The sequence below is a fragment of the Coenobita brevimanus genome, chromosome 45 (genome assembly GCF_032717465.1).
Source record: "Coenobita brevimanus isolate Jiangsu-jjx chromosome 45, ASM3271746v2, whole genome shotgun sequence".
NCBI classification, from domain to species: Eukaryota; Metazoa; Arthropoda; class Malacostraca; order Decapoda; family Coenobitidae; genus Coenobita; species Coenobita brevimanus.
This window is the reverse complement of record NC_136998.1, coordinates 36,943,368-37,004,315: the sequence shown is the minus strand read 5'-3', so window position 1 is coordinate 37,004,315 and position 60,948 is coordinate 36,943,368. Positions and strand designations below refer to the sequence as shown.

At 41.3% G+C, this 60,948-nt stretch overlaps 3 protein-coding genes across 8 annotated transcripts in view; 1 reads left to right on the top strand and 2 right to left on the bottom strand.

Annotated features, from left to right (window-relative positions):
• Positions 1-1,655: 1,655 nt before the first annotated feature.
• Positions 1,656-34,041, bottom strand: LOC145398413 (uncharacterized). Of its 4 annotated transcripts, XM_080271292.1 has the most exons (11): positions 33,863-34,041; positions 17,945-18,187; positions 17,304-17,696; positions 16,758-16,848; positions 15,567-15,595; positions 13,378-13,565; positions 13,059-13,217; positions 8,767-8,944; positions 7,897-8,010; positions 3,021-3,186; positions 1,656-2,721 (listed from the first exon to the last, which is right to left on the bottom strand). In XM_080271292.1, the coding sequence occupies exons 1-11, from the start codon at positions 33,873-33,875 to the stop codon at positions 2,688-2,690; spliced, it is 1,608 nt and encodes a 535-aa protein (XP_080127418.1). In that variant the 5' UTR covers positions 33,876-34,041; the 3' UTR covers positions 1,656-2,687. The 4 variants fall into 4 exon arrangements, with proteins under 4 accessions (XP_080127418.1, XP_080127415.1, XP_080127416.1 ...); XM_080271289.1 differs by lacking the exons at positions 15,567-15,595; positions 16,758-16,848 and having other exon boundaries at positions 17,304-17,699; XM_080271290.1 differs by lacking the exons at positions 15,567-15,595; positions 16,758-16,848.
• Positions 34,042-34,533: 492 nt separating this feature from the next.
• Positions 34,534-46,528, top strand: Vta1 (vesicle trafficking 1). 3 transcript variants are annotated; one of them, XM_080271296.1, is made up of 8 exons: positions 34,534-34,582; positions 35,237-35,366; positions 35,700-35,803; positions 39,265-39,383; positions 40,326-40,498; positions 44,160-44,410; positions 44,985-45,045; positions 45,366-46,528. In XM_080271296.1, exons 2-8 carry the CDS (start codon positions 35,258-35,260, stop codon positions 45,515-45,517), a joined length of 969 nt encoding a protein of 322 aa, XP_080127422.1. In that variant the 5' UTR covers positions 34,534-34,582; positions 35,237-35,257; the 3' UTR covers positions 45,518-46,528. The 3 variants fall into 3 exon arrangements, with proteins under 3 accessions (XP_080127422.1, XP_080127421.1, XP_080127423.1); XM_080271295.1 differs by lacking the exon at positions 34,534-34,582 and having other exon boundaries at positions 35,097-35,366; XM_080271297.1 differs by lacking the exon at positions 34,534-34,582 and having other exon boundaries at positions 35,268-35,402.
• A 13,616-nt stretch (positions 46,529-60,144) lies between these two features.
• The window catches only part of lap (phosphatidylinositol-binding clathrin assembly protein lap), a 188,034-nt gene continuing 187,230 nt past the window's right edge, over positions 60,145-60,948 (bottom strand). Inside the window, exon 19 of the mRNA XM_080271288.1 lies at positions 60,145-60,551. The gene's annotated coding sequence lies outside the window, so the exon portion shown is untranslated. The remainder of the gene's footprint in view (positions 60,552-60,948) is intronic.

The following is a 60,948-nucleotide window of genomic DNA, read 5'->3' as shown; positions in this document are numbered from 1 at the left end:
AAGTTGGTCCTGACATTTAAGATAAGAGTGACCAGCCTCACTCATCCCTGAGTGGCATTTTGTGAGCAATAAACCCCATCTCAATCCCATTGGAGCACCTTAAATACCCACTCAACCACCAGGCACCATAATCTGGTTATATGGTTACCACTCAGCATAGCAAATGGTTTCCTGATGTACAGGAAACCATTTGGCTTGTCACTGTGTAGAGTCACCTACAGGCAGAACAGAGGAAAGAACGAAGGAAAGAAAGACAGAAGAGGGAGTGTAAAGTCCCCCACAGGCAGGACATGGAAAGAATGAAGGAAAGACAAGAACAGGATGGAAAGAAAGAAGGATGGGAGAGAGGAAAGGGCAGACACCTGAGAGCAGCACTACATCGAGTGAGTGGATGGTGAGCACCCCCACCTACCACTTATGTAACATTGTTCTTAAAAAGGAGACCTTCCAGCGTCCTATCTGATTAAGCATTTCTTTTTTCCCCCCCCAAATCAGCCTTGTCAAGGAATTTACTACCCATATGCAAAGGAAACTTCCTTATTATGATGCATAATGGTCAACTACCATATATCACACAAATTTCATCCATCCATCCATCATCCAATCCTACCTTGCCCCAGGAGAAGCGTAGGAGCCTGGGGCTAGGCATGTTGGTCCTGACATTTAAGATGAGAGTGACCAGCCTTACTCATCCCTGCATGGCATTACGTGAGCAATAACCCCAACCACCCCTTGGATATAAACCTTCACCAGTTCAATTCGATTGGAGCACCACAATTACCCACTAAACCACCAGGTGCCATAATTTGGTTATATGGTTACCACCAAACGTAGTAAATGGTTTCCTGGTGCACACAAAACCATTTGGCTTGTAACTCAGTGTAGAATCACCCATAGGCAGAAGAGGAGGAAAAAATGAAGGAAAGAAAGACAAAAGAGGGAGTATAAAGTCACCCACAGGTGAAGTAAAGAAAGACAGAAGAGGAAGGAAGGAAAGGAGGGAGAAGAGGAAAGGTCAGACACCTGAAAGCAGCACTACATTGAGTGAGTGGATGGTGAGTGCCCCCACCTACCACCGTATACAGAAATTTAATTACAGTAGACCCTTCTTATTCACGGAATTTGCATCCATGGATTTAAGTTTCCGCAGATCAAACTTATTTTAATACTGTACTATACACTGTAACTTAATTTGAAATTGGCGTGGAACTCGCACTTCATCTGTAGCTAGAGTTAGCATACCCACACTCATGGGCATTCCCGCCACTCCGCCAGTCTTATTGTAAACACCAATCAGCTCGTTACTTAAGTCGTCGTCGCTCTTCTTGTGTTTACAACTCTACTGTACCTCATTGTGTAAGTGAAAAATGGCTCCCAAGAAACAAGTAAAGGAAAAAAACAATCCTTCAAAGCCAAAGAGAGAGCATAAGGTGTTATCTGGCATCCTGTCTGAACAGTCAGACTAGACTCGTAGCTTACCTACAGTGCCGCCACACATCTCGTCACCTCACCACATTAGCACTGTAGGAACTGCACTACAATCGTCGTCGTCGTCGTCATACAACAATCATTGTCATCTATACAGCAATCATCATCGTCATACAGCAATCGTCCTCAATGTTCGAAGGTTATGAAGAGAACACAGTCTTTTGGTGAGTGTTAATATGTATTTGTAATATATTAAAGTATGTTTTTATTTTTTCAGGGATGTGCTTAGCTTATGTGGAAATAATATGCCATTTTGCGATGATGACTTGAGTATCCATGGAATTTGCCTTCCGTGGGGGTCTCTGGAACCTAACCCCCGTGGATAACTAGGGTCTGCTGTACTATAAATTCTCTACATGAAGCTGCAGAAAACCAATCCTCTGTGATAGAGGCTTGGAGGAGCTTTTTTTATCACCTGCACCAGGAATCCAACAACACATAGCACAGTACTGGGTTTTATTAAGGTCTAGGAAAATATTGTAACTATTCTATAAGAAATACAGAAATAAAGAAAATGAAAGTATCAAATATTTTATAATTAATACAGAAGCAGCTCATACCAGAACACAATGCACTGTGTGAAATTAAATAAATGATATGGGGCAAAGCAAAATTACATTACTGTTGCACAAAGTTTATTGACTGAGGGAAACTTCAAGTGGGAAATTATTCTACGTAACCTTAAAATTACTGTCCTCACATAATCTTGGGAGCCAACAATGGATTAGTGACAAATGCCCCTTGAAGCCTACAATACCTATACATTGCTTATGCACCACTTTGGGTTTTGTACCTTGCAATGTAGATAACAAAAAGTTCTCAAGACATGCACAAGACTTACACTTATGTCTGCGATTATAAAATGCGTTAATTCATAAAACACTGAGCCACTGTTATGCTCCTAATTTCATAAAATTCTTAGGCAGCAGTAATGACTGACCAATGTCAAGAAATTACACCACCTTAACCAAACCTATTATTATTTTCTCAAATCATCAAGCACAGTGCACGATGTTTTGGGGGCATAACACAACTGCTTGAAACAGTTAAGGTTATAACTGATGGCAAAATCGTAATGATGAACACAAACCAGCTGGTTCGCATCATTCTCACATAAACAGTGTTACACACATACGCACATCTACCCTTGCGGATTTGCCTCTCATATCAACAAACATTTGGAGACTCTTCTTTTCACTCTAATATGGACGGGATCTGCCAGGTCCACGGTCCCTGGAAAACATAATCAGTATTATTCCTATGTTAACCACCTACTTTTCATTTTACTAGACATACTAGTAGTGTGACAAACCTTACAATGAAATTCTCTAAATATCTCCAACATTAACCATGCAACTTTATTCATTATCCTGACTCTTTACATACTTGAAGACACAATGCTGGACCCAAAGGGAAAATTGAATACAACCTGAAAGAGCTATCAACAGCACTAAATAAGAAAGGAAATGGTCTACACAATAATTTTCTTTGCTAAACATAAGGACCCACAAACAAGTTTAGCATAAACTCACCCTTTCATAGGTCCACCACCATCTCTGTCCCCATCACGGTCCCCATAGCCCCCACGGCCACCTCTGAAGCCACCCCGGCCACCACGGTCTCCACCTCTCCCTCTGAAGCCTCCACGGTCACCACGCCCTCGGAATCCACCCCTGAAACCACCTCCACCACTACCCTCTGAAAAAGTCATACATCAGACTATAGGCAGTCTTCATTATGAGTCATCACCATCTGGACCTCCCTTCCCACCCTAGGGCAGGGTGAGGAGTAGCAACATCCAGACAGCCCAAATTTGCCCAGTACAATGGGCCATGCTTCCGTTCACTCACCATTCAAGCCCACAGAATCCTGGCTCTATCTGATATGCCAAAAACATTCACCACGTTCTGTGGCTTCACATAAACATACCCGATGGAGTCAATCCGGACACTGTCATGTTAAGTGGGGTGCCAAATCCTTGATCATGCATTTCTCCTCACAATAATCATCCAGCCAGCTCGATCTCTGGTCAATCCCCTAGCCTCACGGACTTCCATATCTCTCTTCCTCACACACTCATCCACCATATCCCTCCACCTCTTTGACCTACCTCACCTCCTCCCTCCTTCAAATTCATTCAGATATACCTTTGTCACCACTCTATTGTTGTCCATTCTCTCCACAAGACCATACCACCTCAGAACACTCTCTTTGATTCTGGCATCCACGGACTTCACTCCCTATCTTTCACGAATCACATCATTTCATGTCCTATCCACTCTCTGTACTCCACATACATTCCTCAGCAGTCCCCTCTCCACTGCTCTCACTCTTGACTTCATTCTCAGCAGTCCCCTCTCCACTGCTCTCACTCTTGACTTCATTCTCAGCAGTCCCCTCTCCACTGCTCTCACTCTTGACTTCATTCTCAGCAGTCCCCTCTCCACTGCTCTCACTCTTGACTTCATTTTCATGCCACACCATAGTCTCACATCCATATGTTAAAATTGGCACTAACACTCCTTCATGTAGGCCTCATGCAGCTGCAACATGCAAGTCTCTGTTCCTTATCAAGGCCTTCGTTGCACCCAGCTACTCTCCTTCCTTGTGTCACTCTACCTTCTACTTGCACATTTTCCTCTCTTATCTATCATTGTACCAAAGTATTTAAACTCTCAAGAATTCCAGTCTCTCTGCATTCACTGTAACATCACACTGGGAGTCACCCTCTCTCTCAATAACCATCACTTTACTCTTTTCTACATTTACACTCAAGGCGAGACGCTCACAGACATCAACAAAACTCTGCACTAGTCTACCAAGTTCTTGTCTGGTATTTGCAAGTAGCACTGCATCATCAGCATACAACAAATTTGAGATATTCCATCCATCACAATTCATTACCAATGCCATTCCCCTCTCCATTACTCATGTTTTTACTTTTCACATAACCCCATCCATATATATACTGAACAACCATGGGGACATCACACAACTTTGTTGCATGCCCACACCGATCATAAATCATTCACTTAGCTGTCCATTTACCCTTACACATGCTTCACTACCAACACAAAAACTCTTGACGGTACCTACCAGCTTACCATCGATGCTACCTGCTGTTCATTTGGATAATGACAAAACTGCTCCCCCCCCCCCCATCATCTAATCCTGTGTTGCCCAATGAGGAGCATAGAAGCCCGGGGCTAGGCAAACTGGTCCTGACATTTAAGATGAGAGTGACCAATCTCACTCACTCCTCCGTAACACTGCATGAGCAATAAACACCAACCACCCCTTGGATAGAAACCTGCACCGGCTCAATCTGACTGGAGTGCCTTCATTACCCACTAAACCACCTGGCAGCATAATTTAGTTATATGGTTACCACCCAGCATAGTAAATGGTTTCCTGATGTACAGGAAACCATTTGGCTTGTCACTCAGTGTATAGTCACCCACACGCAGAAAAACTAGGAAAGAATGAAGGAAAAAAAAAAAGTCAGAAGAGGAAGTGTAGAGTCATCTGTAGGCACAAGAAAGAGAAAAGAATGAAGGAAAGCAAGACACAAGAGGATGGAAAAAAAGAAGGAAGGAAGAGAGGAAAGTATAGTCACCCGAGAGTAGCACTACATCTAGTGAGTGGATGTGAGCGTCCCCCCACCTACCATACAAATCATTAAAAACCTTCTGCACAGTATCTCCTACCCATCATAATTAAGAGGTATACTGGTAGTCGGACTGGAAATTATTGTCATAAGATCCCTATACAAGTTTACTATTTTAAAACAGAAAATACAAAAGGAAACAACAACAATAATAATAATCATCATCCAGGCCTCCTTTCCTACCCTAGGTCAGGGTGAGGAGTAGCAGCATCCAGACAGCCCAAGTTTTCTCATTCCAGTCACAGCTCATCACTGGGGCTGATGAGGTGTATGCAGCAATGATTAAGAGTAGTGGAGAGTGGAATGAAGTGTTTGCTGAAGATATGTAAGAAGTCATGGACAAGTGAAATTGTACCAGCTGAGTGGAAAAAGGCAGTGACTGTACCTTGTACACAAATAAAGGTGAGTGAAGTGAGTGCAAGAATTATTGTGGCATAAATCTACTGAGTGTGGTAGGGACGACATATGGAAAACTTATTATGAAGAAAGTAAGAAAGAGATTAGAAGTCCTAGTGAGTGACAAACGGGGTGACTTTAGGAGTGGCAGAGGATTTGTGGATCAAATATTTGCAGTGAGATAGCAAAGAAGGCATGTGAGAAGGACTCTAAGGTGTTTATGGCATTTATGGATCTGGAAAAAGCATACAACAAAGCAGACAGAGAAGGATTGTGGAAAGTTTTGCACATGTATGGTGTAGGTGGTAAGCTGCTAGGGGCCGTTGAGAGTTTTTATGATGGTAGTGAGGCATGTGTAAGGGTAAACGGGCATCTAAAAAAAACTGGTTCACGATCAGGGTGGACGTGTGACAAGGTTGTGTGATGTCCCCATGGTTGTTCAATATATACATGGACGGGGTGATGAGAGAAGTAAAAACATGAGTAATGGAGAGACAGATGGCGTTGGTAAGGAATGGAATATCTCAAATTTGTTGCATGCTGATGATGCAGTGCTACTTGCAAACACTGGACAAGAGCTTCGTAAACTAGTGCAGAGTTTTGTAGATGTCCGTGAGCATTGTGCCGTGAGAGTAAATGTAGAAAAGAGTAAAGTGATGGTTACTGTAAGAGAAGTTGGCTCCCACTGTGATATTACAGTTAATGGAGAGAGACTGGAATTGGCGAGAGTTCAAATACCTGGGTACAGTGGCAGAAAAGAGAGGAAAACGCATGAAAGAAGTGGAAAGTGGAGTGACACAAGGAAGTTAAGTAGCTGGTGCTATGAAGGCCTTGATAAAAAACAGAGGCTTGAATGTTGGAGCTGAACGGGACTTACATGAAGGAGTGTAAGTGCCAACTTTAACCTGTCATGTCCCGTCAAAGTATGGGTATAACACCATGTTTATTCACGCTGACACCCAACGATGTACCGGTACGTTTTGCAAGTGCGAGGTCCACCCTTTGCACATTTTTCAAGTTTCACACGTGACTTTTGGTAGGCATACACGGGAGACCTTCCTCTACCCGCCGCCAGGCGGCAACATTGCCTTACCCTGCATGACCCCCCCCTCCCCCTCCAATCGCCATTGTCTCAGCTCTCACCTGTTAGCAATGACCTGGCCAGTGGAGACATGTCGCGCCACGGTAAAAAATTCAAGGTAAGAGTGATTCCCCAATCGATGATGATGTGGAGGACAAAGGTTACGTGGTGCCAGAGGAAGAAACAAGCATAAGTGATGAAGAGGTAACATTGCCAAGGAAGGTGCAGTATGTTGATGTGTTCAGTGAGTGAAACAATGCTTATATCGCCTACCATATATGACTGTAAAAACCAAAATGTTCTTGTACTACATATAAATTCATACCAAATGAACAAATATCTACCTACTCTGAGTGGTTTGCACTAGTTACCACTACCATAGAAAACAGGACAGCAGCAGTGTGGCTCCACAGAAGACGGTACCAGGTTTGGGGAGGGTCAACTGTACAGAACATTTCTAAACCCAGGTGAGCACTTTTTTTTGTGATTTAGGCCTACCATTGTTTCTCATAAAAAGCGAAGGTGTGAGAAAAAAAGAAATCCAAAATCAGTTGCGATTGTGGGGGGGGGTCATTGGTTAAAAATCTGTCGGGATGCGGCAGGTTAACATATGAATGTGACAATACGGTATGGCACGAAAATGAAATGTCAAGAGTAAGAACAGTGGACATGGAACTGCTGAGGAATGTATGTGGAGTACAGAAACGTGATACGTGAAAGATGTGGAGTGAGGAAGTCTGTGGACACCACAATCGAAGAGAGAGTACTGAGATGGTATGGTCATGTAGAGAGAATGAATGACGAGTGGTGAAAATGGTATATCTGAGCGAATTTGAAGGACGGAGGAGGCGAGGTAGGCCAAGAAGATGGTGGAGGACTACACTGGATGAGTGTGTAAGGAACAGATGTATGGAAGCTGATGAGCCTAAGGGACTGACAAGAGACCAAGCTGGATGGATGAATTTTGTGCACAGAAGCACATAACCAGGGATTTGGTACTCCTTTTAATGTGACAGTGTTCAGATTTACTATCAGATAGGTAATGTGAAGTTACAGAACACAATGAAAGATTTTTGGCCTATCTCATGCAGCCAGGATTCCTTGGGCTTGAATGATGAGTGAACTGGGCAAACTTCGGCTGTCTGAACATTGCTACTCCTCACCCTGCCATAGGGTGGGAAAGGAAGACTGGATGATAATGATGATGATAAAGTGTATGATGTACAAGTAATGGCTACACAAAATACGTGGTCAGTCAACATACCATCATCACCCATCCCTGCAGGTTTGGGTTCATTGCAGCGATTGCAACTGTTGCGCCATGCAAAGTTGTTGTTGCCACATGTAGGCACGGGGCACCGCCAGTCACCAGCACGTCCTGCTCAATACACAGGAAAGTTCATGTCAGAAAATGTGACAACTTTTTCTAACATTCACTCTCCAATTCATGCTGCTAATTACTCTTCTACATTAATTAACAGGTTCATTCAAAGCAAGTCAAAACCCAGTATTAGTATTAATCTAAATAGGTCTTCAAAATAAAACCAAATGCATTACCATACCAATTAACTTTAAGGAGATACTAGAATACAGATATAGAACAACTTAAAGGTTCACCAAGTTACTGGGTAAGTTTAAATGAACCAAGATATCTACATACTGACAAAATTGAGAACACAGCAGCAAAAAATATATTACCAAACCCGTCTATGATTTTTATGCATTAATTTACAATAACATTAATACAAACACAGCATGGTTAAGATTACAGCAAGAGTGCATTAAACACCACAAAACCGATTACATAAACGCTACAGGAAGGTTAAAATGACTACTGTACTTCAATGAAGAAGTCTCTAACTACAAGAGCAATACTACAGCTTAGTTATCTGAGCAACACCCACTAACCCCAGTCCTAATTCAAAATCAGAGGATATCTTAGTCTCATCAAATTCTAAGTTAGGTTAATGGAAACACGATAGTTCAATTACCGTTACAGCCAGAGTTCCAGTACCCGCCATGCTTATGAAGTGATCACAAGTCTTGTATGAAAACCAGCACCCATTACTACTAATAATAACAAAGAACTAAAGAATAAAAGAAGAGCATAGCACATTGTCAGAAGTGTGCTCACCCCTACCGCCGCTGGGAGGACCATCACGGTCACGATCACCCCCTCGACCAGGTGGTCCACCTCGCCGGTCAAAGCCTCTGTCACCACCACCACGCCCACGCCCACCACGGTCATCACCAGCAAACCCACCACCACGACCACGCTCATAATTGCTCTTTGGACGCTCTGCCAGCTGAACCTGGGAAGAAATATATATATATATATATATATATATAGAGTATATATATATTTTACCCCTGGGGGTAGGGTTTTTTTTTCAAGAATACTCCCCCGGTATCCCTGCTTGTCGTAAATGGCGACTAAAAGGGTTGGCGGAGGGTTAGTGCCCCTCCCCGGAAAACAACTAACTAAAAAAACAAACAATAAGCCTCGGACAAGGACTGACCAAACGATGACGACCAAGGACCGGACAAAGGACATGGTAATTGGAACCTGGAAAGTAAGGGGAGTGAATGATGAGGTGAAAGAGAGAGAGATTCTCCAGGTGCTTGAGGGTGCGAAAGTGGATGTATGTGGAATAACTGAAACAAAATGGAGAGGAGAAAGTGTGAGAGAATGGGAGTATGGATGGGGTATATGTGCAGGAGTAGGTGAGAATGAGAGGGCAAAGGAAGGAGTATGTATAGTTGTGAGTAAAAGATGGAAGAGGAGCATAAGACAGTATGGATCAGCTGGGTCAAGGATTGTGTGGGTAAAGTAGAAAGTTGGAATACAAATGTGGGCGACTGTGTGTGTGTATGCACCAACGCAAGATCGTGCTAGAAGAGTGAGAGAAGAGTTCTGGACAAATGTAGAAATGTGCATGGATAAGTTTGGAAGGAATGAGAAAGTGTTTTTGATTGGTGATATGAATGGTAAAGTTGGGAATGTGAAGATGGATGGAATAGTTGGTGAGTGGGGTGTGCCTGCAGAGATAGATGAGAATGGGAGTGCGTTAGTGGATATTTATGCTGGGAGGGGGTTGGTGACAGCCAATACCCTCTTCAGACATAAAATGATCCACAGGTATACATGGCGAGTGATGAGAAGGGTGGGTGGTGAACTGAATGAAAGGAAGGCAATGATTGATTATGTGTGTGTGGATGAAAGGATGCGAAGATGTGTAATGGATGCAAGAGTTTATAGAGGTTGGGGGAGTGGACTTTCTGACCACTACTTAGTGGTGGCCAGAATTAGAATTCAAGTAAGATGGAGGAATAGAAGAAGGGAAAGACAAGAGGAAGGAGTAGTTGCAAGGAGAGTGGAAAGGTTACAAGAGGATGAGAAAATGGCAGACTATAAGAGAGAAGTGGAGGAACGATTGGGCAAATATGAATTGAAGCAGATGGGAGACGTGGAAGATGTGTGTAGGATATTTACAGAAGAAATATGTGCAGCATGTGATGTGGTGTGTGGAAGGAAGAGAAGACGGAGGGGGGTGCAAGGAACAGCGTGGTGGACTGAAGAGGTGACACAGGCTGTGGCACAAAAGAAGAAAGCATACAATGAATGGATGAGAAATAGGGGCGTGGAAGAAGTTGAGAGGTGGAAAAGAGAGTTATATGTAGAAAGAAAGAGAGAGGTGATAAGATTAGTAAGAGAGAGTAAGAAGAGAGTGGATGAGGAATTTGGAAGGAATCTGAGTGTAAAGTGGAGGGACTGTAAGAAAATGTTCTGGAAACAGGTGAAAAGAGTAAGACAGGGTGGAAGTGAAGTTAGCAGGGGAGTGAAAGATAAAAATGGTAGATTACTAGTGGAGAAGGGAGAAAAAGTGAGCAGATGGAGAGAACACTTCAAGGATTTGTTGAACGTACAGGATGGAAGTAATGCGAGTATACGTGGCTGGGGAATGGCTGGCAGAAGGAGGGAGGTGAGAAGACAGGAAGAAATCAGTAGGACAGAAGTTGTGGAAGCAATGAAGAAAGTTAAATCGGGGAAAGCCCCAGGAATTGATGGAGTGTGTGGTGAAATGCTGAAGCATGGGGGAGAGATAGTAGTAGAATGGATGTGGAAGATGTGCAGATTGGCCTGGGAGGAAGGTAGAGTCCCGGAGGATTGAAAGTCAGGTATAATTATTCCCTTGTACAAAGGAAAAGCGGAAAAAGAAGTGTGTGGTAATCATAGGGGCATTTGTCTTCTTAGTATAATAGGAAAAGTGTATGGTAGGATACTTATTGACAGAGGTAGAAAAAGAACAGAGAAATTAGTTGGAGAAGAACAGGGAGGCTTTAGGAAGGGAAGAGGTTGTGTAGATCAGATATTCATTCCTAGATCTTTAGTGGAAAAGTTTCTAGAGAAGGGAAAGAAGTTGTATGCAGCTTTCATGGATTTGGAGAAAGCACATGACAGGGTGGATAGACAAGGATTGTGGAAAGTGTTAAGAATATATGGAGTAGATGGGAAGTTGTTGAATGCTGTGAAGAGTATGTATGATGGTGCGAAGGCTGCAGTGCATGTGGATGGTGAACTAAGTGAATTTTTCTCTTTGAAAGTTGGGTTGAAACAGGGATGTGTCATGTCTCCATGGTTGTTCAATCTGTACATGGATGGGGTAATAAAAGAGGTACAAGGTAGGGTAGTGGATGTTGGAGTGGCCCTGGTGAGAGAGGGCAGTGTTTGGAAACTCCCTGTACTGTTGTTTGCAGATGATACTGTATTGTTGAGTGAAGACGAAGGGAAGCTGCAAGGCTTGGTGGATGAGTTTGGGAGAGTGTGTAAGAAATGGAATCTAAAGGTGAATGTAGGGAAGAGTAAAGTGATGGTCTTTGAGAGAGGTGAAGTCAGTGAATGTACAGCGAGGTTGGATGGTGAGGAATTGGAAAATGTGAATACGTTTAAGTACTTGGGTAGTGTGATGAGTAAGGATGGACGTTTGGAGGGTGAAGTGCCTGAAAGAGTACAGCAGGGAAGAAAGGTTGCTGGTTCTTTGAAAGCAGTGATAAGAAACAGGGAAGTGAGCATGGAAGTGAAAAAGTTACTACATGACAGTATTGTGATAACAACTCTAACCTACGGAAGTGAAGCTTGGACGTTGTTGGAAGGACACAAGTCAAGAGTGAGAGCAGTGCAAATGAGTTATTTAAGAGGAGCCTGTGGAGTCACATGGAGAGATAGGCTGACGAATGAGGATATAAAGAAGCATTGTGGTGTTGATGTGGATGTGATAGGAAGCGTTATGAGGAACACACTGAGGTGGTTTGGCCATGTGGAGAGGATGGAGGGTGAAAGACTGACGAAGAGAGTGTATGTGAGTGAGGTGGAGGGGGTAAGAGGGAGGGGGAGGCCGAGGATGAGATGGAGGGAGGGGGAGGCCGAGGATGAGATGGAGGGATGGGGTGGAGAGGTATATGAGAGAGGGGGGTGTTAGTTGGGAGCAGGGCAGTGAAATGGCGGGAGACAGGGCGACTTGGAGGTGATTTGTTTGTGGCCACCCCAAATGGGATTGAGGCGTCTGGCAATAGATAGATAGACAGATATATCTATATCTATATACATATATGTATACATACAGTCAAGGTGGGCACATCATACTGTGCAAACATCCACACTTTTCTCATACCAAGTAGATAATTATTCTCCAGGCATGGCTTTTGAAAGATGAAGATTCTGATACTCCATGAACAAACTGCATGGTACACCAGGAAAGCTTTATAATTTTCAGAAAATCAGAAGACAAAGATTCTGTTTCTCCATGAACAGACTGGGTGGTAAAACCTGGGAAAGCTTTACAGTTCTCCTTCAGGACATAACCCAAAAATCCAAGCCGCATCCACCTATCTATGTAATGCAAGTTATGAGTCTGCATGCATGAAAAAGTAGGAGGGGTAAAAACATTATTTGAGCCTCCTCCTTCATGTGCCACAGTTCAAAATGCTGCTGCTTAATCCCCAATCCATCTCATCAGGCAGACCCATCAACTGCAGGTATGCAACTGCCCCTACACCACTGATGCTTTCTGCATCTCAGCACAGCATGTGCTGTGCAGTGCTCCACTATGTTATATTTTGTGGGCCTATTCTACATGCTGGCCACAAGTCATCTGTGATGTAAATAACCCTAACTAGATTTCCCATGTTCATGTGGTGTAACATCTCAAGCCAAGCTCTTTGAGGATACACACAAATTGAGGGAAAGACTACTGGTATTTTCACTCATTATCCAACAATATTGTACAGTAAGATGCTCAACTATGTATTTACTAGTGGTGTTTCCAAATTGTCCATTTGTACTTAGTGAAATTCCTTTTCAATTTTCAAGCAACTATGTAAATTATGTAGCAATGAGCACACTTAGGAAAAACATGAGTAACCAACCTTGATAGTGCGCCCCATGAAGAGCTTGCCATCAAACCACTGAATAGCAGATTTAGCAGTGTATGGGTCATCATAGGTCACTGTGCATTCCCCCTTCATTCTGCCAGTTGCTTTATCTTTGTATAACCAGATCTTGTGTCGCTGGGTCTTCTTGTCAATCTGTAAATACACAGATGTATTTCAGAGTCAAAGACATTACAAAAGTTTTCCAATGAGAATATCTACCTTGATTCTGCTACAAAGTGCATGTCATTGAATTACAGTGTCCCACTCATATCCATAAAATCCCCCTTACACCAAAACGATCCACTAAACCCACCTTGATGATACCAATAGAGCCAAAGTGATCCTTGACATCATCCTCCGTAGCAGTGGCTGGCATCCCCGAGACAAATATAGTGTCATCCTGCATCACCTTATCTGACATTTCTCCTCCACGGAAGCGGTCACTGCCACCACGACTATCCCCATCGTACCGACCACCGCCACCGTAGCCACCGCCATCCTCTGAACGCCCAGAAGGCACCAATACAAATTAATCATACCATTCACATACACTGTTGTCTAGCTTGAGCACACATCCATGCTGGCTAATGAATAGGAAAGCATTGCCTTGAACCCTATTACTCTTGACTGAATTTTGCTGAAGGTTAAACATTCATTACACTATCAGTCAAGCATTCATTACATATATACATAGCACAAAATTCAGAAACATGCAACAGTATATTCTGAGAGAACATTATAAACATTGTCCACTGAACGTAATTCTTCTTGATTCCTCTGAAAATTCTTAACACATCAGCCAGCATCCACCATGTGCTCTACTTGACACGTAAACAACCTACTTAAACAGATTGAAAGTGCAAATAGGTTCACTATTACTGAACTTGCATCTTTAGTCAAATAACCAACTTGCACATCAACTGTAAATATTAAATGCTACTCATAACCTAAACTGATTACCTGAGACAAAGGTTCTCAAGCTGTCGTTTACCCTTGGAGTAGTATTGTTGACTACGAGAAACAACTCTGTAATATTGACTTCATTGAAGTATTTTGATAACCCAATATGCTGCTTTTTTAATATAAACAGTTTTACAAGTGAGAAGTGTGATGAAAATGACTGGATAAAACTGCGAAGAACCTTGACTCAGGAAGCTATCCACTGCTGTTTCAACACAAACACCCTCTAGTGGGCTGACCTACAAATTATACAACAAGCACCACACACTAGAAAAGGAACTACATCAGGTAATACCATGAACCATAAAAACCTTTAACTTCACTGCTACAAAATACCAGAAGTTAGAGTGAGGGCTGCTCTCTGCCTTCCACTTGTCACTAGTTTAATCCTCTTCATACTTGTCACACCCAATATATTCAATACCTTTTGTGTTTGTTGGCAATACCTTTAGGGCTTTGTAAAAACAGTCGCTAACAAACCATTAACCGATATGCAGCAAACACTGAACATGATCCACCATCAATGCTCAAACCTTTAAGAGACACCTTAACCACATTCACTATGGTGCATTTCACAAAAAATAACCAGTTGGCTCCCTTATCACATGAATATGTCTGTAATGAGTGCCCATGTCACATAAATCTTCATATTGAACCTATTAATATACCTCTTACAACCTTTGCTCAGTTACTCTTTCTTGGAACACACTGTACTGTCCAAGCTATAATCTTCATCTGACATTGACCCCAACCCCAGTAACACATACATCAAAAACTGTCGCACTAGCAACATTTTACAATGAATAATAGTATACAGTACGGCAGTGTGTGTCCAATTTTTTATCCACAGTACAATATTTTAGAAGTTTCAGAGAATGGTACAAAAATGCATCAAATTATATTTACCCTAAATTTTCAAATTCCATACTTTCTACAAATTGAAAAGTAAAATGCAAATATAGGAAAGCACTTACGCATCAATACTGAAACCATACCTTACAATACAGTAATAACTGATTAGTACAAACTACCGCTTTATTATAATTATACCTGAACCACTCACACTGAGACCCATCACTCATTGAAGAAAAGTCTTTACCCGAAAATACTGCATACGAGTCACATGCTTAACCTCTTTACTTCCTACAGACCTGCAGTTATTTTATCAGTGAGGCAAACTGATCACGATTCAGTGCCTGTGCGACTCAACTAATTATACACCTGATGTCTAAAACATAAAATGCACATCCTCAATTAACAAACTAATGAATATCTGAATGAACATCATATCATTAATGCTCCAATCAATCAATTGAGGATAAGCAAGTACTGTTTACACAAACCACACCACAATCTCACATGATTCATAAATCAGGGTTACTTTACTCATGCATATACCAAACTTCACGTGAGACAATGGTGCAACTTCAAGAACAGATCACACATCATCCAGATAGTTCTGGTTGAAGATGATCTTCCCCCAAAGTGGTTTGTATTTGCAAAACTGACAAAAAAACCACAAGCACCAAGAGGTGCCGTTACCTTTGAAATAACCTCTCCCTTGATCCCGCCTGTAAGAAGACACTTTGACATCAGCTGCTCTGTTGGCACGGTGCAGTCTCAAGTTGTCAGTCAGACAGTCTTACAGTCAGTCTAGTCAATGATTATAGCAGGAAAACCAGAGTAACAAGCATTCCAATGCATCCATGATAAACACACTCATGCAAGTTGAAATCTTGTTACACTGGCAGCTGGAGTGAGATGATAAAAGCTTCATGTGCCAAAATGAACCACATGAAGGGCCGACCACAACTGGCAGCATGTTATCTGTAGAGCTGAAAGTCAGAGTAATGAGTCAGCTGGGTGTACAGGCGAAGGGACATCAAGGGAAGGTTGTACTGTAGCTGTGTCTGCTACCCTCGGCTCTTCTGGATACCTCAGCCTGGCTCAGCAACTCGAGTTACTCTCACCACTTCCTCACCCCACACACCTCCGCATTGTGGACATAGTTTTAATGAGGCTTTCCAGTTGATTTACTTCGAGTACTCATAACCAACACCACCTCCGTGCTTCATGAGACTAAATATGTTGACACATTTTTTTTTTAAATTGAGAATTATCGTTATGTAGATGAGGATGCCCCCTGCCTATTTGCTTCTTCATACAGCCTTTTGTGATCATGACCAACAGAAACTGAAATAAACCACACCGTGGCATACCATTTATCAACACACTCTGCATAATCATACAGTATACACTCTTTTAATACTCCCAATACTTTCAATTCACATTTGAATTAAACTATGCTTGACCATGTTCTTATTTACATATTGTGGCACCAGTCACAATACAACACACAATATCAATTCTTCATTGCCAGTGTTTCCCAATGTTTAACAGGGATACCAACTACCTGTCAGAAAAACTTAAAAATATATTAAACATATGCAGTACAGAAAGTCTCAAATTCATCATTGCATACCAATTATTCAGCCAGACTGAAACAAAGTTTCAAGATTCCATTGTAACCAAGATCTAAAACCCTATCAACCTTTGACTTAAAACACTATACCATACCAATGCAATTTACAATATAAAAATGTACTCCATGTTTCTCCCTTTACAAATAATTCAGGGTAACCCTCTTGAAACTACTGAAGTTAAGTGATATCTATGACCAAGACTAATTCACTCTTACATTGTACATCATCCGGGATCAGGGTTGACACTTACCTAGATTGAGGGGCCGGGGGCTGGATGCGGGGCCAGTCGGGGCCACCAGAGCCTGGAGGGGCACACTGGGGAGGAGCCATGCCTAGACCACCTTGAAAAGTTCAGCAGTCTGCATTAGTACACAGAAATGCTGCCCTCACAACCTCAGGGCTCACCAGCCTTTTGCCGCTCAAGACAGCAGCAACCTCACCGCCACATTGCTCATTACATTAAGGATCACTTAGCAAGTCTTCCCAATCACAATGAACAATGTATTTAGCCTAGCGATGTAGTTCCATACAAGGCTTACATGCAACATGTGACTGGTAGGGAAGGATAAAACTATGATTAACATGATCCCAAGGCACAGTGATCATTTTTTACATACCAATACCACTTCAAATGTTCCATGTGCGTGCTGTGTCTACATGATGATTTACGTCAAGTGATTGGATGAATCAACCATTAATAAGGGTCCCTATGTATGTCAAGTCAGGAATCAGTCTAGTCAGTGCCACATTTCCTGAAAAACAAATATATAAAATAAACCTTGTAAGTACGACTTACTGTTGTATCCACCACCTTGTCCACCATAACTTCCATTGGATGGTGGGGGTGCACCATAGTTGGGTCCAGGTCCTTGGGGCCCTCCATAATTGCCCCCTGATGGAGGTCCCCCATAGCTTCCCTGGGGTGGGGGTGGACCACCATAGCTTCCTTGTGGCTGCATCCCAGAGTAGGTGGCACTGGGCTGGCTGCCATAGCTACTGGCCTGTTGACCTCCATAGTTGCTGGCAGGTGGCTGGCCATAGCTCCCTGACTGGTAGCTACTGTTCTGATCATAGCTCTGTGACTGGCCACCATAACTGTTGTAGCCTCCGCTGCTTGCTGGTGGCTGCTGCACTGGTGGCTGAGTCTGCTGCTGCATCCCATACCCACTGTATGAGCTGCCTGGCCCACCTGCTGGTAGTACCTCAACCTCAGTCACTCTTCTCTCACCAGTCTTCACCAGCCATTACAATCCCACCTATTCTTGGCCTTATGTTCTAAGTCACTTTCACTAATAATTAAATGCACCAGGCATGTACAATAATGCATTCTTATACATAATACTCTCTTAACCTAAAAATTAACATTACAACCATTATATTTTCTGAAAGAGAGAGAGCAGTAAGACCCTTCCCCCAAGACAAGATAAGATGGCTCACCTTGAGGGGGCGGTGCACCATATGATGGTGGGGCTGCACTGTAAGGAGGCTGGCTCTGAGAATAGCCCTGAGGTGGTGGAGCAGAGTAGTTCCCATACTGAGGCTGAGAGTAGTTAGAAGCAGGAGGAGGGGCAGCCCCAGTGTTGCTATAGCCACCATAACCCCCTGCACCACCACTATTGCTACCACCACCACCACCACTACCACCACCTCCACTTGCATATCCTCCACTATAACTATACTCTGCAACAGAAATAATCCTACCTGAAATATTATAGACCAATACTGATTTTATTTTACTTATCTAGACAATCTTAATCAAAAGAGATTTTCAATGCACAGAGATTAGTTATGACCCTCCACTGACTCTTCTGTATAAGGCCTTGCCTAAGCAGAGTACTGCTGTATGAAGGTGTCATGAATAAACTGAAATAATGTCACAAGAGTCAACAGGTTCAACTGATGCTTCTCAGCACTGAATTACTGGAACAGATAAGCAATTGTAAGTAATATCAACCAAAATAATGGATTTTTTTTGTTACAAAAGCCACTGACAATTTTCCCAACAAGTACGGAAGTCAACCAACATAATCAGGTAGTGCAGGACTGTTCACATGTTATGTTTAGGTACCCATTCAGGCTGGAGACTATTTAAAGTGGTGTCGTCCACTGGTTATTCCTGAAGAAGACCCAATGGACAAAATGTTGAAACAAGCTGGATCCTGTACTCTGCTTTTGGCCATTCTCCATTATGCACTGACTTACTGAGATGGATGGTCAGAGAAATATTAGCCCTTGTCATCCAGTGGCATCTTCTATAAACTTTTCACCATAAACAGACTAGATTTCCAGGTTTTGCAGCTAATTTAACTAAACTCAGTGGCAGAAAAAGGCAATGGTAAGGCTCTACATCCTTTCCAAGGCACTTTTTTGAGACCAGCATCATATCCTGATGTTACTCTATTGTTACAACTCAGCATTCAGGATGGAGATATGGCAATTTTTGGCCAAGCTACAGTAAAGAGTACAGTATTATTCCTGCAACTTCCAGATAACTATATTTGGTTTAGGGGAGAGCCCTGCTTGTGAAGAGGTTAATGAAGACTATCAAACCCTTTCCATTCAAAACAATCTATATTTAGTCAAATAGAATTGTCACAGATTGCCTAGGATGAAAAGTGTTAAAGGAGAGGATGGAGCTCAAGTTTAGCTGAGGTAATTATGCTCTTATCAGAAACAGGCCTAGTTCTTTCTGATCCTATTTCCCCATGTTTTTTTTTTTTTTTTTTTTTTTTTTTTTTTTAATAACAGAACGGAGGAAGGAAAAAAAAATGGAGAAAAAAAAAAAAATCCATACACCAGATTACTGGTGTCCTCTGTTCATAAAATATCTGTAACAGTTAGACTTGAAGAGTTGTAGGTTGAAATTTGGAGGAAAACAACTCTGGGGAAGCGAGTTCCAGAGAGATGCAGTTCGGGGAATGAAAGAATTCTGATAGGCAGAAGTTCTGCAATATGGTTGAGTGACATTCCAGTCATGAGCGCTACCAGATGCCCGTGTAGCACGAGGGAAGGCATGGAGAGGTGGCACCATGGACGCAACTTCGTCTGAGCATTTGCCAAAAAAATATCTGTAAAATAATGCAAGGGAGGCAACATTCCTTCTTACTTGCAGGGGAGGTAGTTTATATGTAATGGCAGGGTTGTTAATGATTCTAACAGCTTTATTCTGAATTTTGTCTAGTTGCCTTAATGCAACCTCTCCACAACCATTCCACAAGGGTGAGCAATATTCAAGCTGAGAGCGCACATGACTCTTATAAATTATAGCTAACTGCTCATCGGCGAAGAAGTTACGGACTCTGTACAATAATCCAAGTTTCTTTGAGGCGGTTTTAGCAAGTGATCTGACATGAGAGGTCCAGCTGAGGGCACTGTTAAGTGAGACACCAAGAATTTCAATACTTTTGGAGATGGGAATATTAGTAGCACTGAAGGTAATGTACGAGTCTGGCAATATCTGTCTATTGGTAAACTGTATATATTTAGTTTTACTAGCATTAAAAGAGACAAGGTTGTTTTGTCCCCATTCACTGATTGTAGATAGATCTTCATTTATGGAGATGGCTGTATTGAGTTGAGAGGTAGAGATATTAGACTTTGTAAATGGATGTCTGAGTGTGAATGAACTATGTAGTGTTGAGTCATCTGCATATGAGTGAATGGGATTGTGAGTGACAGATAAGAGATCATTAATATGAACCAGAAATAGGGTTGGCGCCAGAACTGATCCCTGCGGCACGCCGGTGTTAATTGAGTGGAAATTCGAATATACATCATCTACTTTTACTCTTATTTTCCTGTCACTAAGATAAGAAGAAATCAAAGGAACAAAAGACGTTAGTCCATAGCAAGGGAGTTTGGACAGCAGGGAACGGTGCCATACTCTGTCGAAAGCTTTAGAGATATCAAGAGCTACTGCATGAGTTTCTCCAAAAAGATCAATTGATTGATGGATGTAGCTATATTTAAAGAAATCAGTCTGTCTGGTTACTCAGTAACTGGGGAGGGGGAGTTGTCATTACTAGATAATTACTGATATTTATATCTGCTTAAATGCTAATGCATGGATGAGAATACCAACTGAACCAGATATTGTTAACCCAACATAAGCTCATCCATTCACTACAGCTGATGTCCTATTATCAGGCTTTGAGAGAGAGAGAGAGAGAGAGAGAGAGAGCATAAAGGGACTGAGCAATCAAGTTTGCAGGTTATGTATACAATTAGAGACTTCACCAAACCGTTTCAGAGGTCTGCCACCAGGTGGTCTAGTGTCGCCCAGCCTCGATTAAATATTTTTGCGGGGTTTTAAAGACCTGTGAAAATGTACCTAATACTAAGTTTATAATAATATTGCTATCTATAGGAATATTTTTTCCTATTCAATCAAGCATATATATATATATATATATATATATATATATATATATATGTAAAGAAAGAATAACCAGGCTTTCAAAGAAACTTAGCTTGGGGACTAAAATAGTGTGCTGTCTACTTACATACAGTAATCCCTGTACTATCCAGACGCCCACATTCTGGAAATCCCCACTTACCGGACATTTTGGTCCCGGGATCCAATATTCCCAAAATGGGCCAAAAATCGCAAAATATTCGGGGGTGGGGTGGGGGTTCCTCCCCCATAATTTGAACTCGGCACAGGCGGCACGGATAAGCTGTGTTTTGGTGCGCAGTTCCGCCGATGTCCGCTAGAGCACCCCTGCATCCTCCCCACTTACCGCCAGTCTCTTGTTGAGAGTGCACGCTCATGATCATGGCCGCCCACGTGCTCGCTTTTGTGGTGGTGCCCTACCTGCTGCAGGCTCTGCTGCTGCTCTCCTGCCTCTTGTTAGTGTGTGTGATGATGGCCCTGCCGCCTGAGAAGAGGAAGAGAGTGGTTTTGACTCTGGGGAAGAAGAGGGAAGTATTGGACAAGGTGGACGCGGGATGGTCAACCTCACGCATCCTTCGAGAATTCAACCTGGCCCGATCTACTTTGATATCAAGAGATCCCGTGACAAACTCATGCAGTATACGGCTGACTTCTCGTCGAAGAGCAAACGCAACGTGGAGAGGAAGATGATGTTTACTCCCCGGTATGCAGAAGTCAACCACTCCACGTTGATTTGGTATCGACAGCAACGTGCTGCTGGCGTGCTGGTGCGTGGCACGGAGCTGAAGGCTGCTGCTGAGAAGTTCGCAAGGCTTCACGACGCCCCAGACTTCAAGGCATCCGAGGGTTGGCTCTTCGCGTTCAAGTTACGACATGGCCTTACCAACCGTAAGGCCCATGGCGAAGCTTTGGACGCCAACAAGGATGGAGTAGAGGAGTTTCGGCACAAGGTGAAGCGTTTGACCAACAGGGAGGGCCTCACTCTCAGTCAAGTCTACAACACTAATGAAACAGGTTTATTCTATCGTTCTTTGCCAACGAACACTCTAGCCGAGGAGATGGAGAAGCATGTACCTGGCCACAAGCTCTCCAAGCAACGGATATCTGCTTTGTGTTGTGCCAATGCTAACAGCATGCACTGGCTTAAGCCCATTATTGTTGGCCGTGCAAAGCAGCCTGGGTGTCTTCATGGGGTGATGGATGCCCTTCTTGTCGTCTGGTACCATTCTTTGAAGGCATGGTTCACTGGCCTCATCTTCAAAGACTGGTTCCACCACCATTTCGTCAAGGAGGTCATCCATTACCAGACAGAGAAACTGGGAATCCCGCGCGACCAGGTAAAGGCCCTCCTCCTCCTCGACAATGCACTTGCTCACCCGTGCGACAAGGACTTGGTGGCTGAGAATGGGCGCATTAGGTGCATGTTTCTGCCACCTAATACAACTGCTCTCATCCAACCAATGGACCAAGGAGTGATCATGGCAACGAAGAGGTTGTACCGACGGAAGTTCCTGGACGAGGTGATGGTTGTTCTCGAGGATGAAGACAAGCGCAGGGAAGGACAGGAAACGCGAGGCCAGCGGTTGGATGACGATGAGGGCGATCCTGGGTATCGGACCATGTCTGATATCGAGATCGTATCTTCAGTTGCAGGTGTCAGTACCCAGCTAGAAGATTCCGACAAGGACGGCGACAATGATGCGGACTCCTTTCAGCGTGACACTACTCCAGCCATCCCCGAGCTGAGCGCACTCCGGTAACACGTAGAGTTTGTTCTCAACTACCTGGAACACCCAGACTGCAACAGGGAGATGGGGGTCTTGGGACTTGTGGAGGAAGTGCGCGCTTTCAGGCAGCGTATCATTAATCGCCAAAACAGTCGTTCCTTGTGTCAATCAACCATTGACAGCTTTTTCAGACCCGTGACCCCCGCTGTGCCCAGCCCTGGCTCCACCCCACTGCCTCCCCAAGACAGGCCCTCATCCTCCGAGCCACAGCCCTGCACATCAGGCACGGTGGAGTCACCACTGGACGTGAGTTTGCGCCTGTCTTCAAAGTCGTCTGCAGTGGGTAGTCCATCACCATGACCCAGCGACGCACCCCTAGGCCACCTGTATCAGCTACTCTCAGACTCTGACAGTGATTAAATGGCAAGAACTCTCCACTAGACCACACAGGAATTTACAGTGTTGTGCAGTGAAGATAACAGTGCATAGTGTTAAGAAATTAGAATTGTGAGTGCAAAGACTAAAGTGCAGAATGGAACACTGATTTTATTGACGTTCAATGGAGCGAAAATTAGACGAGTGTAAAATATTACGCAAATGGATTTATGAGTGCAAAGACTTAAATGCAGAGTGCAACACTTATTTCATTAAGGTGCAATGGAGCGCAAGTAAGACTAGAGTGCGCAGTGTTAAGAGAATGGAATTCTGAGTGCAAATGACTAAGTTCAGTGCAAGACTTCATGTACAGTGTACAGCAGTTGCTTCAGGTACTCCTTTTTACTGTCAAGAGTCTGAGAGGAGGCTGGTTATTCATCGTGATGGCCAGGGACTTGTTGTAAGTACCCAGAATGTTCTATATTGTACTGTATTTTCCATACTTACCTCTACAACCTCATTTCACTCTTTTTTGTCCCTTATTGGTGTGATTAGGGTCTTGGGTGCTATGCATGAGCAGTAGGGAGGTGTTTTTCTGAGTTAGGCTAGGTTAGGGTCCATAAGTACCAGTCCAGGAGCCAGGGACTTGTTGTAAGTACAGTACAATCCCAGTTAACCGGGCGGCTTGGGGAATTTACCTTCCCGGTTACAGATTTTCCCCGTAGTTCTGATATTCAAATCCATACAAAGACGATAATTATCACAGCAGTAAATACAATTCAGGTACTCACCACTCATACCAGAGGCCACACTAAGAGGTTCCACCTGAAAAATTGCCTCGTAAACACATACCATGGTCATAATGCATGTGCATGCAATGCCTTGCAGTACCGCAAAATGCACGTCAATTCTGTTAACTACTGAATAATTTGTTGTATGTACTGTACTCATAAAAATGGAAAACTAAAGAAGTGAAATCCTGAATATTTATTGGTGAATTATCACAACACCTGTGCCCCCACATAAACTTTGTTTACAGTCCCGGCCCCGACTGACCGCCACTCATCAGTTTTGCACCATTCTGTTAACTACTGAAGTATTCGTTGTATGTACTGTACTCATAAAAGTGGAAAAATAAAGAAATAAAATCTTGAACATTTATTGGTGACTGCACTGTAGAATTATCACGACACCTGTGCCCCCACACAAGCTTTGTTTATGGTCCCAGCCCCGACTGACCGCCACCATTCCACCCTTCACCCGCCGATCAGCTGTTTTGCACAAAATAAAATACATTATGTACATATGAAGTGCAAGCATATTATTTTTTTTTCTTCCAACAAAGTAAACCTTCATTCCTATTAACATTTTTTTTTTTCCATCTCTGCCAGCACACATGCATTCTAAGATGAATTTATGTGGTGTTGGGTCTGGTTAGTACTTGGATGGGTGACCGCCTGGGAACACCAGATGCTGTTGGCATCCCTACGTGTCAAGTGGGGTTGGTGGAGGATTAGTGCCCCTCCCTGTAAAACAATTAACTCTAAGCCCTTGGCCACCCCGTCTGGGATACATGGCGTCTGGCAATGAATGAATGAATGAAAAGTTAGAGTCGGTCCGTTAGGAAGAAAAACACCGGCGTTTGCTGTATGCTCTCTCCCAAGATGTCTGGTTTACAAATTCCATTCCTGTCTTTGAAACAATTTAACCATCCAATACTGAAATCACACTCAACTTCCATATTCATTTTACTGTGAAACTCTCTTGCTTTTTCTTGTATAAGAGGACCAGAAATAGGTGCTCCCCTAGATCTTTCTAAGCAAAACCACTCGAACGATGAAGAGTACTGCCTTTTTTCAATGGACTTACTTGTCTCGCTTTTCATGAAAAATTCATTGAGCTTGGATGCTTGGGCCTCGATATTATAAATCGTTGAATTTCCTACATTACATTCAGTCATCAATGTTTTATAATGTTCGCCTTTTTCAAGTCTATTGCATAACTCCAGCTTCTGTTTCAAGGTAAGCACGACACGCTTACATTTAGTTTGCTCTTTAGGCATTTTGGAGTGTTGAAATTACCGTCCATCAAAGCAACACAACAGCAAAAGAGCTTGTTTACTGTCTGGCAGTAAAAAGCAGACTGGTGATTTGTGGAAATTGTGGAGGGTGTGGAGGAAGACTGAATTCAAGTACGGGAAAGAGGGAAGAGGAGGACTAGTTAAGAGGTTTTACTAGGGATCTACATAAGCCAGACATGCCTTCACCTCGTTTACTCCGACTTCACCCAGCCTCGCATGACACGATAAAATGGCAGTTTGGCGGTCCATTCAAATTGGAGCACAGTTATGACTTACTGACATTTTTACCAGCCCTTGAATTTTTCCGTTTTTCTGAGTATTCCGTTTGTCTGGATACCGGATAGCAGGGATTGTACTGTACCCAGAATGTTTAATATTGTATAAACTCACCTCTAAAACCTCATTCTCTGGTTCTTTTGCATTTATTTCAGTCTTTTATGTCCCTTATTGGTGTGATTTGGGTCTTAAATAGGTGCTATGCATGTCCAGAGGGAGTTGTATAGGTGTTTTTCTGAGTCAGGGTAGGTTAGGGTCCATAAGTACAAGTCCAGGAGGCTATGGCCCACTATCCGGACGGGACTACTTTCCGGACACACCTTTGCCTCTATTACAATGGATAGTGGGGGGATTACTGTATATTTGAATAAACTGTGTGCAGTTAGTAAAAGGAGATTACCTTTAGGATTTCTGATGTGTGTTTTAGCATGCTTTAAAGAAGTAAGCAGTTCCATTGAAAATATGTCCTGAACAATTGCTTAGTTGGTGAATCAGCCACATTAATCCAAACAAACGTCAGTGAGGTACGACACTATAACCACAGCAGAGTACAAGGAGTTGAAGTGTAAACTTACTAAACTGTGCAATGGAGCCAGGGAAACATTTAAAATTATTTATGTTAGACTTTGGTTACTAAGATGACCAAGACGTCCAACAGGTCTGTACTGTTAGGAAAAGTCATACGTCAGGCAGGGCAGCACATCGAAAGGTGTTGATAAATATGCAGCTACACATTTATTTTCTTTTGTGGATACTAACGAATGACAACTATTTTAATCACTGTTATCTTGCTTTATGGACGGTTCTAGTAAAGTTGCCTAGGTTTTGTCTCTACGTTATGCTTACAGAGATAAGTAAACTGACGAACGCTGAGTTTACAAAATGACACTTATAATACATTATATATAATCAGAGGGCTCCCATATTGTAATTTCTTTGTAGTATATCATGCCATCTGGGTAAATTGACGAGTAAAATATATTTCGGGATGTTTTACTTTGTGTCAAAATTAAAAAGAAATTAAGCACTGGCTACTTTTTCAGTGCCTACCCCGCATCAGAGCTGGGCAACGGAAGCGAACCTATAGTTGCGACAGCGAGAGGTGACGGAGAAGCACCTCCCTCAGGAAGGAGTGAGGAAAAGGCTTTCCTTCTCACGTCCCTGATTGGTCTACGGTGATGGGCAGAATGGGGAGGTGTGAGAGCGCTTATATTTCCCTCATAGTACCGTCACCAAATTGATCGCCATGGTTCAAAGCTTTATTTATTGCTACAGCACTTAATATGTGTACACACACTATTACCTATGGTATATCACAATACATACAGGTGTGCATGTTGATATTCTAGAATATGAAAGTCCAGCCAAAAACATTTAAGGAGTAAAACATTAGAAAGGACAGGATAATACCATAAGCCAAAATCAGGGAAGGGGGGGGAGAGAGAGAGAGAGAGAGAGAGAGAGAGAGAGAGAAACACGTGTGCTTTGAGGGAGTGGTAATGACAAGCTCAGGTCCACTGGGACATACTTGTCACTCCTAAGCCCCTTTCTTCTCTCCCCTACCCCGTCGCTCCGGAGGGGGTACATGCATGCATTCAGACATATATTTATACATACAGCATATACATGCATCATATATATACTGTATATATATATATATATATATATATATACAGTAATCCCTCCAATATCCGACATAATAGGGCCATAGGCAGGTCCGGATAGTGGTCCTGTCCGGATATTGGGCCCCAGCTTATGGACTTGTACTTATGGACCCTAACTCAGAGAAACACCTATACAACTCCCTCTGGACATGCATAGCACCTATTTAAGACCCAAATCACACCAATAAGGGACATAAGAGAGTGATATAAATGCAAAAGAACCACAAAATGAGGTTTTAGAGGTGAGTTTATACAATATTAAACATCCTGGGCACTTACAAGTCCCTGGCTCCTGGACTGGTCTGAACCGCCAGTTTGCATCCACAGTTAATCCTCTGCACTCTAAATTCTAATTTCTTAACACTGCACAACACTGTAAATTCCTGTGTGTTCTAGTGGCGAGGTATTGCAGTTTATTCACAAAAAACAAGCACCTGTGACTTGAACAGCTTTGAGCATCTGCTCTCGATCGGAGTTAAGCTGTGACTGTTGATGATGGCGGGGTAACAGAGTTGCCAGATCGCAACGGCCACATTACCAATCTCCTCAACTTTCATTACCAAATTTAACTTTTCATTACCAAATTCATAAAGCTAGCATTTATTCTTCACTAATTATATATACAAGTGGAAATACATGTAATCACTCTTCTTATAATTAACACCATGTTGATTACTTTCACACTATGTAGGGTAGCAGATTATTCAGAGAGAGCAAGCAATCCACCATCTCCATCCTGTGTATCCTCATACATGTGAAAAATCCATTTGGTAATGCATTATTCTGATTCATTACCAAACGAATTTTTCATTACCAAACTGGCCCACACTTGGTAATGTAAAATACCAAATGGCAACCCTGACAGGGGAGGGGGAGGAAGGAAGGGGTGAAGGGACCATGGTGTAACAGCTGTTCGGCGCCAGGCGGCAATTTCAAATTACGGGTGGGAAAAAAGTCAATTTTTTTTTTAATTTTTGCAGTTTTTGGCCCATTTTGGGAATACTGGATCCCAGGACGATTATGTCCGGTTAGTGGGGATGTTCGAATATTGGGCGTTCGGATATCAGAGGGATTACTGTACAGTATATATATATATATATATATATATATATATATATATATACAGTACATAGAGAGAGAGAGAGAATAAACTGGCTTAAACCAACATGAACAGGAGCATCGCTCATTGTGAAAACATTGTTCCCCTGCGTCGATTTTTTTTTTTTTTTTTTTTTTTTTTTTTAATCGATTGAACGCAGGTATGCTAAGTTTATATTTTAGAATAAAGCATTAGAAAGGCCATACAATATACATCCCAAGCCAAAAGCAATGCATTCCGTCGGACAAGCAGACAAAGCAGCTGAAAGGTGAGGTGAAGAGTCATGATGCAAAATACAGAGGAAACAAAGGCAAACATTCTCTGAGGCTCACACTGCACTCACGTCCCTGGGGATTGTCATGGAGGGCTGAAGGGAATCACAGGTCACAAGATCCACCTGTCCATACTTCCCACTCCTTAACCCTTTCTTCCCTATGTTGCTCTCTCTCTCTCTCTCTCAACACACAACAAAATTTAAGCAAAAACGTATACATACATACATATATATATATATATATATATATATATATATATATATATATATATATATATACTGTATTATACAGTATATATATACGTGGAGGGATTGCATATACCGGTGATGACTTTACTGACGTGGAACAAAGTTTACAAGTCCTGGAGTATGATAGTGAGAGAGGGGAACGTGCACACATGCGCGCACACACACACACACCAGAATATATTGTCCCTTGAGAATTAGCCTCCCTCCTCAGGTCACACACACTCTTGGCTGCCTTTCATTTTAACTTCCTTCTTCCTTATGTATTATGAAACTTATCTCTACATCAAATTCTTTATCAATACTCCTCTTATGTTTCCTTTTTTCGCTCGCTCGCTTGCTCGCTCAAGAGAGAGACAGAGAGACAGACAGACAGACAGACAGACAGAGATGGGTTGAAGGGGGGAGGCTGATGCAGTACATTTAAGGTTATTAAATACGGTGATGAATTACAGATGACTTGATGAGCCTTATAATGGGATACTGACTGCATAAGTTCACCATGATAAATACAGTATTTTCCTTTGCATTTCAACACCATGAAAAAAGAGATTATGAAATATAATGAAAACACATCACAACAAAATGTTAGAAAAAACGTACATAGGCTACATACATACATAGAGAGAGAGAGAGAGAGAGAGAGAGAGTAGCACCAGGCAGGTGAAGATGTCTTTCCAGATTAGACGGTACACCTGTACTGGTCATCAAATGGACTCCTAACCTCACTCATGCACCTCCCACCCCACCATCCACCAATCACAGACATTCCAGAGGGAAGAGAGTGGGATGAGCTTCTCTGCCACCTCTCGCTGTCGCGACTACAGTGGCAGATTTCTGAAACAGAACCTGGTGAAGTCTCTAATTCTTAAGCATTTAGTGATGCTGTTACAACACTTTACATTATTCTTGGCATTATGCAACCTGTAGATACATTTCCACTTTAACTGTGCTACACTCATGGATGTAAGACTGGTGTAACATGATAATGAAAAGTCAAGAGTACAAGTAGCGGAAACTGGGTTGTTGAAGAATGCGTGTCGAGTGCGAGGAGTGGACAGGATACAGAATAGTCACGACATGTGGAGCAGTAAAGTCTGTGAATACCAGTCAAGAAAAGTGTGCTTAAGTGACATGGTCAAGTGGAGAGAATGGGTGTGAACAGGATAGGGAAAAGGGTATATCTAAGCAAGTTTGAAGGCACAATGAGACGTGGTGGGTCAAGGTGGACAGGTATGGTACAGTACATTGTGTGAGAAAATGAGGTAAGGAGGATGGTAAAGCTACGCAACCAACAGTAGACTGAGCAGGTTGAAAGAGCATTGTACGAAGGGAGCATATGACCCCATCATTAGGTATGGGGGAGGGGCTATATGATGAGTAAAGTAATTGTGGTACAGTATCTCTAGACTTTCTTTGTACTTTTCATCAATTAGGGATTTTCTTCACTACAGCCAGCCAAGTTATCATAATTCTGACACTAAGAAACCCATAAATGGATATTTTTATGTTATGCTTTCCTCTAGATATCTGGAAATTTGGCCAAATGTCCTAGAACACAGATGGTCATAACTATTACCATAATCCATTTAATCCTAATTCCCCACCCCTCAAGACAATTTTGTTCTGCTTAGAGAGACGTCTCATGCTGAAGGGGTTAAATACAGCCTTAATTCCTTTAATGATGAACTAAAGATGAATAAAACTGCCTGGAAATACCACAAATAAACTACAGTAGTGTTATTTGGTAATCATCAAGGAGACATAGGACCTGACTTTGAACTGACTCAATGACGATGTAAAGGTGTACAAAGTGCATTCTCACAGTCCATCAATAAAAAAGTAAAATACATATCAATATGGAGGGGGGGGTTAGGTTAGGATATGCTAGGTTACATTACCATACAATTTGTAAGGTTTGGATGAATTATGTTGGGTTATGAAAATTTAGGTCAGGTTTAGATATCAGCAATAATATGGGTAATTCTGGGCCAAAAATGGCATTCCGAGATGGCGTCCATCAGTCTTCATCGTCACAGGAGATTGTAAACATGGATTGCTCTTTAAATGCTATTCAAGACTTACTTTCCAAGAACAATGGCTGGGTGCAACTGAACAGGCCTTTCATGTTTACGAATACTTTATCTTATAATCTCCTGCTACCAGTAAGTACAGTACTGCCTTTGTTAAGGTTTAGTGATGTTGGGAGATGTATGAAAAAATATATATTTACCAGTACAGTAATATCTACAGCTAGTTGCACTGCCTTACACATAGATAATACATTATGCAGAGCACAACACAAACCAATACAGTACTTACTGCAAAACCCACATACTGTACTTGAGACCACAGCATGAGTGATAGAGCTAAAATACATGATTTTCAGTTATGCTGGGATTTACTGTACTTGGTTTGTGTAATGTCTAACAAACTTGCCTGCAATGCTAAATAATTATCATGAAATCCTAGCCTATGGCATATGCAAAAAATTACCATACTGGTTAAAATTTCAGCAATCCCTCTTATATATATATATATATATATATATATATATATATATATATATATATTTTTTCACTTGCACATCCTGATTATCATAGTAACCCTACAACATTGTGGAAATGTATAATTTTGACATTCATTACTGAACCATATCATTATTGTAAGAACTCTGTCTAGAAGGTCCTCACCTAACCAAGAAAGTGACTTCTGCCCATATTCTTAAACTTTTTCTACCCTTTTCTATGCATAGGAGGGACATCATTTGCAGAATTGGTATTCTTAAATAAATCCTTCCCTTTCTGGGCTGCTCAAAGGGCAAGGTCTGCCCTTCGAGCAGCCAAAATTATTGGAATTCGACAATCATTTGACCCGTCTCTTCAGAAATCCCTTAAAGTATTATGCGTTTTGTAGTTTACTGTCTTAAATACATTTATGATGGAAGGTGCTGTACAATTTTATTAACAAAATTTATGTTATACTGATTTATTTTTTCTGTTCTATTCTATTGCCAGACACCTTAATCCCATACAGGGTGGCCACAAACAAATCGCCTCCATGTTGCCCTGACCCCTGCCATTTCACTGCCCTGCTCCCAGCTCACACACCCCTCTCTCATATACCTCTCCATCTCATCCTTCGCCTCCCCTTCCCTCACTCCCCTTCCACCTCACTCATATACACACTCATCAGTCTTTCACTCATCATCCTCTCCACATGGCCAAACCACCTCATTGTGTTTCTCCTAACACTTTCTATCACATCCAAATCAACACCACAACGCTCCTTCTGTCTCTCCATGTGACTCAACATGCTCCTCTCAAATAGCTCATTTCCACTGCTTTCACTCTTGACTTGTGTCCCTCCAACAAGGTCCAAGCTTCACTTCCATATGTTAGAGTCGGTATCATAATACTGTTGTGTAGTAACTCTTTCCCCTCCATGCTCACTTCCCTGTTTCTTATCACAGCTTTCAAGGAACCAGCAATCTTTCTTCCTTGTTGTACCCTTTCAAGCACTTTACCCTCCACACATCCATAATGATTTTTAAAGGCTATTTTTATCTTTAAAAGCATTACCCATGTCGGCTGAGGTGTTTAGCCACACACAAAGAGGGCAGACGATGTAGTACCTCCGATATTCATAGTCTTATATAATCTGACATTGATGAATCTTATACCGGTACATCATGGCCAAGGTCACAAGAGAATTTTTTTACAAGATATTTTGCTTGTTAATTTGCCTAGTAAAGAAAGATCTGCCATCAAGGTCACATGGACCCGGGTTCAAATCCCGCTGGGGCAGGGAACAGTGTAAGGATTTGAATTTCATGAAAATCAGACTTTACTGATCTACCAGAAGCCCCGCCGACATGTCGTAAAAATACCCCCGCTAATACCAATACACCAGTCCTGTATGAGACAGCCCTAGCATGTATTCAGTATGGATGGTGGGTGTTAGCGCCGAAGTGGTGACATGTAGAGGTGTGCGGTACGTAGGAGGACTACTGGGCCTTGAAAGCAGGCTGTGAAGCCTATGCCCAGAAGTTGGTCAAAAAAAAAAAAAAAAAAAAAAAAAAAAAAAAAAAACTTACAAATAACAACATTAGAGATAATAATATTCCTCGAATAAAATTTACCAAAATACTGTACTGTCTTGAAGAGTGAACACCACTGCAGTGCTGGCCAGATTGGCATTTATGGCTGAATACAAACCAACAGTATGCATGTGGCAATGACCTCCTACATCTCAAATGTGTTGTGTTTTCATTATCCAGCATGAGATATGCGTGTTTTGATGAAACATATAGTTTATAAATCTAACACTCCAGCATCCCAAATATCAGCAGGACGGGTTGTTTTAGCTCTACCAACCTGAACATTTTCCCTTCTCTTTCAAGGGAATCTCTTTGGATACGATACCAACTGAAATCAAAACTCCTTCGACGAAAGGGAAAGTTTAGGGAAGGAATTATTTTTTTGACTACGGAGTACAATACTAAATATGAGAAAGGAACAATTAAAGTAGATAAGGGATATAAAAATAAATAAATAAATAAATAAAAAGAAAAAACGCCATCTATTGTAAAACAGAACTCCTGGACAGGAGAGTGTGCCAGCAACAACAACAACAAGCTCTATCATAGACCTATGCTGCTGTACATTGTCCTATGAAAGGCACTTCCAGTACAAACCTCTAACATTCTGATGAAATTTAAACATCAAAAACTAAAGGCAAAGGCTTAAAATATACCTACTGTAAGTCATCTGAAAATGAGCACATAAAACTGCCTCGATGGGTCACCCAGGTAAATTATTCGTTAAACTCGAAGAAAAGGCATTTAAATTTTCCTACACTTTCATCAACTATTTTTCCTTTACATCAGTACCAGTACAAGCACCCGCCAAACAAAATGTAAAAATTATCAATGTGGCGTTCATTCGACATGCCTCCTCCCCGCCTATCATACCATGCCGCCTTTGTCACCGTAACATTGGCCGCGCTCCTTAACACAAACGTTATGCCCGTAGCACCACCCTCAACATACATACGAGAGGACAGTCATGAGATATGAGAACAAACTATCTACCATTCATAAGGCGTCGTATGGGGCCGTAAGCAATCCAACAAGATGGCCACCGCCGCCACTGTGCGGGGTCCTGGGATTTACGGACAAAATTATTATCCTTATGCGCTAACATACATCACTTATACTCACGCGTATCAGTCATCTTTGCTTTTGTCGTTGTTGAATAGATGACGTCAGGTACTAATTTTCATGAAATGCTTCTGAACAACCACAAACTCAATCTGAATTACTGAGCATGAGGTTCCCCGAAAAATGCCTTCCCGGTGCGTCGGCGTCGGTGGCTTTGTCGCTCACTTGACGTCACGACGCTGCACACGGCACCAAACAGAGAGCGCTAGTCTAAATTAATTTGACCCTGTAGATTCAAACTTTACTTTAAGTGCATTATGATGTATATCCTTTATTACGATAATGAGTAAATAATAACTTATTTTTCCTCTGTAAAATGTTAATCTTAAAGTGCATTGACACAGCAAAATTCAGAGATACTTGCCAAAGCACCTTTGGTGCCGGTGAAAACTATCATTTTCTAACAGTGCATGGACAGTCGGGTGAATCAACCCAAAAGCAACGATGTTTTGGGGGGTCGAGCTATATAAGCCACTCTTCCCCTTAGCAGCTGCATCTTTGAAAATTTTTAATTCTGTGACCGCGAGACATTTTATGTTATCGTAGCTTAAGTTTGCTATAGACTTAGATCGTAGCTGCTTTGGCTAGCTGTGCCCTTCGGTGATTCTTCCCACGAGTAATGGGGTGTACGATACACGAAACTTAAGCAGGGGAATCTCAGACCTACTGAATGGTAGCGGGACTTTCTCACTGAATCACAAGCACTCCACTTGATTACTGGTATTTGTCTTTTACACTCATCGCTACACGCGGCGTCGGCACAGGGAAAATGCAAATATACAGTCTGTTTGGGGAATGGGCAATAGTTCCTCTCATAGCCGCCTAGGGTTTTTCAGCGGAAAGAGGTGCGGTGGATGGTTGAGTGATGGGTGAGGAAAAGATTGCAAAAGGTCGACGGCAAGGTTGATTTGTGATAGGAAAGGAGGAACAGGCTTAGATCGGGAAGGGTGCAGGAGGGGCTGAAACACGAATGGAAACTAAAGCCATGAAGAAAAGGCTATGAAAAAAGAAAGAAAGAAAAAAAAGAGATGAAGTGAAGAACAACAAACCTTGCCAATAAGTTAAAGTGGTGAAGTACTACTTCACCCCATCTATTTTTATTTGTATCCCCACTGTAACTAATCACTAATTAGGCAGAAAGATATTACTTGGGAGTGTGGGTAGTGTCTGTATCATGTACTGTAAGTAGTGTAGTCCCTCCCCCTCCCTCCCTTAGAGAAAAAGTTAATGGAGATTAGCACCTCCAATTAGAAATTTCAGTCCTACGGTGTATAAAGGCCTCTGGAGATAGTTTTGAATCAGACTTTATATGTTTCAATTGAATGTGAATGCCTGATTGTTGCGAAACGGACTAATCTTGCCTGACTGTGACAGTACAGGGAGACGTAAACAAACATGTCGGACGTACAGCTGCCGCCTTGTCCAGCGTCTCTCAAGCAGGTCCACCACTACCTCAAACTCGCCTCTGATTATGACAAAAGGGAGCCGGTTGTGTCGTATTGGTGTAAGTGAACATTCACATTACAGCAATTTAAAAAAAGTTAGTGTCGTCATAGTTTCAAAATAGACCCGTTGGGTCGCATTCTCGTAATATGTGAAATAATACCTTTGTCATTTGTGAGGATAATTATGGCCCTCTTGCAAAGCAACAGGAAGAAAACCCATATATTTGCATTATGTCTTGAGTGACGCCATTTCTTTAGAGATAAGCATTTTGAGATGGAGCTTCTTGTGTAAAACATGTCATGCCCAGAGTAACACAGAAATCCAACAGAAGTGGATAATTCAGGTTGTTAAATGAAGTTTATTTAAAAATTTATCAAAGTGATATTTTCAGCACGGCTGTATGCCCTACAGACAGCCCTCAAGATTGATCGGAAATCTGCTGAAGCACGAGGCCTTTTAACAGGGTTAATGGACTATCTTGAAAACTTCAAAAAGGTACGTACTGTATTCAGCAGCACAATTGTAGTATACAGTAAGTTCTTCATAAGTTGACTATATGGGGCGACCAACTGGAAATAATTGCAAAAAAAACTATATTACCCCCCAGCCGATAGTCGTAAATTATGTGCATACTTGTTTGTTAACACTAAACTAAAGGAGCATTCATAAAACAATAAAAACAGTTCAGTGCATGTCATATGCTGGCCTTGGATAGGAGGTTGCACAGGTGGAGGGGTAAGTGGAGAGGTGCAACAGTCAATTATGTAAAGTTCAGCACTTTGCTTTACATTCAGTTAAACTAAAATGTAACACTTGGAATATAATAAACTAAAATGTAGCTTTTGGAATATAAGAAACTAAACTGTAATCTTTCAATAAACACTAAGCAATAAGAATGGTGAAACAAACAAACAGAAGGATTTCATAAAGAAACTGTGAGGACATGAAGACATCCCCCAAACACTTGTGGAGTTTTGTAAGAAGCAAGAAGTCATTGAAAGAGACAGCTGTGCAGGTAATGACAACCATTGGGAGAGTAACACAGAATGACCAAGATACTGTGAATGAGTGTTGCATTCCAGAGTATGTATGCAGAAGAAAACCAGAGTGGGTTACGAGCAGTTAATAGTTCTTACCATTGCGATTCTTGATGGCAAATGTAAATGTAGAGGTGATTGAGAAACTGTTAATGGGAGTAAATGCAAACAGGTCAATGGGCCCTGATGGCATATGGTACATCCAAGGTTGTTGAAGGAATGTTACAAAGAGCTTGCTGTACCCATTACCGGTACCCTTATACTAAGGAAGTCACTTGATATGGGAACAATATCTCCATTATGGAGACTAGCTAAAGTCTGCCCAGTATTTAATAAGGGTGATAAGTCAACAAGTGGGTTGGTGGAGGATTAGTGCCCCTCCCCATAAAACAAATAACTCAAATGGCCACCCCTTACGGAATTGTGGTGTCTGGCAATAGATAGATAGATAAGCTGTCACTGCTAAACCACTGACCAGTGTCCTTAATCTGTGTAGTACGCAAGGTACAGTATGTGAAATAATCATTCGGCAAGCTTTAGTAGATCATCTTGAAAACAATAATTTGATAAGTGCCAATCAGCATGGATCTAGAAGTAAGCGAAGTACCTGTACTCTTATTACCAGTAATTTGTTGACAGAGCGACTTGGAGGCGTTTTGTCTGCGGCCACCCTTTGCGGGATTAGGGCGTCGGGCTATAGATAGAATAGATAGACATGGAAATAATTACACAATCCATTGATCAGCAAATTCCTGTTGATGTTAACTACCTAGACTGTCATAAAGCATTTTATACTGTTCCCCAAGCAAGACTAATAACAATCTTGGAAAGTTATGGAATAAGCAGTAAAATATTAGGATGGATTAGAGGCATCCTGCAAGACTGAGAACAGTATGTAGAAAAAAGAGGTGTAAAGTCAGATAGTCTGCAAGTGACATCAGGAATACCACAGGGAGCAATTAGTTTTTATCAGTGATCTGGTGAGTGAATTGGAGTGCCTAACCTTACTTTTTGCTGATGATGCCAAAGTCTTTAACGATATAAATTCAGAAAATGATATACGGTATTGGCACTGCAAAGGGACCTCAATAGGCTGCAGGACTTGAGTAGTAAATAGCTGCTGGAATTTCATGCAGAAAAATGTGCCACCGTGCATATAGGACACAGGAACCCAGGAGTAGTGTACAACCTAAATAGCAAGGACCTCAAGGCTACAAATTTAGAGAAAGACTTGTGGGTGCATGTATCAACTGACCTAAAACCTGCCCAACATATAGCTAGGGTTACTTCTGAAGCAAACAGAATGGTTAGATTATCCAGAGACATTTCCCCAGCATGGACAAGGACATTATATGGTCTCCATATTATGTCAAGGATATTCAGGAAGTGGAAAAGGTACAGAGGAGGAGGATCAAATTGGTGCCAGAACTGCAAGATCTCTGTTATGAAGAGAGATGCAAAAACCTAGGACTGCCTACACAGGAAAAGAGAAGGCAAAGAAGAGATTTAATTGAAGTAGCCTGTGTGAGATATTAAGTGGTATAGAGAACATTGATTCACACGTCATCTTTGAATGCAGTGGTAGTTGTACAAGATTACGCTCAAGGAAATTTAAAAAGAGAGGTCATTGGAGGACATTATAGTCTATTTGATTGACCTGTGCACCAGAGATGTATGGGACAAGTAGGGTGTGTTTGTTTCGCGGATGCTGATTGGCTGCCGGTGATGTCAGTGAAGTAAATGCATTCATGTATTGTAGTACAACATGCGGACATAGGTGTACACTGTGAGTGGATATTATAACGCAACATGTGGACGTAGGTGTACACTGTGGGTGGATATAATGCAACATGCAGATATGGGTGTATGTCATGGGTGGATAATTTATTTCAAACCTCACTCATCATTTGATAAAATTTTTTAATCAAGTTTAATTTTATTTGATAACAGTAAACTTTTAAAGCTAATTTTGACCTCTTCAGCTTCAGAAATTATTCCATTTTTAATCTGGCTGCTTGTATTGAAGGCAGTTTAAAAATATAAATATATGTGTGTTAAAATAAGAAGAGGCGTCTGGCAATAGATAGATAGATAGTAGATTTAAATTTTCAGCGGCCAATCAGCAGCCGTGATGCAAATACACCCTATTCGCCCCATACTTCTCAGCTGCACAGGTCAATCAAACAGAGTATAGTAAGAGCAGATTCTTTTAGCTTAAGGACTGTAAATGACTGGAACAACCTTCCTGATGAAGTAGTTACTGCCCCATCAGTTAGTGTCTTCAGGGAAAGACTAGATCAGTTTTGGAATGTAACAGAATAAATTCTAGTTTTACAAATGAATATGAGTGTGCACATAGAAACTATAAGTAAAGTTTAAGCAAAGTAAATATGATGAGTGATTGAAAATAAAGGCCAATTAATTAATGTAATGCACACACTCAAGATGACCGAGAGATGGGAGCCACACAAGAAAAAAAGTCTCTTAACCTCCCATGCCGTTGAACTAGGTAAGTCACACCTTGGTCAGAGTTGCCAGAAATTCCACCTTCTGCAGGGTCGACTTATGGAGGTTTTACTGTATCGAGATTACTGATGCAATATGTTGCTCACTCAATAAGTACGGTGCAATTCATAAATTGTTTTTAATAAGGTACTGCAGATGTGTCATTACTGCATTTTTTAGTTTGGTGACATTTTATAGTAGTCCTTAACACAGTAGTGATATATAGTTCAGTATCATGGTTAGCAAATGTGTGCAGACCTTTCTAGTGAACTAGCAAATCAAAATTGTGCTTGTCACAAAAATGCACATAGTGTAGATTAATGTAATATTCTGTTAGCCACATTTTTCACAGATTTCATTGATAACAATGTTCTATAAACCAAGATAAAGATACACTGCTTTGTGTTTGTGCAGGAACATTCGGACAATGAATCGGTGACAAATGACGTTGGAGGCCAAGCACTTGTGGAAAATGTTGCTCACAAGCTCTTCATGTGGGCTGATGGAGAGGACCGTGCTGCCAGATTCAACAAGTGAGGCCTATGATGGTGTGGCCACATGGAGAGAGTGGAGAGTGAGAGAATGACTAAGGGAGTGTATGTGGGTGAGGTGGAGGGGGAGGAAACTGATGACAAGATGGAGGGATGAGTTGGAGAGGTATATGAATGAAGGTGGTGTGAATTTGAGGGTGTGGCTACATGGAGAGAGTGGAGAGTGAGAGATTGACTTGGAGAGTGTATGTGAGTAAGGTGGAGGGGGAGGAAACAGGGTAAGATTGAGGGATGAGTTGGAGAGGTATGTGAATGAAGGTGGTGTGAGTTTGAGGGATGACAGCCTGGGAGTAACAGGAATGAATGTAAGGAGAGAGAGTTATACAGAATGTTAGGAATGCACCAAGCATTCTCTGCAGTTGATTGTGTATAGGGTAAGTTCTCCTAGGAAATACTGAGAGCCTAATGAGTTAAGAGTTAGATTCAAGAGTTAAATGAATTATAAATGGTTAATTGACAGTGTTCATATATTAGCGGTGAATTCCAGTTTTTTCACTAGGCATGCCATTGATAGTGCTTCCTTATTTGTGCTTTCTTCTTCCATGATTTCTGAATCTTCCCTCACCCTGTCCTTGCATGGGAACAAGAGATCAGGATGATGATTACATAATTAGTTTTTGTGTGGTCTTATATATCATATTTAGCTATAAAAGTGCCTGATAAATGAATATAAGATAACTATGCATTGCATTATAAGTGGGATTGGAGATTTCATCACATCTCTTTCTTAGCAGTTTATTTTGCATATTACACCTCATTATCCTCTTGCATTTATTGATGCAAACTGTGTCAGCATCAAAATTTTACAGGCAGCATGCAAGAGAATGTTAGGGTGTACTCTGTAAAATATAGTAATTAGTTGAGGATGAGTTAGTCTGAAGCCTCCTATACCACTCAGAATTCAGCCCTTACTTTCATTATCAGAAATGTAGTGAAGGTGTTCTACACTGCGGGGCTGTTGTTTGACGTGTGTGAGGTGTTTGGGGAATTGTCTGAGGAGGTGGCACGCCAACGCAAATATGCCAAGTGGAAGGCCACATACATTCATAACTGTCTTAAGAGTGGCCAGACTCCTGTACCAGGACCCATAGGTGGAGGTGAGGCTCAGACAGATTGATTGTTTAACCCTTTAAGTGCAGTGATATCATTTTTAGTTTGTTTTTCCATGGCTGGTCTTGGTTACTGTATGTAGGTTAAACTTTTTCAGCAAGAAAGGTTAGGTATAGCCTTATTTAATTCCTGCATTTCCTGAGTGCTCTCCTATATAATATTCAGTCAACCAGTAGCAACAAGAGTGAAATTAATGAAATGTCGGTGTTTTCTGTGCTCTGTGTAGCTAGGCCACCACACAGAACGCTCCTAGTCACACTAGACATTAGCAAAGCTTTTGATGCCATCCCTGCCACAACCTCACAAACAAAATACTCAACACAAACATGCACAATAACACAAAAAGATGGCTAGCAAACTACATAGCAGGCAGATGTGCACACGTAACATTTGCCGGTCAGTCTTCTAACATCAGAAACTTCACAAACGGCATCCCCCAAGGATCTGTTTTGTCCACTATACTCTTTAACCTATGCATGCATGACGTACTCACACCCCACACACCACAGATACACATAGCTTCCAATGCAGATGATATAACACTTACATGTACGCACCAAAACGCAAACACAGCTGCACACATCATTCAACCTTACCTCAACACAGTGCACAAATGGTTCATCACAAACAGGCTCAAAATAGCCCCAGCCAAATCTACAGTGACTTCTCACAAACTGGACAGCAGAACACAGTCACATCCCACACTTCACCATAAACAACACCCCCCTACCACACACACTCACACCCAAAATCCTTGTTGTAACATACAATACATCAGTGTCATCTAAAAAACACATCACAGACATTAAAAATTAAATAACACCAAGACTCAATGCCTTGAGGTCACTTTCCCATACAACATTCGGACACAACAAAGAAACCACCACCACAGTATACAAACAATACATACGTTCAGTGATGTATTATGCAAGCCCTCCCTGGGCTTCTAACCTCACCAAAACACACTACAACACTCTACAGACCATACAGAACAAGGCCCTAAAAATAATCACAGGCTGCACAGCTACTACACCCACAGACCACCTTCATCAAGAAACCAAAGTCCTCAAAGTCAAGGATCACCTAGACATGAGAGGCACCCAGTTTCTTGCTGCAGCCTCCACAAACCCACAACATCCACTACAGTACATGGCAGCACATCCACCCACACCAAGGAACATCAAAACAACACCCAGCCCATGATATCATACACAAATACTGTCATCTCTCCCCCCTCGCCCAGCTCAGTCCAGCATCCAGAAGCATATCCACACTCAGATCACTCACCGCTCCATTCAGTCACTTAAAGACAACACACAGCTGACATCCACCCTTCTAAATTCTATCTTCCTTGTGAGGACAGGGTCCACCTGGCCAGGCTGAGATGTGGGCACCATCCAGCCCTCTTAAGCTACCAGAAGAGGCTGGATGACTCCATTGCTGATGCCTGTCCAGGATGCAACACAGCACCCCATACTATTAAGCACATTATGGAAGAATGCATTGCACACAATCACCTACGCCAACAACACAACATACACTCTTTGAGAGCTCTGTGGGAAAGCCCGGTCTTGGCCATGGCCTTCCCAAGGGACTCGGGGCTGTTCGGCCAGACTACCTAGGGAACAACTACTACTACTAATACAATTTTTTGGTAAAGAGTGAAATTAAAAAGATATTCAGGCAGAATGGGTGCATGAAGTTCTTAATTCTTAGGGATAAAATGTCTGGTGATAGAAAGAACAATTTGAAAAAGCCATCACCATAGTAAAGGAGTTAGGGATTCTAATGAGAGGTACATCCCAAACTGTAAAAATCTGTCTGGTGATAGCAGGAATAGACTTCTATGTAATCAAAGTGAGGGGGTTCAGGGAATTTGATACTGTCATAGGCGGATATGGTAAGGATAAGAATAAAAATATATTGTGTCCTAATTCAGACCATGTTCATTTGAGGCGTCTAGAACCAAAGGGGCATCGGCGCCAAAATGTACTTTTGAGTTATGACGCTTTAAAGTTGTGTTTATGGCAACGTCATAACCAGAAGGCAATAAACAGACCTTTTATACATCTAAATGATCATCAGCGCCTATGCTCTACATGTACAGCCAAAAAAACAAAACAGTAATAACCGTAACCACAAAATAGGCAGTAAACCAAACCCCCAATTTATAAATGGGCATAATAACATATTGTAGGGATTTAAAAACATGGCAGAAAAAACATCAACGAATGTATTAATGTACAAAAATTTATTAACTGAAGATTCCAGTTCACTTAATATTAATAAACGAATGATTATTACTGTAATTTCACGTTTTTGACATCTAAATCTGAAATCAATGCAGTTATTATTTTTCCTCTACCATAATAGATTGAAATAATAACACTAAAAAAAAAAAGTAGTGTAGTGCTTAAGTAAATTGAGAAGGGGTAGTGGGGGGTTAAATGGTGGGGTCGTCATCTAGGAGAACGACATCCAACTCTGCCTCCTCGGTGCCACGCCCCCTCCCGCTGTCTCCCCTCACCACTCTCTTTTCCTCTTCCTTTCTACCTTTTTCCACTTCTCCACACACTTCTGACACTCACGAGAGGTTATAGGCACCACCTCCTCACTGTAACTATGTGATGAACTCATCTTGTCACCCCCCCTTCAACCCCAATAACAACAGCTCATCTTGTCACCAATAATCTACGATAAATGGGGTAAAAATCCAATACGTAATAATTAGACACCTCAGTTAATACGGGAGGGAAGTCTCACCAGCACACCGGGCAGGCCACACGCTTGCTGATTGGCTGCTCTGGGGGAGTGGCAGAGAGTGAGAATGCTAATTGGTTTGGGCTGTGTGGCTTAGATGCCTGCCTGCTCTGATTTGTTCGCCCGGCAGCATGGACAAAACCACGTGACTTTGAGCCCCTCTACCACTGTCCAGAAGGCCGAATCTTGTATGGCAACCAGTGCTGTCACTGAGAAGAGGGTTAAGCCTGTTGTCTCCCCTACCTAACTCAAAACCAGTATATTGGTGGGGATGCCCCTTTGGCTCTAGATGCCTCATTTGAACTGAGAATGGCTGGCCTAAGTGGTATTACATGTCCAAACTCTCCTATCTAGAGTAAGTGAGAAGTGGTAGTAATGACACCAATTTAATAATGATGAGTACCTAAGTGTTTATGTGGATGAGGGTTTTCTGACAAGGATGATTTTTTTTTTATTTTCTTTTTAAGACTATAATTGTACTGATAGATATAAAGATGGTAACTGTGAATTACTTTATATTTTGAAGATCATTTTCAGTTTGTGAAATATCTTTGTCCATTATCATCATGATCATCATAATCCTATCATCTGAATGTACTGCCCTGTGTATGATCCAGTTATAAGTATTTTAGCTAAATATATTATATCTTAGAATCTTAACCCATTGAGCCCAGGGATAGCTTTTGCATTATATTCTTCCCCATCATCTGACAAGTTTATTGAGTGCAGCATAGGTTGTACAAACAGGAGGAGTTGCTTACAGCCTTAATAAACCTCTACAGTGTGAGAAGCCTTTCCTGAGCCAAGTAAAATTTCCCAGCTGCAGTTAAATATACAACATAGGACATCATCCAGGTTCATGAGGTTAATCATGTGTTTTTGTTCCAGATGATGAAGGACTTGGTGAGGATATGGGTGGTGGTGAAGGTGATGAGGCAGGGGCAGTGGCCAGGCCTCCCGGTGCAGCAGGAGCGGCGGGATGGTCTTACCCTCCACCACGGCCAGAAGACTCAACCCAGTTTGGTCTGCCGTCTGTACCTGGGGCAACTAATAGTAGCCAGATGCCTTCAGTATCATCCTCCTCCCCTGTACCCCCACACCAAACACCTTCACCTCATCCGCAGTACTCTCAACCACAGGTCAGTACGGGTAGGGAAGAAGTATTATACAGGGAGACATTGTTACATGTTGCCTTTCATAAACCTTTTTTTTCTATTATTTCCATAGTAAATTAAGAAAACAAAAATTCTCTTGAACTTCCATTTTCCTACCTTCATGTCACCTTTTTGTGCACACTCATTTTTTGGGTTAAGTGAACAGTTGTCTTTTTTTTTTTTTTTTTTTAGGGTGGGAAAGGAGGTCTGGATGATGATTTTTTTTTTTTTATTATTATTATTTTTTTTTATAATGAAACTTCCATTGCTACCATTCAAGTTTATTTTTGGGCTTCCCCCAATTTACTGTGCAGTACTGGGTGTGTTAAAAAAGTTGTGATATTTTTGAACACACCCCTGACTTAAAACAAGCACTTATTATAGTGTAAGTACAGTACAGCACAGTCTATAGAACTACTGTAGCCAACATTTTCGTTGTAGTAAATAGTCAGGGAATAATCACTTTTTCCTTTGAAACCATGCTCACTAGTTTTGAAAAGTAACAACATATTTCTGTGTTCATATAAATTTTTCCTAAACAGTTTTCTTATATTTACAGGTGCCTCATCCTACCCTTACTCAGCCTCCTGCCACACCATATAAGCCCCTAGAAGCTTCAGGTACAGTCTTATTGCATTTGTTAGCATTAGTTAATTTGTGCCAGTAGTGTGATATAACTATGAATGATAATGATAGCAGACAGCAGCACCCAGTTTATTGGTAAAGAAACTGCTTGGGCTGATAAGAATTAATTCTAATGATATTTCTGGTATATCCATTATCTTTGGTCCCCACATCCAGGAGGTATAAAGTTCCCTCTCCTTCCTAACACTGTACTGATGATCTTAGTCTTTAGATCAGTACTTAGAGCAGATGAGCAGAGCTAAACAGTTTTTACTTTTGAATTGACAGAAAGTTTGATGTTAAATGTTACTGACAGGTGGATGTGTACCAATGACCCCAGCAATAGTGACAAAGGCTCAGAAATATTGCAAGTGGGCTATATCTGCACTGGACTATGAAGATGGAAAAACAGCCATAGACAATCTCCACAAGGCCCTCACCCTCCTTACCACGGGCCAAGACACCTGAAGCAAGTCTGTCACTAAACAGTACTGCCATTTTTTTGTATCAAAATGTAATGCTGTTGCCTAGCTTCTTATACATAATGGAATGTTGTCTCCTGATGGGCTACCATTAATTACTTAAAGAGGCTATGAAGTAGTAATCTTACTTAACTGTTGGTACTAAATACACGCAGTCTTCATTGTAAGGGAGGGATTTTACATATTCCAATATATTACCGTACACCATTTTTTTGGTACAATTGGTACCATCATGTGACTAAATTGAGAGTCCCTAGTTGGCATAGTGGTTGTATACATAGCAACAAAACTTTGCTGGGCAATTTTTCTGTAATTTTCTCGGAAAATAATAGCAAAGAAGAAAGTAAAAATTAACAACAGCAACAACAAAAAAAAGCTTATAACAAGGGTTTACTTTACTGTTCATACAGTGTATATACATTGCTTAGCATACAGCTAGCATTTCCTGATAATTAAGTAGCCTTCTGTGATTTTCTGTGCATGATATTTAATAATATGCATGAAATGTATATGAAATATGTCATTAATTTTTTTGTAAATGTACTGGTAAATTCTTATATGCATAAAATATTATAAAATATGTTTAAAATTGTAGCTGAAATTAAAGTACTGTACATCACATCAGTGTACACACAAATTAGATGTACGGTATGACAATATAATTATGTAATGCTCTTTTAATTTGTGCCTGATAAGCATCCTGGATAACTGTGTACAGGATTAAAGTAGGAATAAAGTAGTATGACCTTGTGCTGTACACAGATAATGTACCAGAACTGAGCCTCAGAAAATTGCATAATGAGACCTATAAAAACCATTTTAGGTTAGTATGTCACAAAAATCCCAGTGTTGGCCCCAACTTTCCAACATAAAACTAAATGAAGAGTTTTTACAAACAGCGACATAATACTGTAATACAAGGCCTCATCAGTCAGCTGATCTGTGATTATTATTCAGTTCTACACATGCTGATTTCCAGAAGTAAAGAGTTTTTATACCTGTTTTTTTTTTTTTTTTTTTTTTTTTTTTTTTTTCCATACTTCGACGTTGTATACCATAAGTAAAAGGGTGACTACAGAACATTTCTACGTCATGAAATTTGTTTTAGGTAATAAATGGTGTTTACCACAAGATTTGACTTAGTTAAGTGTGGCTGGAGTGATGCATTTGAGTAATGTTGGAAAAAGCATTTGTTTTGGCAATGAGAGTAGATTTTTGGTTATATAAATACAGTATTAATTGTAACCTTCTCTGACTCCTTGTTTCCTCCTGGGAAGCCCCTAACAGGAAATTGATATGCCAGTTCACTGTTTCTCCACAACAATAAGCCTATATGGATCACGTCTGTACAGTGGCTAGAACTGTATCTCTGTCTCTTTATCTCCTGTTGTGCATGTTTGGGTAGTGACCAATTGACTGCCGGTTTCTAGTGTAGGTCATGTTACCCTTTTCAGCCTGGGTACATCTTTTTATACAGTACCGGTACTTAATTCTTGTAACAGCTGTACCTATAGGCCATTTATTCCAGTTTGGGGGAGATTTCTTGTACTGTGAATTTTAATTATGTTTATACTTGACTTCTAGCTCAAAAAGTCTCTCCTAAGTTACATATCATACATCATCTGACAAGAAGAAAATTAAAAGTACAGGCATAACATTGTATTGAAGGAGATAGTAACATTGTAGACATTGCATCTACCTCCTACAGTAGGTCAGTGCATAGAAGACCCCTCACCCCCCAGAGCCCTGGAACAAATTCATCACCCATGGTTTGTGCAATATATGTGGGCTACTGTAACACCTTCAGTCTGATGTACAGTAATCCCTCAATGTGGGGACACTTACCATCCACTCACTCAGTGTAGTGCTGCTCTTAGGTGACTCCTTTCTTCTCTTGCTTCCCTTTTTCCTTCTTTCCTCTTCTGTTTTTCTTTCTTTCCTCTTCTGTCTGCAGGTGACTCTGCACTGAGTGACAAGCCAGGTGGTTTCTTGTACACGAGGAAACCATTTACTATGCTGGGTTGTAACCATATAACTAAACTGTGGTGCTTGGTGGTTTAGTGGGTAATTAAGGCACTCCAGCTGGATTGAGCCTGTGTAGGTTTATATCCAAGGGGTGGCTGGTGTTTATTGTTAATGTAATGCCACTCAGGGATGAGTGAGGTTGGTCACTGTCATCTTAGATGTCAGGACCAACTTGCCTAGCCCTGGGCTCCTACACTTCTCATGGGGCAGCACATGATTAGATGATGATTTGTATGTCCATTATCCACACAGTCCATTACCCGGATGCTGTGATCTGGCTGTTCGAAACCATTATTTGTACATTTTTTCATTTTTTCTGGATAAAATGCTTGTGTCTGGGTGGAAATTTTCATGTTTTTTCATGTCATTGCAGGGTATGGCCCTGCTGTGGTGATTACTTGTCTGTGGTGGTAGTAGTAGACTGCTCCCTAGGCAGTCTGACCGAACAGCCATGAGTCTCTAAGGAAAGCCATGGCCGAGACTGGGCTTTCCCACAGAGCTATCGAGAAGTGCATGTTGTGTCATTGGTGCAGGCGATTGTGCACAATGCAGTCTTCCATAATGTGATTAATAGTATGGGATGGTGTGTTGCATCTTGGACAGGCATCAGCGACAGAGTCATCCAGCCTCTTCTGATAGCTCAAGAGGAGTGGATGATAGCCACATCTCAGCCTGGCTAGGTGGACCCCGTCCTCACGATGGAGGTACGATACAGAAAGGTAGATATCAGGAGGCCATGCATGCGAGTGATTTGAGCATGGATATGCTTCTGGACTCTGGTTTGAGGTGGGAGAGATGACAGTATTTGTGTATGATATCATGTGCTGGGTGTTGTTTTGATGTTCCTTGGTGTGTGTGGATGGTGGGGGTTTGTGGAGGTTGTGGCAAGAATCTGTGCCTCTCATGTCTAGATGATCCTTGACTTTGAGGACTTGGGTTTCTTGGTGTAGGTGGTCTCTAAGTGTAGTAGCTGTGCAGCTTGTGATTATTTTTAGGGTCGTGTTCTGTATGGTCTGTAGGGTGTTGTAGTGTGTTTCAGTGAGGTTAGAAGCCCAAGCAGGGCTTGCATACCTCATCACTGAATGTATATATTGTTTGTATCCTGTGGTGGTGGTTTCTTTGTTGTGTCTGCATGTTGTATGGGCAAGTGACCTTAAGGGCATTGAGTCATGGGGTGTTAATTTATTTTAATGTTGTGATGTGTTGTGTAAATGACATTGATGTATGTTACACCAAGGATTTTGTGTGTGTGTGTGTGTGTGTGTGGTAAGGGAATGTTGTTTATGGTGAGGTGTGGAATGTAACTATGTTCTGCTGTCCAGTGTGTGAGAAGGGTCACTGGATTTGGCTGAGACTATTGTGAGTCTATTTGTGGTGAACCATTTGTGTAATGTGTTGAGGTAAATTTGGAGGATGTGTGCGGCTGTGTTTGCGTTTTGGTGTGTACATGTAAATGTTATGTTGTCTGCATAGGAAGCTATGTGTGTTTGTGGTGTGTGGGGTGTGGGTGTGTCATGCATGTATAGGTTAGAGTGTAGGGGACAAAACATATCCATGAGGGATGCCATTTGTGAAGTTTCTTGTGTTCGATGACTGACCGGCAAATGTTACATGTGCACATCTGCCTGCTAAATTGTTTGCCATCCATCTTTTTGTGTTCTGCATGTTTGAGTTGAATATTATGTTTGTGAGGTTGTGGCAGGGAATGGCACCTAAAGCTTTGCTAATGTATAGAGTGACTAATTGTGTTCTGTGTGGTGGCCTAGCTGAATTGATGCCATCAAAAACTCTTTGTGTAAGGTCTGTAAGAAGAGTGTTTGTGGAGTGTTGTACAATGTACTGTAGTGGCCTTTCACAGTGGCTTTTTAAGATATGTACAAAGGAGGGGCCAGGGGAGATGTCCATTATCTGGACGGATCCACTTGCCGGATGTGCCTTTGGTCTTATTACATTGGATAATTGAGGGATTACTATACATTATTTTTCTTATTTCCTTCGTTCTTTCCTCTTCCTTCTGCCTGTGGCTGACTCTACACTGAGTGACAAGCCAAATGGTTTCCTGTACACCAGAAACCATTTACTCTGCTGGGTGGTAACCAGATAGCCAAATTTTGGTGCCTGGTGGATTAGTGGGTAATTATGGTGCTCCAATTGGATTGAGCCGGTGAAGGTTTATATCCAAGGAGTGGTTCGAGTTTATTGCTCACGTAATGCCACTCAGGGATGAGTGAGGCTGGTCACTTATCTTAAATGTCAAGACCAACTTGCCCAGCCCTGGGCTCCTACGCTCCTTATGGGGCAGTGTAGGATTGGATGATGAATGAATGAATGAGTACTCTTTTTTTTTTTTTTTTTTTTTTCTCCAGACAATTCTGTGCCGCTTATGAGATTGCCAGGGTACTGAAGAGGTTAATGAAGGCTATATTCAGTCCAACATAACCAAAGTTTCCTAAACTGAATAGAGCAGATTATTAAATATGTCATTGAAGTACAGTAGAGTTACCTGTATCCAACAACAAATAATCTGCCCATACCTGTAAACCTTTCAGTCTGATGACATCATTTTTCCAATTACTTTTTGACCTCCAGATGATTTATATTGGTAAGGGTAATGAAAGTTGTGTATAAGTAGTCCCTATAGTATGATGGGCATATGCCCTCCCTATTTTTGGCAGAACAGTTATTGCACATACTAAAAGAAGAATGTTATTTACTAAAATACTATCTTTCTATCTATAATCAGATACCATAATCCCGTAAGGGATGACTGTTTATCAGTTAGTTGTTTTATGGGGAGGGACAATAACCCTCCATCAACCCACTTGTTGACACAGGGAACTTGTGTGGTTGGTTTTATGGCTACCACCCAGAGTTGTAAATGGTTGCCTAGCTTCCAGGAAACCATTAGGCTTGCTACCCAATGTAAGGTCACCTGAAAAAGAAAGAAGAGCAGTAAAAAGTGACATGAAAGATGGAAGAAATAGGAAGAGAAGAGGGTAGAGAGAGAAAAAGAATTGTAAAGGTGAAGGAAGAAATAGGCATTATTACGTCAAGTGAGTGGATGATGGTCGCCACTACCTACCACCAGCAGTATGTGCAATAAATACCTTACTGCATCTTATTGCACTTACACTTGCCTATCTTATTTTACTTGTAGGTGGGGGCGCTCACTATCCACTCGCTTGATCTAGTGCTGCCCTCGGGTGACTGTCCTTTCCTCTCTTCCATCCCTCCTTCCTCCTCTGCCTTTACTTCCTTCATTCTTTCCTCATCCTTCTGCCTGTGGGTGACTTTACACTCTCTCCTCTGTCTTCCTTTCCTTCATTCTTTCCTATTCTGCCAATGGGTGACTCTACTGTACACTGAGTGACAAGCCAAATGGTTTCCTGTACACTAGGAAACCATTTACGATGATAATTAGTAACAATATAACCAGATTATGGCACCTGGTGGTTTAGTGGGCAATTATGGCACTCCAAGTGGATTGAGCATGTGCAGGTCTATGCAAGGGGTGGTTAGAGTTCATTGCTCACGTGATGCCACTCAGGGATGAGTGAAGCTGGTCACTCTCATCTAGCTCCGAGCTCCTACACTCCTCACGGGGCAACGCAGGAGTAGATGATGATGATGATGATGTATGACTGAAACATTTTTATTTGATTATTAAAATGGATTGACTGGTAGTTCTGGTAAGAATCATGCCTATGATTTACCAAGACTAAACTAAAAAACATGTTATCACAACGAATGGGGAAATGTAACCTCCATTCAGATGCCTGTCTTCCAAAAGGAGGAGGATGGATTGCAGAAGAGCAGCTTCAGCTTGCACGTTGCCAGAGTCACATCTAGATAAGTTTGGGGTCACAACAACCACCTCCCAGCCTACTGAACTGACAGAGTGGGTTGTCTTATCCTACCTGAGTATACTGCACTATATCATACCTATTCAAATCATGGGGTTAGCAGCTTCCACCATCTTGCCATACTGATACAAGAAACAGTTTAACCATGCAAAATCTTTCATTTGATTTTTTTTTTTTTTTCCCTATCTCCAGCCAATTTTCATCTTACAATATATTTTTTGAACTGGAGGTGCTTCATACAGCCTTCATTAATGCTATCACTGCAAGACATAACTCCCAAGCTGAAGAAAATAGTCTACTGGAGCAAGAACATTAGACATGCTTGGAGTATGATGGCTCATCATACAATTTTGAGGGAGAGAAAGAGAGAGAAATATTGGAATTTGAATGGCCTCATACAGAGAGAGAGAGACTATTGCAATTTGTATGGTCTCGTAACATTCATTCATATTAGCAAACAATAAAAATGATTTACCACTTCATGACCTCTTTAAAGTGATCTCCTTCAGGGAGGTAACAGAAGACACTGCAGCATAGTGTTTTAATAGATTTATAATAAAAACTTATTATAAAAATTAATGTTAAATGCAAGGTAACTATTTTATCTGATACTGGTAAAATCTGTATAAAGAACCTTTTTGTTAAAATCGTCATATAAACTGTCACATAAAGAACAATAAAAATACAAGCTCTTTGTTTTCTCTAAGTGTACCCTTTGTGCTCATTACTAAGCTATTAGTTATGCGTGTTGTACAAAATATGTAGTCCCCCATGAAGAAAACTATATACTGTACAGTACAGTATTACATATTGTATTCATCATCATCCCAACACTATAATAGTTCCCACTTAAAAGATTGAATGAGGTAGGATCCACAACCAAAGAAAGAGAAAGCTCATAAGTAGAACCTATCAGTTGCTATGCTTAGTGAAACGGACCACACAGCCATTCACATACCATCCAAATGGGAGAAACCATGGAACCATCTCACTAGAATAAGCTATCTGAACATATTTCTCTCTCTCTCTCCAATACACTTCACATACATCTGTAGGATCAAATCATTCCATTTATTATCATCTATCCATTCATCATCCACACCTTTATTGCCCCATCAGGAGTGAATGGATCCAAGGCTAAGCTAGTGTGGCAAAAAGGATTAGTCACCTGCCCAAGTGGCATTCTATAAACAGTTAACTCTATTATGAAGTCAGAGAGAGTGAAGCCATTAAACCACCAGGCATCCATCTGGTTATACAGTATGGTTAATGTGCATAATAAATGGTTTCCTATAACCATTCTAGCCGCTTCTTCCTCTTTTCCTCCACTGCTTCCTTAACCTGTTCATCCCACCATGCTGTACCTTTCTTATTTGTTGTTACTCTTGTCACACCACACATCGCTTTAGCATGCCTAACCAAGCAATCCCTAAATGCATTCCACAAGCTGTCCAGATCAATTTCATTCCAATTCATTGATTCCAACTCTTCCCCTACTTTGGTCCTGTTCTCATCTGCCATTTCTTTGATCCTCAGCTTCTTGACTTTCAGTCTCTCTCCATGACTGCTCCTCTCTCTCCTGGTCCACCTAAGTCCTCTCTGCTTGATCTTGCATACCACAGTCATATGATCTGACAGACCTCCACATCTTCCTCTCACTGCCCTCGTATCAGCAACCATTCCCAGCATAACCCTTTCATGAGAACAGAATCAATCAGGCTCCTTTCAACACGATCCCCATTCCCCCTATACCATGTATATTTATGTGCATCTTTGTGTCTCAAGTACCAGTTACAAATGCACAACCTCCTTTCCTGACACATATCCTTCAGTCGCTTCCCATTAACATTTTCTGATGGTACTCCATTATAACCCATTACGTCATCCTCAGGAGCAGTACCTACTCATCTATTCATATCACACATTGAGATCACTTTATAGCTCCTGGGCATTTCTCCCACTGCTTCATCCAGCTCATCCCAAAACCTGTTTTTCTCTCTCTCACTCCTGTCATTACATGGTGCACATGCCAGAATCACAGCCACTTTCACCTTCCCAAACTTGAACTTGACATACTGTACATACATCTCGAGCTGACACATTTGTAATCTCTCATTCAACTCTGCCACACCTCATTCATCAACAAACCAACTCTTTCCTTGCATCTTCCTCACCCATTCATGCCCGATCTTACACGTTTTAAACCCTCCTGCTCCTCCACTTCACACCCTTTCATCTTTGTTTCACACAGTGCCATCACAGCATATCTTGCACGGTTGAACACATTCACCACTTCCACCCTCTTGCTTTCCTAAATTGCACCTCCCACATTCCACATGGTCATGTGAATCTGCCCATTTAGTTGGGGCCCTGGGCAGGTATTGGGCCCTCTGAGTCTCTCTGAAACATATGCCCTGTTTTTTTTTTTTTTTTTTTTTTTTTTTTTTAATGCAGGGAAGAAGGAACCAAGGACCAGGAGCCTGCAAACTGTCCCTTCCAAGAAAAAAAGAAAACAATGCAAAAGAGAGCCAAAAACAAAAACAATACAAAAGAGAGCCAGGTTCAAGATCCGGTCATTTCGAGATGCCTGGACATAATGCGTTTGAAAGACTGGAGATCATAAGAAGTCGGAAATACAGACAGAGAGAGACAGTTCCAGAGTTGACCAGTTGCATAAATGAAGGACTGGGAGTAATGGTTAACTCTTTCATTAGAGAGTTGGACAGAAAAGGGATGAGAGTTTGTTGCTAGATGGGTGCTACGCACCCGTCATAGAGGTAGAGGGATGCAGGCAGACAGTTCAGAGGAGCAGTGACCATTGATGTAGTGATAGAAATGAGATAAAGATGCAACAGTGCGGTTAAGAGACAGAGGTTGAAGGGAGCCAGTAAGAGGAGGAGAGTTGGTGAGACAAAAAGCCTTTTGACTCCATCCTATTGAGAAGAGTTGTCTGTGGGAAACCTCCCCACACATGAGAGTTGTACTCTACACAGGGGCGAATATAACCTGTGTATAAAGTCAACAACTGTGCATGGGTAAAGAAGGTACGGAGTCGGCTTAGCACACCTAATCTCTTGGAAGCAGATTTTATAAGAGATGTAATACGATCTTTCCAAGATAAGTCCCAAGTGAATGAAACCCCAAGCATGTTGAAGGATGATGCAGGACTGAATGGGGTATTATTGAACATTAGTGAGTACTCCTGTGGAAGATTTTCTTTGGTTGATAGGTGTAGGAACTGAGTCTTTGAATCATTAAAAAGAACAAGATTATTTTTACCTGGCCAAAAACTCCAGTTATATGGTTACCACCCAGCGTAGTACATTAAATGGTTTCCTGGGTACAGGGAACCATTTGGCTTGTCACTCAGTGTAGAGATCATAAGGCATCCCTACACTGAGTGAGTGGATGATGGGCACCCCCTCCTATCACAGTGCCTTGCTACTTATACTTCATTCATACATCCCCCACCACTGACTACACCATTTTTCCATCGCTAGACATTCTGGTATAGTATCCTCCTTACAATGTGTGTTATAATTCCCCCATATACCTTGTTGGAAGGACACAAGTCAAGAGTGAGAGCAGTGGAAATGAGTTATTTAAGAGGAGCCTGTGGAGTCACATGGAGAGACAGGCTGATGAATGAGGATATAAAGGAGCGTTGTGGTGTGGATGTGGATGTGATAGGAAGCGTTATGAGAAACACACTGAGGTGGTTTGGCCATGTGGAGAGGATGAAGAGTGAAAGACTGACGAAGAGAGTGTATGTGAGTGAGGTGGAGGGGGGAAGAGGGAAGGGGAGGCTGAGGATGAGATGGAGGGATGGTGTGGAGAGGTATATGAGAGAGGGGGGTGTGAGTTGGGAGCAGGGCAGTGAAATGGGAGGGGACAGGGCGACTTGGAGGCGATTTGTTTGTGGCCACCCCAAACGGGATTGAGGCATCTGGCAATAGATAGATAGATAGATCTTTTCAAAATTAAGGATATATCAGGTTTCCTCCTCAGGGAGCTTCAAAGCATAGCCAGAGGGTAATGTACTATTCTGTGTGGAATTTGGGATGAGTGCGTGTAATGCGAATTGTGCCTGTAGTGTAATGTAGGCCATGAGAGGAATATGTTCATGAGAGTTTAGTGGACTACTCTAAATATTACTGAACACTGAAAAAGGTCAGTAAAGGAAGATGGTCAAGAAATATTGTCCTACTGATCGGTGAACCTGGAGCCCCAGCTCTCCCTATCAATAGCTTTCCATCTTCTTTGGGAATACCATCCTGTGAGACTGGTGCTACAACCTCCTCCCTGTGAACCCAAGTATCCTAATCACTTTGATAGGATGATGCATTTTATATTTTGTTGTTGCTATCTCCACTTTTCACAATAGGATAATTTTTAAAAACTGGAGGGGTTTTCATTTAATCTATCTACTGTACTCAGAGGCTCTCCTAACCTGAATAAAATGCTGTAGTCTGGTAACAGCAATAATAAATGACAAAAAAATGTCATCTGGCTGAAGGAGTTAAAGTACAGTAGAGAACATCAGGTAATTTTTTACCACAAGGCACTTCATTCCTGTTAAGTATATAGCTGAGATGGTCACCTCACATTCTCTATGGTATCATCCAAACCTTTGCTGTTCCAACAGGAGGGTAGGAGCTTGGGGCTTGGCTACCCAGTACAGACCTTTAAAGCAAAAGTAACCAATTGCCTTCCCCATCAGTGGTATTACGTGAGCAAAAACCCCTACCATCCCTTGGATGTTAACCCTGTTGTTGTTATGGCCCATGGTTCATCTGGCTGTGAACCCATTGGATTATAGGCTGGTTACCTTTCTCTTGCAGTTCACCATCCTCCTCTTAGGGGATAGGGAGGAAGTTGGGGAACATTTGTGTAACCAGGAAGTGGACCTGCCCATTTATATCATTGTTACTGCATGAATGTAAACCCTTTGGAGCAGAAGTTTGCTCACATATGGGTCACGCCTTGTGCTTATTTCTTTCTGGGTGCCATAGTGAAGTAATTCTGTAGCCTAATCAATAAAGCACTGTACCCACCTTGATATAAAGACATCCGTGTTCCATCCATCATCCAGTCATTTAAAGCACCGTCAGAAGCATAGAGGCCTAGGGCTAGACTAATCAATCTTGATGTTTAAGGCAACAGTGACTCATTTATGCTAACCCTCTTTTAATCCATCCTTATCAGCTGGGAGATCTGGGCCTGTAGTAGACAAGTTAAGTCTGAGTTACCCTTAGCAGTGCAAAAATATATATTTTTCCAATAAACAGGCTATGGAGAGATGAAACAAGAAAACCTTTTATTCCACAGTTTCTCCCTCTGAACTCCAAACACTAGGGAGAATATTACTGTTTAGACAGTGTCAGTAAAGTCTCTTCGGTTACCATCATAGAGCAGGGGCTACTATCAAATCTCATAACTTTTACCTTTTCAAGTACTGTACCTCTCTCAAGCATGTTCGTGTGGTGTGGTATGTCTGTCACCTCAGTTTCTGCCAGGAAAAAACATTGTTCCCACAGCCCCTGTGCTCATGGAGCACTGTATAGCATATCTCTGATGAATCACCATGTCTTTGAGTGTGGGCCATCTCCCTACAGACAAGAAAGCTTGATTATTGTAGGAACTGATAATTTTACCTATTCACTTTTTTTTTTTTAACAGAGGAAGGAAAACAAAAAAGTTAAAAAAAAAAAAAAAAAAATCCCATACACCAGACTACATGTGTTCTTTGTTCATAAAAAACATTTGTCAGCTGGACTTTCATAAAATCAAAAGTATATAGTATCTTCAACATTTATTCAGAATTGTTCCAAACTCCTCAGGTTCCAGTCAAAGTACACAAGAGTCAGCATGTATACAGTCATACACGAGATCGGACTCCGGTCTGATCTCACTAAAGTTGAATACACAAGGCTCATGGTAATAAATAGCTCCCAGTTCCAATACAGTAATTGTGTCTTGATCTCTACCACAACACTGAGGCTGCCACTGATACTACAGAATGATGTCGTGTTGATAATGCACAAACAACCATACAACACTGCTCACTTCACCCTGAGGAATCATGATTTGCCATGTATTGTAAACTACACTTTCAGTACCCTATATTGTGACCTTCATAAACTTAACCACCCAAGCTTGGGAGATGTTTGGTACAATTGCAACTTTTTTTAGATCTCTAAAGAAATGATTTTTGGTGAATATTTAGTAATCACCATTTTACAGGCAAATACAACCATACAAAAGTCTGTTTTATACTTAAAGCATTATTTCCTCCATTGTTTATGCACAACCAACACCATACTGTGAGTTAACTCTCAGACGGTACCTTGGATAAGGAAACATGGCATTTGCTTATGCTTTCATATATTTACTTTTTTTCTGCTTTTACAATTCTGTTCAATTCTCAAATTGACAGCTCACTGATCATGCCTGAGAATTCCTCACACATAACTGAATAAATATTATATATATATAACATACTCAATTTAAAGGCTTTGTTACATATGGAATAATACTTATCACTATTTACTAACAACCTGGTGGGGTGAAGTGCTTGGTGGTAGCTCCTGGCTCTGCTGATGTTCTGCCCTGCTGCCACACACCTCCCCTTAGGCCTCTCACCCTCACTCCATCACACTTCTTCTACTCTAACTTAAGAACAGAACAGCTTTTAACTATATTTTCCGTTTCTAACTGGTGCGAATATAGAGAAGCTTCTTCCTCTCTCATCACTGGTTAGAGTATTATAGGGAAGTTGCTAAGCAAGGTACATTATAATCGTATTACCTTTTTTAAAATTGTGTAAATTATGCAACCTCATTTCTCCAAAGATACATTTCATATGCTCCTATTATGTTGGTGCATATGCATACTTGCATTTACTTACTCCTGACTCGTATGTCCCCACTACAACAATCTAGTCACTGAATATACTGTAATTTCCATTGGGTAACAGTTCACAAATAGAGTACCACAGACTCAAAAGATGCCACTGCAAACTTTGATCAACTTGCACCTTCATAATTTAAAAACTACCTCTAAGAAACCTGTCTCACAAACTCTGGAATGCACACTAAGCATCTCTGCAACAATTACATTCACCACAAAAACATTCTCTCCTATGTACAGCTCATTATATCTTTAACCTTTGGATATGAGTGTTGGAGTTAATGCATTCTTTAGTGGAGTGGCAATCCTCACTTGTTCAGTGCAACAGTCCACTAAGCTACCATCTTCATGGCTCATAAACTAATGGATGGTTGGATAATCTGTCTGACACAGATGTTAAATAATTACTACAAGGCTGAGTCCATTTTTGTTCTGTTAATCTGCTACTACCATACAAGGCCGAGTCATTTGTCGTGTTCACCTGATGCGAGTTTGTAAACAGTCAAGGCAGTAAACTATGTCCTGTGCAGTCAAACAGTTCCAGTATCTTTCATAAGGTTCATGTGTTACTAAAAGAGTAATTTTTGTCCTCTGCAAGTAAAGTTGGTGTCTTCATACATCCTGTTCGATCGAAAGGTATCTATGCTGTTAAGTTTCATGTGTTGCAAATTGACTGCATCATCTCTGTCCTCATCAGTCAAAATTGAAATTATCAATATATCACTACAATAACTTTACTGTGGTTACTATGCTGAGCCATCTGTGTCTCCTTCAGTCAAAATTAGTGTCATCAAAACTACTAAAACTTACTACAAGGCAGAGTCATCTGTGTCTCTAGTCAAAATTTATATTTTTATATATTACTACTAAAACTTAACTGTTGCTACAAGGCTGAGTCATCTCCAATGTTCTGCCCTGGACACCTGGTAAGGAAATGAAGGCTTTATTAAACTGAGCGTACCCTTCATGAGTAACGTCTCTGTAGGGTAGAGTCCTGTATGTTTGTCTGGCCACTGCTCCCCCTCCCCTCCTCTACCCTGGTGTCTACAGAAATAAATATTATACAAGAGAACCACCACAACATCAACATCTTGCCATATCCTGTAAGAATCAATATTTTGGTTACAGACACTGGAATGTACATTTTTTTTTTTTTAATATAATACACATTTTGTATACTCACTTAAATCTACGATGAAGTCCATGCTATACACTAAATTTCTAGCTGATATCTATGTGTCTGTTTGGACCAATGATACATGTCATATATGGCAGTAACATCTGGAACATTTTACACACTTGTACATGATGAAATGGACACCTGGCAAACACAGGAATCATAGTTACATATACAAATACATACACATATCTACTTCATATGCATACATATATTGTATACTTAAACATATGTATATACATATTTCCAATGTATATATATACCTGTACTGTATATATATAATTATGTAAACTGTTTTACATCTGGATGATATTTTTAGTCGACAACATTTAATTCAGAGACGAAACTCCTAGGTGACTACACTGTAATATAAATCCACATCATTATCAACAACATAACTCGCTCTACAACATCACAGTTCCTACGTTTCCATGGTACAAAATAAAAACAGCAACCTGGTGCTGTATCTATAAACACACCTAAGCTTCAGTTGTGTAAAAGTGACTGTTTATAATTTAATCTTCACTCATATAGCTACCAAACATTTCACAATGAAATCCATTCTTTCATTCATTCATCAACGTAATCCTGTGTTGCCCCATTAAAAAAAAAAAAAAAAAAAAAAAAAAACAGGCAATCTGATATAACTTAACTGTTATGGAAGCATCTCTAACCTGTAAATTATTAATAGTCTTTTAAATACAAATGTCATTTGAAAAGGATCCTAACTAATTTTTATGAAAAACAACACTCAGTAGCAATTAATTACTGTACTTTCTGAAGCACTTTGTTTGGTTGTATTTTCCCACTTGTGAAGTGTATGGCAGCTTTAAGTGCAAAGAAAAAAGTATACCCTAAAAATTTCAAACACGACTTTCAGCTAAGAAGTGTTTATAAAACGAACCACCTGGGGTACTACTGTATAGCACACGCCTCTTTGCTTGTTACTGCGATGGGCAGGGGAAGCCACGACACAACACCTGCTGATGACAATGACGATGCCATGCTCACAGTACAGCCAGTATTATGCAACTAGGACAGCTTATCTGAAAGGAATACAAAGACTGAAGCGAACAGTATAAGAAATGAGTAATATGCCTGAATCATGCAGAGTTTAAATTAAGTACAGTACAAAGTGTGAAACTTGCACAAAATCTGCAACTACAATATGAAATCAGTACTAACAATAAAACTGAAACAGATACAGTACTGAAAGAAACATGATAAGTCTTCCTTATATGTCACTCTCTGGTATTCCCTTTAGCTGTTCATCCTTTCAACCCTTCAATCCAGTTAAGATAATACCTACCTATCTTTCTATCTACAGCCAGATGCCTTAATCCCATAAGGTGTGGCCACAAACAAATCACTTCCATGTTGCCCTGTTTCCCGCCATTTCGCTGTCTGCCCCCATCCCTTGCATATACCTCTCCTCTCCATCCC

Bases quoted from the DNA above. Each gene is read 5' to 3' on its own strand.
- Vta1 (XM_080271296.1), top strand. From the start codon at position 35,258: ATGTCGGACGTACAGCTGCCGCCTTGTCCAGCGTCTCTCAAGCAGGTC. The intron at 39,384-40,325 runs GTGAGGCCTATG...TTTCATTATCAG, and splicing joins CGTGCTGCCAGATTCAACAA to AAATGTAGTGAAGGTGTTCT. The intron at 40,499-44,159 runs GTGAGGCTCAGA...TTTTTGTTCCAG, and splicing joins ACCAGGACCCATAGGTGGAG to ATGATGAAGGACTTGGTGAG.
- LOC145398413 (XM_080271292.1), bottom strand. The intron at 13,566-15,566 runs GTAACGGCACCT...CTGGGCGTTCAG, and splicing joins AGGGAGAGGTTATTTCAAAG to AGGATGGCGGTGGCTACGGT. The intron at 2,722-3,020 runs GTGAGTTTATGC...TATGTTTTCCAG, and splicing joins GGTGGTGGACCTATGAAAGG to GGACCGTGGACCTGGCAGAT.